The sequence below is a fragment of the Hemiscyllium ocellatum genome, chromosome 1 (assembly GCF_020745735.1).
Source record: "Hemiscyllium ocellatum isolate sHemOce1 chromosome 1, sHemOce1.pat.X.cur, whole genome shotgun sequence".
NCBI classification, from domain to species: domain Eukaryota; kingdom Metazoa; phylum Chordata; class Chondrichthyes; order Orectolobiformes; family Hemiscylliidae; genus Hemiscyllium; species Hemiscyllium ocellatum.
In genome coordinates this window covers 76,090,413-76,152,096 of record NC_083401.1, presented here as the reverse complement: position 1 = coordinate 76,152,096, position 61,684 = coordinate 76,090,413, and the positions used below count along the sequence as shown (strand labels likewise).

The window sequence follows — 61,684 nt, the reverse complement described above, 5'->3', positions numbered from 1 at the left end:
CATCCATCATTGAATAAACTTAAGACTGGGAGAGACAGATTTTTGTTGTCTCAAGTAATCAAGGGATTACCTGCATTGTCTTGGCTCAGCGTGCCATTTGATGCCAGCAAGCTAGGGACAAGCACAATCCAGTCTAAAACACTCCTCCACAGATTTTGCCTTTTTTATCATCATCCTCACCTTTTGTTGGGCCAAGGCTTCGCCTCAAACAAGCTTCCATAAGAATGGCAGTAAAGGCTGTGTCCCAGACTAACTCCTAACCAGCCAACTAACTGTGTTTAAGGCAGCAATTCACTTTTCATATCTGTGGGGATCATAATGCACTGATATGCTAGGCCTCCCCAACAATGAGGATGAGGACATTCATGGAGTCTCCTCCTCCCCTTTGATGTTCAGTTGGCCATGACCATTCACAATTAGGTGTGGCAGGACCACTGAACTTTGATCTGATCTTTTGGCTTTGGGATCTCTTAGTTCTGGTTCTATCATTGTGTTCCATTGTTTAACCTGCATATAGTCCTTTGATTTGCTTTATTATGTTGGCACCTCATTTTCAGATAAACCTCTTGCTGTTCCTTGCATGCTTTCCTACATGCCTCATGATTAGTCCTCTGAATTGATGATAATGGTTATATCAGGCATAGGAATTGCATATTGTGGTGAAATACAATTCCAGCATTTCTACCAATAACCTCCAGCAGCTCACGGATGGCAAATTTGTGCTGCTAGAACTATTCTGCGTCTCTCCCATTGTGGAAAGTGATAGTGTCTCACAATATTATGAAATATTTTCTCATTTTAGAAAAGGGTATTGTCTCTTCAAGAACACTATGCGGTCACTCCTGCCAATATGGTCACTGATTGGTGCATCTACAGCTAATAGTTTGGAACAGCAAGGTCAAGAAGGTGTCTCTCTACTATTGGCCCACTGTCCACTTGTCATACTCCCAATCTGCCAGGTCAAAAATTTAAGACGTGGATAGCTCACTCAGTTATCAGATGCAAAGCCACTGCTTGTGGGAGATATTGAAGGTTACCACTGGGAGTATATTTTATGCTTTTGCTGCCTTTGAAGCTTTTTTCATGTATCTTGCTCAATGTGGAGGAATGCAAGCTTTTCATTTGAGGGTGGGTAGTAGGCAATCATTAATAGGAAATTTCCTTCCCAGGTTTAACCTGATACCATGATAGCTTGTGAGGTCCAAATTCAGAGTTGAGGCTCTGTGGGATAGTATGCAGCAAAAATGGTAATGGAGTCTGAGACATTGGCTGTAAGGTATGGTTTGGTGACTGTAATTATATCAGGTTCCAATTTTGGAGCAAGTTTCCAGGTGTATCCCATTGAAACAAATATCACAGGTCCAACTGGACTGTATGGTCTTTGTCGTGCCTAGTGCCAGTAAACGTTCACCTACTTTGAGCAGTTTTGAACTGAGTGTCCTTATTGCCTAGTTTCTTACCATATGTCTGATTTTCTGTGTGAATGTTTTAGATTCTATGTGAACTTCAATCATAAATTTACAAGGATGTTGCCTGGGTTGGAGGGTTTGAGCTATAGGGAGAGGCTGAATAGGCTGGGGCTGTTTTCCCTGGAGCATTGAAGGCCTCGTAGAGGTTTATAAAATCATGAAGGGCATTGGATAAGATAAATAGACAAAGTATTTTCTCTGGGGTGGGGGGAGTTCAGAACTAGAGGGCACCGTTTTAGGTGAAAGGAGAAAGATATAAAAGGGACCTGAGGGTCCTAAGGGGCAACATTTTCACACAGAGTGATGCGTGTATGCCAGAGGAAGTGGTGGAGGTTGGTACAATTGCAACATTTTAACTGCAGTTATTTAAATAGGAAGGGTTTAGAGGGATATGGGTCAAGTGCTGGCAAATGGGACTAGATTAGGTTGGGATATCTGGTTGGCATGGACGAGTTGGACTGAAGGGTCTGTTTCCGTGCTGTACATCTCTGTGACTCTATGATTCTAATGATAGAAGACCTTTAATGCATAAGAAATAGTCTAAGTTTTATATCTCGAGTTGAGAGTGTGGTGCTGGAAAAGCACAGCAAGTCAGGTAGCATCCGAGGAGCAGGAGAATTGATGTTTCAGGCAAGCCATTCATCAGGAGTGAGGCTGTGAGCCAAGGGAATGGTGAGGTAAATGGGAGGGGGTGAGGCTGGGGGGGAAGGTAGCTGACAGTGTGATAGGTAGATGGAGGTGGGGATAATGGTGATAGGAGAGGAGGGTGAAGCGGATAGGTGGGAAGGAAGATGGACAGGTGGGACAGGTCATGAGGGCAGTGCTGAGTTGGAAGATTGGAACTGGGATAACGTGGGGGGGAGGGGACAAGAGGAAACTGGTGAAAACTCCAGTGTCTGCAATCCTCACTTTCACTTAAGTTTTGCATGTGTTTGATGTAGCATGACATATCCCTCTTGGCTGAAGGACACTGGATTTCATAGTCATCAGCTTATTCAATGCTCATTCTAAATGCTTGTAATGTATAAGCAGAGTGCATCTTAAAATGTGAATTTTGCACAACAAAATGTAGTTTCCTTCTGGATATCATTTCATCTATAAACATAGAGTACCCAGGAAGCACAGTGTGCTTGCTTAAGGAGCCAACTGCATGAAACCTCTGATTAACTAGCAACTGTTATCCTTAATATAGAAAAATACCCCAAAGAGCTTTACAGAAGGGTAATTGAACAAAAACTAATGGTAGCACTTCGTTGGGTAACTAAATATCTGCTTAATCATAGGTTAAAAATATCCCCTAAAGCAACCCAAGTAATGTCTGTGTTTTGGTATGTAAGTAGCAGTTATTTGGTCCTTCCCAAAAGATTTCAGTGCTTTTCGGGACACCACAACTGGCAGAAACTATAAACAGAACCAGAAAAGTACGGGAAATAAGCTTTATGCTTGTTGGCACTGAAGGAGAAAGATGAGTCATTCTTTTTGTCAGAAAACCTCATCAGAGTTGTTTGCGATATTTCTCACCCTGTAAAATATCACTTGGTTAAATTGTCACACAACCTTTGGCAGTATGTGGTTTTCAATGCTTTCTGTAGATTAACATCAGTTAGAAAGAAACCCACTAAGTCAGCCATACAGGCTTCAAGAGTGAGTCTTGTAACAAATGTGATTGAGAGGTAATTCAACAATGCTGTTAACAACTTTAAAGGATGCTTTAAACACTTTGTTGCTTTAAAGATTTTCTAACTACTTGTTCAAGCATGTACAATTTTAGCTAAAATGATGTGAACATCAGAGAATCCTCTCCCATAAAATGTTGATTCTTATTGTTTGGATCCAGAAAAATAGGCTCAGCTGAAAGCAGAAATCCAAATGTTAGGGAAGAAAAAAACTTAATTGAACCACATGACCATAAAATTTAGGAACAGAATACTGAATGGCCTGGACAGAGTACGTGTTAGGAAGATGATTCCATTGGTAGGAGAGACTAGGACCCGAGGGCATAGTCTTAGAGTAAAGGGAAGACCTCTTAGAATGGAGAAAAGGAGAAACTTGGTCAGCCAGAGAGTGGTGAATCTGTGGAATTCATTGCCACAGAAGGCTGTTGAGGCCAGGTCATTAAGTATATTTAAGACTGAGATAGATAGGTTCTTCAATATCAAGGGTTACAGGGAGAAAGCAAACCAATGGGATTGAACATAGAACATGAGCAGTACAGGCCCTTCAGCCCTCAATGTTGCACCAACCCGTGGAACTAATCTGAACTGAAAATGTGTTGCTGGAAAAGTGCAGCAGATCAGGCAGCATCCAAGGAGCGGGAGAATCGATGGTTCGGGTGTGAGCCCTTCTTCAGGTATGAGGAAGGTGTGCCAAGCAGGCTAAGGTAAAAGGTAGGGATGAGGGACTTGGGGGAGGAGCGTTGGAAATGCGATAGGTGGAAGGACCTTAAGGTGAGGCCGGAGTGGGGGTGGGGACGGAGAGGTCAGGAAGAAGATTGCAGGTTAGAAAGGTGGTGCTGAGTTCAAGGGTTGGGACTGAGACAAGGTGGGGGGGAGGGGAAATGAGGAAACTGGAGAAATCTGAGTTCATCCCTTGTGGTTGGAAGGTTCCTAGGCGGAAGATGAGGCGCTCTTCCTCCAGCCGTCGTGTTGCTATGGTCTGGCGATGGAGGAGTCCAAGGACCTGCATGTCCTTGGTGGAGTGGGAGGGGGAATTGAAGTGTTGAGCCACGGGATGGTTGGGTTAGTTGGTCCGGGTGTCCCAGAGGTGTTCTCTGAAACATTCTGCAAGTAGGCGGCCTGTCTCCCCAATATAGAGGAGGCCACATCGGGTGCAGTGGATGCAGTAAATGATGTGTGAGCCCATTTAACCTATATTAATCCATTTTCATCCGTATGTTTATCCAATGACCATTTAAATGCCCGTAAAGTTGGCAAGTGTCTACTACTGTTGCAGGCAGGGCATTCTATACTCTTAGTACTCTCTGAGTAAAGAAACTACCTTTGACATCTGTCCAATATCGATTACCCCTCAATTTAAAGGACGTCCCCTCGTGCTAGCCATCACCATTGAGGAAAAAGGCTCTCACTGACCACCCTATCTAATCCTCTGATCATCTTGTATGTCTCTATTAAGTCATCTCTCAACCTTCTTCTCTCTAACAAAAGCAGCCTCAACTCCCTCAGCCTTTCCTCTCAAGACCTTCCCTCCATACCAGTCAGAAGACAGAAACAGGGGAATATATTATGGGGAACAAAGAAATGGCAGAATAATTGAATTGGTACTTCAGATCTGTGTTCACTGGGGAAGACACAAGCAATCTCCCTGAGGTAACAATGGCTGAAGGACCTGAACTGAAGGGAATTTAAATTTGCCAGGAATTGGTGTTGGAGAGACTGTTAAGTCTGAAGGTTGATAAGTCCCGGGGCCTGATGGTCTACATCCCAGGGTACTGAAGGAGGTGGCTTGAGAAATCGTGGATGCATTGGTGATTATTTTCCAGAGTTCGATAAATTTGGGATCAGTTCCTGCGGATTGGAGGTTGGCTAATGTTATACCACTTTTTAAGAAAGGTGGGAGAGAGAAAGCAGGAAATTATAGACCAGTTAGTCTGACCTCAGTGGTGGGAAAGATGCTGGAGTCTATTATAAAGGATGAAATTACGACACATCTGGATATAGTAACAGGGTAGGTCAGAGTCAGCATGGATTTATGAAGGGGAAATCATGCTTGACTAATCTTCTGGAATTTTTTGAGGATGTAACTCTGAAGATAGACAAGGAAGATCCAGTAGATGTGGGGTACCTGGACTTTCAGAAAGCTTTCGATAAAGTCCCACATAGGAGGTTAGTGAGCAAAATTAGGGCGCATGGTATTGGGGGCAAAGTACTAACTTGGATCAAAAGTTGGTTGGCTGATAGGAAACAAAGAGTAGTGATAAACGGCTCCATTTCGGAATGGCAGGCAGTGACCAATGGGGTACTGCAGGGATCAGTATTAGGACCGCAGCTTTTTACAATATATGTTTAAGATTTAGAAGATGGTATTAGCAATAACATTAGCAAATTTGATGATGATACTAAGCAGGGTGGCAGGGTGAAATGTGATGAGGATGTTAGGAGATTACAGGGTGACCTGGACAAGTTAGGTGAGTGGTCAGATGCATGGCAGATGTAGTTTAATGTGGATAAATGTATGGTTATTCACTTTGGTGGCAAAAACAGGAAGGCAGATTACTACCTAAATGGAATCAATTTAGGTAAAGTGGCAGTACAGAGAGATTTGGGTGTTCTTGTACACCAGTCAATGAAGGTAAGCATGCAGGTACAGCAGGTAGTGAAGAAGGCTAATAGCATGCTGGCCTTCATAACAAGAGGGACTGAGTACAGAAGCAAAGAGGTTCTTCTTCAGCTGTACAGGGCCCTGGTGAGACCATACCTAGAGTACTGTGTGCAGTTCTGGTCTCCAAATTTGAGGAAAGACATTCTGGCTATTGACGGAATGCAGCGTAGGTTCACGAGCTCAATTCCTGGAATGGCGGTATTACTTTACACTGATAGACTGGAGCGACTGGGCTTGTATACCCTTGAGTTTAGAAGACTGAGAGGGGATCTAATTGAGACATATAAGATTATTCAAGGTTTGGACACTCTGGAGGCAGGAAACATGTTTCCGCTGATGGGTCAATGCCGAACCAGAGGACACAGCTTAAAAATATGGGCTAGACTATTTAGGACAGAGATGAGGAGAAACTTCTTCACCCAGAGAGTGGTGATTTTGTGGAATGCTCTTCCCCAGAGGGCAGTGGAGGCCCAGTCTTTGGATTCATTTAAGGAAGAGTTGGATAGAGCTCTCAAGGATAGTGAAATCAAGGGTTATGGAGATAAGGCAGGAACAGGATACTGATTAAGGATGAACAGCCATGATCATATTGAATGGTGGTGCAGGCTCGAAGGGCAAAATGGCCTACTCCTGCACCTATTATCTATTGTCTATTGTCAGTCAACATCCTGCTAAATCTCCTCTGAACCCTTTCCAATGCTTCCACGTACTTCCTATAATGCGGTGACCAGAACTGTATGCAATACTCCAGTCACACCAGAGTTTTGTACAGATGCAACATGACCTCATGGCTCCAAAACTTAATCCCTCTACCAGTAAAAGCTAACACAACATATGCCTTCTTAACCTATCAATCTGGGTGGCAACTTTAAGGGATCTATGTGCATGGACACCGAGGTCTCTCTGCTCATTGACACTTCCAAGAATCTTACCATTAGCCAATTCTTCTGCATTCCTGTTACTCCTTCCAAAGTGAATCACCTGACACGTTTCCGCATTAAACTCCATTTACCACCTCTTAGTCCAGCTCTGCAGTTTATCTATGTCCTTCTGCAACATCCTTCCACACTGTCCACAACTCCATCGATTTTTGTGTCATCTGCAAATTTCCTAACCCATCCTTCTATATCCTCTTCCTCATCCAGGTCATTTATAAAAATGACAAACAGCAGCGGTCCCAAAACAGTTCCTTGCGGTACCCCACTAGTAACTGAACTCCATGATGAACCTTTCCCATCAACCATCACCCTCTGTCTTCTTTCAGCTAGCCAATTTCTGATCCAAACTGCTAAATCACCCTTAATCCCATGCCTCCACATTTTCTGCAATACTCAGCCATGATTGAATGACAGAACACTTGATGGGCTGAATGGCCTAATTTCTGCCCCAAGTCTTCTAGTGTTATGGTCTTAAGTAGATCATTTGGCCCATCATGTCTGCTCTGCCATTCAATTAGGTCATGGCTGATCTGATACTTCTCAACTCCACTTTTCCATCTTTTTCTCATAATCCTTGATTCGATGAAGTTCTTCAGTTGTATTGATGATTCATGGTACAACCAGATTCTGCATAGACTACGGAAAGGTCAATGCAGTAACAAAGATAGATGTCTACTCAATTCCTCAGTTGGAAGCCTATATTGACAGACAAGCAGATTCCTTTAATACCCAGATCTATATCATGGCAGCCTTTATCACACCAAATGCTGTTTTACAATGCTAAGTGATGCTGTTCAAACTAAAAAAAAAATCAGCCACTTAAGGATTTATGATTATTTGGAAAAGCATAGCTTGATTAGAGATTGTCAGCATGGCTTTGTAAGCTATTGAATTCTTTGAGGATGTGACAAAATACATTGAAGGTAGAGCAGTGGATGTGGTGTATATGGATTTTAGCATGGTGGTTGCTAAGGCTCTCCATGGTAGGGTCATTCACAAGGTAAGGAGGCATGGGATACAGAGGAATTTGGCTGTTTGGATACAGAATTGGCTGGCCCAAAGAAGACAAAGGGTGGTGGTAGATGGAAAGTATTCAACCTGGAGCTCGGTGACCAGTGATGTTCCGCAGAGATCTGTTTTGGTGTCTGTGCTCTTTGTGATTTTCATAAATGACTTGGATGAGGAAGTGGAAGGGTGGGTTAGTAGGTATGCCGATGGCACGAAGGTTGCTGGAGTGATAGTATGGAAGGTTGTTGTAGATTGCAATGAGACATTGACAGGATGCAGAACTGGCCTGATAAGTGGCAAATTGAGTTCAATCTAGAAAAGTGTTAAGTAATTCACATTGGAAGGTGGAATTTGAATGAGATTATAGGATTCTTGGCAGTGTGGAGGAACAGATGGATCTTGGGGTCCATGTCCATAGATCCCTCAAAGTTACCTCCTGAGTGGATAGGGTTACATAGAACATAGAACATAGAAAAATACAGCGCAGTACAGGCCCTTTGGCCCTCGATGTTGCGCCGATCCAAGCCCACCTAACCTATACTAGCCCACTATCCTCCATATGCCTATCCAATGCCCGTTTAAATGCCCATAAAGAGGGAGAGTCCACCACTGTTACTGGCAGGGCATTCCATGAACTCACGACTCACTGAGTAAAGAATCTACCCCTAACATCAGTCCTATACCTACCACTCCTTAATTTAAAGCTATGCCCCCTCGTAATATCTGACTCCATATGTGGAAAAAGGTTCTCATGGTCAACCCTATCTAAACCCCTAATCATCTTGTACACCTCTATCAAGTCACCCCTAAACCTTCTTTTCTCCAATGGAAACAGCCCCAAGTGCCTCAGCCTTTCCTCATACGATCTTCCTACCATACCAGGCAACATCCTGGTAAACCTCCTTTGCACCCGTTCCATTGCCTCCACATCCTTCCTATAGTATGGCGACCAAAACTGCACACAGTACTCCAGATGCGGCCGCACCAGAGTCTTTTACAACTGCAACATGACCTCAGGACTCCGGAACTAAATTCCTCTACCAATAAAAGCCAGTATGCCATATGCCTTCCTCACAGCACTATTTACCTGGGTGGCAACTTTCAGAGATCTGTGTACATGGACACCAAGATCCCTCTGCTCATCCACACTACCAAGTATCCAACCATTAGCCCAATACTCCATCTTCTTGTTACTCTTACCAAAGTGAACCACTTCACACTTAGCTACATTGAACTCCATTTGCCACCTTTCTGCCCAGCTCTGCAGCTTATCTATATCCCACTGTAACCTGCTACATCCTTCCTCACTGTCAACAACTCCAATGACTTTCGTATCATCCACAACCTTGCTCACCCAACCTTCTAGCCCCTCCTCCAGGTCATTTATTAAAATGACAAACAGCAATGGTCCCAAAACAGATCCTTGTGGAACACCGCTGGTAACTGCACTCCAAGATGAACCTTTACCATCAACTACTACCCTCTGTCTTCTTCCAGCCAGCCAATTCCTAATCCAAACCTCCAACTCACCCTCAATGCCATACCTCCGTATTTTTTGCAGTCGCCTACCATGGGGAACCTTATCAAACACCTTACTAAAATCCATATACACCACATCTACTGCTTTACCCTCGTCCACCTCCTTAGTCACCTTCTCAAAGAATTCAATAAGGTTTGTGAGGCACGACCTGCCCTTCACAAAACCATGCTGACTATCCTTGATCACATTATTCCTATCCAGATGTTCATAAATCCTATCCCTTCCAATTCTCTCTAAGACTTTGTCCACAGCAGAGGTAAGACTCAGCGGCCTATAGTTACTAGGGTTATCCCTACTCCCCTTCTTGAACAAGGGAACCACATTTGCTATCCTCCAATCTTCTGGCACTATTCCTGTAGACAACGAGGACATAAAAATCAAGGCCAATGGCTCTGCAATCTCCTCCCTTGCTTCCCAGAGAATCCTAGGATAAACGCCATCAGGCTCAGGGGACTTATCTATTTTCACCCTTTCCAGAATTTCCAACACCTCTTCCCTACATACCTCAAAGCCATCTATTCTAATTAATTGTGACTCAATATTCACATCGGCAACAATGTCCTGTTCCTGAGTGAATACTGACGAAAAGTATTCATTCAGTGTCTCCCCAATCTCTTCAGCCTCCACACGCAACTTCCCACAACTATCCTTGACTGGACCTATTCCTACCCTGGTCATTCTTTTATTCCTGACATACCTATAGAAAGCCTTTGGGTTTTCCCTAATCCTACCAACCAAGGACTTTTCATGTCCCCTCCTTGCTGCTCTTAGCTCTCTCTTTAGATCCTTCCTGGCTACCTTATAATTCTCAGTCGCCCCAATTGAACCTTCACGCCTCATCTTTACATAGGCCGCCCTCTTCCCTTTAACAAGGGATTCCATTTCCTTATTGAACCACGGCTCCCTCACACTACCCTTTCCTCCCTGCCTGACTGGTACATACTTATCAAGGACACTCAATAGTTGCTCCTTGAACAAGCTCCACATATCGATTGTACCCTTCCCTTGAAGCCTACTTTTCCAAGCCACGCATCCCACGTCATGCCTCACCGCATCATAATTTCCCTGCCCCCCAGCTATAACTCTTGCCCTGTAGTGCACACTTATCCCTCTCCATCACTGGAGTAAAAGTCACCGAATTGTGATCACTGTCCCCAAAGTGCTCACCTACCTCCAATTCTAACACCTGGCCTGGTTGTTAAGAAGGCATATGGCATGTTGGTTTTCATTAACAGGGGATTGAGTTTAAGAGCTGTGAGGTTATGCTGCAGCTCTATAGTGCCCTGGTTAGACACACCTGGGATATTGTGTTCAGTTCTGGTCACCTCATCATAGGAAGGATGTGGAAGCTTTAGAGAGGGTACAGAGGAGTGTACCCAGCATGCTGCCTGGACTGGAGGACATGTCTTATGAAGAAAGGTTGAGGGAGCTAGGGCTTTCCTCATTGGAACAAAGAAGAATGAGATGTAATTTGAAAGAGGTGTACAAGATGATGAGAGGCATAGATAGAGTGGATAGTCAGAGATTTTTTCCCATAGCAGAAATGGCTATCAAGAGGGGACATAATTTTAAGGTGATTGGAGGAAGGTTTAGGGGAGCTGTCAGAAGTCGGTTCTTTATACAGAGAGTGGTGGGTCTGTGGAATACACTGCCAGCAGTGGTAGTAGAGTCAGATACATGAGGGACATTTAAGTGACTCTTGGATAGGCACATGGATGATAGTAAATTGTAAGACATGCAGGTTAGTCCTAGCGTAGAATAAAAAGTCGGCACAACATCAAGGGCCAAAGGGCCTGACCTGTGCTGTACTGTTCTATGTTCTATTTCCAGAAATTAATGAATCAAGTAACAATCAGTGCTTCTAACTATGTGGTCGACCTTGATGATATGCTGGCTTACAGTATCACAATGAATGATCCCTGGAAATTAGAAACTTTATTTTGAAAATTATAGTCAATGGATTAGTGATAAACCTTGCCAAAAGTGAGTTTATAGAGGGGCAGGAATCTACCTAAGGCATACAGGGAAAACACCAAAAGCGCAAGATTTGGTGGAATTCCCTGCCTAAGAGTAAAGGAGAAATTATGCACTTTTTGGGGATGTATGGTTTCTATTTCCAATGTGGTAATTGTTCATTTCAGCAGAAAGAATAAAAAAAACCTTATTATCTACATAGTGAGAAGTTGCAGAGATCTGAGATGTGCAGAGATCTGGCTGTTGCAGTGCATGAATCACAAAAGGTTACTGTGCAGGTACAGCAAGTAATCAGGAAAGCGAGTAGAATGCTATAGTTTATTGTGAAAGGGATTGAAATCAAGATGAGGGAGATTAAGCTTCAGTTCTATAGGGCATGGGTACAATTGCATCTGGAATACTGTTTACTGTACTGGTCACTTTACTTATGGAAGGATGTTACTGTGTTGGAAGCAGTTCTGGTAATATTTACTACACTAATACCTGGAATGAGTGAATTGCCTTATGAGGAGGTTTTGTTGAGTTGAGGTGACTTAACTGAAATGTGTAGGATTTTCTTGAAAGATGTTTCCGCTTATGGGAGAATCTAGCGTGAGGGGTCATAGTTTAAAAATAAAGGGTCACCCATTTAAATTGGAGTTGAGAAAACACTTTGCTGCTCTGAGGATTGTGAATCTTTGGAATTTGTTTCCTTAAAAAGCAGTGAATGCAGAATATTTAAGTATTTTTAAAGCAGAGATAGACAGATTCGTGATTACAGAGAGAATGAAAGCTTATCAGGGATATGCAGGATTGTAGAGTTGAGGTTAAAGTTAGACTGGTCATGACCTTATTGAATGGTGGAGCAGGCTTGGAGGAATGAGTGACCTACTCTTGTTCCTTATTCATAAGCTTGTATTTTTATTGCAAATTTATATCACACTTCAGTTCTGTAGCTGTTCAACTGATAGATTTACTACAAAAGGGATCCAAGGTAATGTTGCCAAGGGATTCCCCAGCAGACTTAAAGCAGTTTGATCAATGAACCAATTTTGGCTGCCCCTAATTCCATTAAACCAGCAATTGATGTGAGTGAATCTGATTACAGGAAGATGAGTCAGACAGAGAGAAGCCATTGGGATATTTTTCCAAAAGCTAAGTTGATGTCAAAATATACTTTACAGTGGAAAAAGAAGCTTAGGATTCTAATTTAAACTGTTTGAAGTATGTGCCCATCACAGCTACATAAGAAATACTGTTAATGACTGATCATAACCCTTTTATGGAAAAATTCACAAGATAAAATGTTGGACTGTTTCTGTGGAGTTTGCAGTTACAGCCTTAGCACTTAAAGATTATTCACATCATGGGGAAATCCAGTTAATTGCTGATACCTTGTCTTGAATGTAACTTTGTTTGCATTATTTAACTATAGAGAATGTATCAGAACTGACTGTACACATAAAGAGTAAATGAAAATGAGTGAGTTCATGTGTCTTAATTTCTTTAAACACAATTTGCCTGTACTTGGTAACAAATATGTTTCTAAAAGGATTTTAATTTTCTTCAAGGGTGGAATTAGTACAAAGGCTTCATTTTAATGGCTCAGGTATTCTGTTCATGGTTGGAAACCCTATTTCTGACCATGATCAGATTAAGAATTACCCACTTACCTTCGGATGATTTCTGTACTGGAAATTCCTGGTCAAAGACCTCCAGTTGCAAACCTGTCGAGGAATTAACAAATCCAGCAACACCCTCCTTTGAAGCAATTAATGTACCTTGTTTCTGTGATTAAAATGTCTAGCATTACAGCCAGCCATTGTGATAACTCTGGTGACAGGGTAAGTATGTAAGGTGGGTATAAGATAGATTGAAGTGGAAGTTGTGTGAGTAATTAGAATGCCAGGTGGAAGAGTACCAGCATGGTTCGATGTGGGTGAGGTGGGTCAAGGTTGGGTTGGAGGATGTTGGGTCTGAGCCAGATTTGGTTGGGTTTGTCGAATCTGTCAGAGGTAGGATGGTGTTGACCTGGGTTTTGGTTGTGGCTAAGGGGTGTTTACCCAAAAGCTGCGAAGGTAGAGCTGGGTTCGGGGGCACCAGGACAGGGTTGGTGGGTGTCAGGTGAAGAGCACCAGTCCTGTGGGAGTACAGGCTGTGTTGGAGGGATGGGAGGGAGTGCAGCTGTTTTGGATCAAAGGGAAGTGTCGGACTGGGGATCGGTGGAATAAGTTTGCATTCGGTCAGGGTTATGTGCTGGTGGTGGGTCGGGGGGGGGTGGGGTTGGTGGGGGAGCGCAGGTGTAGGATGGAGAGGGATTTCTAGGTCAAGTGGGGTTGGACTGGTTCGGGGATGGGTGTTGTTGGATCCAACAAGTGGAGAGAAGGGGAGGGGAGATTGGGTTTGGAGGTGGGTTAGAGATCAAACCAGTGGCAGGGAATGTTAGGTCCAAAAGAGCCATATTGGATTGGTCAGGACGGGGGTCTGATTGGATCCTGTCAGGACTTGTATTTGATCAAAGCAGGTCTGGAAAGGGGCAGGGGAGTATCTACTCTTATAGATGGGATGGGAGCAGTTGTGAGTCAAAGATTCAGTTTAATAGGAGTTAGAGTGGGTTTTTTAATCCACAAACGTTTCCTGGCTAACTATTGAAACTTAACTGAGTTAGAACGCTCCAAAGTTTCTGACATTAAGGACATTTTTCAGAAGACTCAAGATACAAGGTAATTATCCATCAGAAATTTCAGTTTTCCAAGCTACATGGGGGAATTTTGCCTGATCCCAATGCATGGCTCCAATCTACACTGCTCTAATGACTATTTGGCCATTGGACCAATGTTTTTAAGGAGTTGAGTTTTGAGTTATTGTGGAAAAAATGATTTACTTCAACTTCTATGGTGATACTGGACTTTTTAAAAAAAGATTGATAAGAGCATATTGGGATTTAGAAAGAAACTTCTGGGAAACCACAATTTCTTTGACTGATTGTTTGGAGTCATTATAGAAATTCCCTGCCTGGTTTTATGGGCTGCCTTGTTTGAATAGTGTTACACTTGGTTTGGTTTTCAGGTGGGAGAAAGAGCCTTTGGAGGAAAGGCTGTCCAGCTCATCCCTTTCCTGTTTCTGAAGCAGCATTGCTGTGAATCCAGTGTGAAACCTGAATGACATCTTGAAAAGTGACTGGAAGATTTCTCAATACAGTGCTTTCTGAGTGAGCTGTGCCAACAAAGACCCAAGAGTCAAATGCATGTGTCTGGACACCTCTCTAAACATGTCAGAATGTCAAATTTACAGATATCCAAACATTCCACAACTTATCTACATTTTCCCTTTTGGAAACTAGCCCTTATTGGCAAAATATTATTTTTTCCCTAAGTGAATCTCTGCAAAGGAAAATAATTTTGTTTTCCTTTTACTTATGTTATTTAGAGGGGTAAGCATTTATAATTTGATGACAAATTGGATATGTTAATGAAATTGTCATCTTTGTGGAATAATTTTGCATTATAATAAATCAATAATCTTTTGTAAAGAAATCTGTTTAATGGAAATTTTTATTCAATGTCTGATATGGTGGAAGCATATAATTGGTCATATTGTGAATTGGGCTGAAGATTATAGTTGTGTTGTGACTGGGGGAGCAGAAGGACTAGAGAGAGACAGTGCACTCCTTCCACCGTGGGCTTTGCAACATATTTGTCCAGTCTTTACTCCTAATGTGTGTTCATTGAAGTCCAGACTTTACACTTCTAAAATGCAGTCATCATGTCTAAAAATTGAAATTTTAGTGAACTTTAATGTGGTCAAGTCGTTAAGCGGATACAGATTTATTTTTAGCTGCAGGTTTCATTTTTCAAGTACAAGTTCTACAACAGCAATCTTGGCTGCACAGAAAGCAGTAATATGCATACCGTACTTGTTACATTTGCTCTCTGTTGACTCTACATTTCAACTTCAACTGTACCTGTACATTAACATCATTATGAATACAGAATATAAAATTACACAAACATTTTATACTAACAATGTTCTGTTTAAGCAGATACTTGTAATGATAATTATTGTCTTTGCACAAAAAAATTACACCGTCCTCCAAAGATTCAATGTTAAGGATCAGAAGCACAATCAACATACATTATGTGGAGTATAACATCAGAGACCAGAATAGTTGTAAAGTTGAAATCTTGAGATATTCATACAATGGCATGAGTCAAGGTTGGAGGATTTAAGCTATAGGGAGAGGCTGAACAGGCTGGGGCTGTTTTTCCCTGAAGTGTTGGAGGCTGAGGGATGACCTTATAGAGGTTTACAAAATTTTGAGGAACATGGATAGGGTAAATAGGCAAACTCTTTTCCGTGGGGTCGGGGAGTCCAGAACTAGAGGGCATAGGTTTAGGGTGAGAGGGGAAAGATATAAAAGAGAGTTAAGGGGAAACTTTTTCACACAGGGTGGTACGTGTATGGAATGAGCTGCCAGAGATAGTGGTGGAGGCTGGTACAATTACAACATTCCAAAGGCATTTGGATGGGTATATGAATAGGAAGGGTTGAAAGGAATATGGGCCAAGTGCTGGCAGGTGGGACTAGATTGGGTTGGGATATCTGATCAGCATAGACGGGTTGGACCGAAGGGTCTGTTTCCATGTTGTACATCTCTATGACTCTATGACTCTATTGTATAGCTGCAAATGAGTGATGTGAATTTCTTTCCTCTCACTGCAGTTTAAGGTATCATGCAATTTTCTCATGCTACTGTGACCCTGCTGACTCTGACCCAGTCTCCTCCTTTTAGGTTCCATTACCAATTGAGAGTGGGCCCCACCAAATGAAGGGGACCTGCTGCTGATGAAGAGAAGGAGCATTGTGCTTCACTGCAGTGAGACTCCCACTACAGTATCATGAATACAGAGGGTTGATTTTTGAGGGAACGGAACTATCTCACAGATATGGGAAAATCTTTACTAAAAGCAGTGAACTAAGCCAGACCTTCAGGAGATAGAATTTGCAGCCTTTAAAAAGGCAGGGATAAATATTGTAAGGTTTCCTTGCTTCAATCTAAAAACAATTCAGAGATCTTGACTCTTTCCCAGAGATCTCCAGTAATCCTTTCCTGGTGCTTTTTGGATTCAGCAATAACAGTAAGAAAAAATAGGTTAACTAATTGGTACTGGGGCCTGTCTCTCTGTCATCATTTACATGCAGCAATGAAGGGAAATATGAGCAGCTGAGGAGGAAGAAATAGAACTTATCTTAGAATAATCTTCCCAACTCAATTTTCCATGTTGTTTTCCCACTTTATGGAAGTTTCACATGCAAGATTCCAAAAATGACAATGCCTTTCTAGAGATTTGAAAGCTGACAGATAAAAGACTTGAGGAAGGTGCTTTCTTTTCTTTTGATGAGAGTTTCAGCTAAGTGCTTGATTTTAAAAAAAATATGGGTTTCCGTTTTTTTTATCTTTTGCATTCTTAAGATTAAAATCTGTGAATAAGGAAGGGTAGTTTCTATATAAGATGTTTTTAAGGGCTTCTTTTTAGGCTTAATCTCATTGAGAGCATTCAGGGGATACAGAGTGTGATGATTAGTATATTTAGTGAAGTGATGACACATCAGGATCAGTCAGATAGAAGGGTGTCTGTCAGGAAAAGTAAGAAGGTAGTTTAGAAGTCTCCTGTGGCTATGATGGGAAATTTAAAGCATAAATATCAGCAGTGCTGCTTGTTGCTTTCCAGGAGATTTCCAGACAATTTGAGGTTAGGGTTCTGTAAGATAACCAAACTATCATGAGGTCAAACCTCCAATAATATCTTTGTGAAGCTGGAGATAGCTGCACTAACTCATGGCACAGGCCTTAGATGTTGTCAGAACTTTTGGGTTCATTGGAGAACTGTTCACTCCAGAAAAATGACAATTAAATTGCCTGTGTTACAAATGATAGCTTTAATTCAAAGCTTCAATAGTTTGTATGATGCAGAATCTAATAGCTAGTCTGTAACTATAGGATCTCATTGTCTATACTTTTTACATCTTTTGTACGATTTTTAAAATACTTCTTAGAGTCATAGAGATGTATAGCATTGAAACAGACCCTTAGGTTCAACCCGTCCATGCCGACCAGATATCCCAACCAAATCTCATCCCACCTGCCAGCACCTGGCCCATATCCCTCCAAACCCTTCCTATTCATATACCCGTCCTGTTGCACATTTTGAAAGTTTTGTGCAACAAATTCTTTTAAGGTGTATTTTGGACTTTGTATGATGAAAGGATAATTATGAATTTATGCTCAGGATAAAGAGCTTGTGTGATTTGAGTCATATAAAGTCACACTGCATCAGGAATTGATCCCACTGTAACCTAGCCCAGCTGCCACCTATTCATTTACTCCCAGTTGCTCAACTTACCTACCACCTTGCCAACCTACATAGCTGCCACCCTACTTCCTTACCCTCTCAGTTCACTCACCTGACTATGTTACACTAAACATTCACCCCTTTCATTAATACTTACACCAACTAAAAAGTTCTCTGACATTTAAACTAATAGTGATCAAAATATGATGGCTAATGTTGTAAAAAGAGTACATAGTTTCTGCATAGACTGCTATTCCCTCCAAGGAGTCTTGTACATATTGACTTTAGAAGGATTTCCCCATTTGAAAATCAGCCCAAAAAACAGAAAGAAGCTGAGATTTTGTTTCATCAGCATCAAAAAAGAAAGGGTTTCAATACTAACCAGAAGGTTTTGGCCAGTTTGACTGGAAAAGGGAAGCATGGACAAATGTCTAAATCAGTTATTAAAGGCTTTGCTTGAGATGTGGAGATCAATGAGTTTGGATGCATAACTAAGTAATCTGACAAATGGCTCCATGGTAAAGAGTTAACAATGAGTTGTTCAGGTGTTGAGGATATCTTGTCTATGAATCAATGACTATGACCAACAAGACTATTGTATGATTGCAACATCAGAACACAAGCAAGGACCGGATTGCAGAAGTCAAAACTGGAGAAAAGAGGTTTAGTGCGCAGAATTGATGTCAACTTTGGGAGAGAAAGTCACAAGCTTTCTGCAGCCATGGGAGTCAAGCAAGAATATTGACTGTTTTCTTTTGTCAAGTAAAGCTTCTGTTACTTAATAATTTGTTCCAATTACAATGCAACAAGTGACCAAAATTTATTGCTTGATCTCAAAACCTCTTAAATGTTTACTCACTCGAGTCGTTTAGTCACTTTCACAACTCATAGTCCTATTCAAAGATTCAGTAAATGAAGTGTGACACATTTCATACTGAGAATTTCTCATTTTAGTTTCTGTTGAATTTGAATCCTGTACAATGTACTAAAAACATAGGCAAATGCATGCTAACCCTTCTCTGAGCAAAGCAATTCTACAAGATAAAAGTAAAACCGAGTCACGGTTAAGACTCGTCATTCTCAATACAAGTCTTCAGTTGTCATGTTGTACGTTTTCACACCAATTACTTTCTCAATCCAATCAAGGTATTTCTTTGTTATGAAAGTGTAAATCCCAGGCTTTTTGGCATTTGGATCCTTAGGGCCATAAGACACAATCCCTTTATACTTATTTCGGCAAATTAAAGGACTACCTGAATCACCCTGGAAGAAAAAAAGATGAGAAAGACAATAATTAAGCAGAATTGGATAAATTTAAACCTATTAAAATTGCAATACCTTCCTGCTGTATTGAGCTGTGCTCAGTATTTATCTGCATGTTAAGACTTATATTTAACAATATTCTGAAGAAGAGTTGTATCAAACTTGAAGTGTTAACTTTGCTTCCCTCTTCACAGATGCTGCCGGATTTGCTAAGTTCTCCAGAATTTGTTTCTATATCAGAATGTACATGCTAACCATTGCAGTTAATCTTTTTGATGCAGGAAATATCATACATTGTCATCCTGCAGGAAACAGTGATGTGTGGTCATAGGGCAAAAGGTGATGCTTGAATTCAACTGATATTTGGAATATAACACTGACATCTATCATAGCTGAACAAACAACTTAGTTCGAATGCAATTTGAGATGAGCCACAAATACCCACATCCTCCAGCATTAAAAAAATCCTGCAATCAAATGTATCATTGAGCTGTGAACCAACACCCCTGAATTTGCTGCCACAATAAACCATTAATACTCTATTTCATCCTTATAAGCTTTTGAAAGAATACCAGCTAGCTTTAAACATACTGTAATGTTTAAAGTATGCTCACAGGGTTTGAGTATCATGTGGAAAAGTTACATTTATCCATTTCTTGTTTGCTTGAGAAGGTATGTTGGACCAAATTGCTAGTCTTATTTGGTGGATGAAAATTAACAACCTCCTCTTTGGTGAGTTTGATAGTGAGGGTATTTATTGGGTTGAGAAGGTTGTGGGTGAACACCTCGAATGTTCCCACTCCTGGTTTTGCGAAATCTGTCAACTGAGTCCATCAAGTCAGCAATTAATAAATCCTGCAGCTGGCATTCACCCTGTGGTGAGCAGGAGATTTACCAAGTAGCAAGGGTTCCTTGCAGACACCTAGTGGGATGCTAATGGATGGAGTGGAATAAGGGGTGTCGTGTGAGTCCCTCATTCTAAAGCATTCAGTGTCTTGTGTCTGATCAAGATCCCTAGCATTGGGAAAGGGAATCCACTGAGATTCAGCTAGATTATTGAGGACAATTATGATGTTACTCGTCAGGAAAGATATAAAGACACTAAGGGTGTGATACTGTGGATGCTGGAAATTGTAAATAAGAGCAGAAAATACTAGAGAATTAATTCCCTATCAATCTAGCCATTTTCCATTTAAATCCAGGGATTGTAACTTCTTAACAAGTATGCCAAGTAGCATTTTGTCAATTGCCATCCTTTAAATGCCTTAGTCTTTCTTGCTTATTTGCTTTAATGCTTTTTAGTTGGAAGATAAGATTGAGGGTTGATCTGAGACCATGTGAAGTCATCTAACATCTGGACTCAGCTACAAGATCACAAAAAACTGCTGCGTCAGCAAACCCTTAAGATATATCTTAATGATAGGATGTTTTTGCTGTTGCTCACTTACAGGCTGTAAGCAAATTACTTCGAATGAAGGCACAATCATTCTGGCTCACCAAGCCACCCTGTGGGTGTTTGCAGTGCAATATGTTTACCAGTAGGCAGAATTTATTGAAATTGAAAATCACATTAGCAGGGTGAAAGGAAGTTAATGTGACACTGGGCATGATATGAACTGCTAAAAAATTCCATGAACCATTGGGGAGATTCTTCCTCCATGATGACTGTGTCTACATTTTTAACCCAGTAGCTGATCTATCAGTTTACATTTTTCTTGTTGGGATGTGGCCATTGATTGAAGAGATAGCATTTATTGCTCATATCTATTTGTCTGAGAAGGTGGTGATGGTTGACTGCTTTAGTCAAGTATTTTGTGGATAAAATTGTCTGAATTCAAAAGCAATTTCAAGAGTAGTTCAGAGTCAAAAATAAGAAGAGAAATTATTGGAAAAGGCATAACAAGTTTGGCAGCATCTGAGGAGAGAAAGCAGAGTTAACGTTCTGAAGAAGGGCACTGGACCCAAAACATTAACTCTGATTTCTCTCCACAGATGCTGCCAGACCTGATGAGTTGTTCAGCAATTTCTGTTTTTGTTTCTGCAGTTCCATACCTTCTGCAGTTCTTTGGATTTTTGTTTAGTAGTTCAAAGTCAGCCTTGATAATGTGAACTTGGAATTATATGTAGGCCAGACCTTGTACGGATAGAAAGTTTTTGTCCATTAAATGCATTAATGAACAGATGGGTTTCAAAATTCAAAGACCTTCCGGCTTATTGTAACATCATAGTACACTCACCATGGAAGTATCTTCTCTGCCTTTTCGGTCACTAGCACAGATCATGTCCTTGGTTATTTGAGGTTGATGATTATAATATTGTTTACTGTTGCATGTTTGACGATCGATCACATATAGCATCACTTCTCGAAGAGTGTCAGATGGAGTTTTTGACTTTGTTTGTCCCCATCCTGCCACTGTACATTGAATTCCAGGTTTTATATCCTTATCCTTATCTTTGGGTAGGTTGAGCAGTTTCACATATTTGTTGGTCTTTGCTTCACTGGAGAGCTGGGGTACAATATGAATAAATGAATATTTTTATTCAAGCTATGAACAAAATCTTACTGTATTAAGTTATTCCAAAGAGAACTGCAATTTTCAGCTTCTAATAAAACTGCACCACAAGTGTTTCTACTGTTGGATTAAATATTCTGTCTTGGATCAGACAATGGTTCACAGACACTGACCACCCTTTGGGATGGGTTTCCAGATGTTGTTAATCATCTACAAACTTTGATGGTGATTGTTGTTATCTGGAATTTTACAGCCCACCTCAATCCAGTTCCCATCCAACATCTGTACACCAGGAATCAATGAGGGGCACTCTGGAGCAAGCTTTTTCCACTGGTAGGTCAAGGAGGCTGGAAAGAATTTGTCGAATGCCAAGCATCTCAACTGAAGTAATTAATTTGATCTTGAGGTTTTCCTATGATGCCATAAAACATAGGAGCAGAAGTAGCCCATTCAATGAGATCATGACTGATCTGATAATCCTCAACACCACTTTCCTGCCATTGCCATGGAGCCGTTGATTACCCAACTGATTAAAAATCTGTATATCTGAACTGTCAATGTACTTAATGATCTAATCTCTAAAACCCATTGTGGTAAAGCATTCCACAGACTGGGGAGGAAGAATACTACCTATCTGTTTTAAATGGGTAAATCCTTACTCTGGGATTATTCCTTCTGGACCTAGATTCTGCCATAACAGAAAGCAGTCTCTCTGCATCTACCCTGTAAAGCTCCCAAAATATCTTACATATTTGAATAAGGCCACCTCTCATTCTCTTAAACTCCAATGAGGAGAAACTCAACCTACTCAACCTTACCTCATAAGAAAATCCTTCCATATCTGGGTTGTACCTAATGCATCTGGGCATCTAGATTACTAGTCTAATAACATTACAATTATATTAACATCTTCTTCTAATGCAGAAATGCAGTGCGTTGGTTCATAATAATGGTTGTTAAAATGCTGCTTGGTGTTAGTATTTCACAAGTGCTTTTTTGTTAGAATGACCATGAGACCATAAACGTAGGAGCAAAAGTAGGCCATTCAGCCCATTGAATCTGCATGGCCATTCAATGAGATTCAGGCTGATTTGAGAAACCTCAATTGCACTTTCCTGTCTTTTTCCTCTACCTCTTGATTCCCTTACTGATTAAAAATCCGTCTATCTCAGGCTTGATCTACTTAACAGCCTCGGCAACCTTTTGTGATAAATAACTCCATGGATTCATTACCTTCTGAATGAAGAAAGATTTTAGAGGAGATGATAGAAATGTGAGAACATTAAAGGACAGAAAAGGACAGCGAAAAACAGAAACTGTAGAAACAGAGTCTTTACAATCCTCAAGGGGTATAAGACGAGCAAAGAAGACAAAATAAACTTGCTTGCACAGAGAGTTGCGAGGCTGCAACATTCACTTCCAGGTTTAGTTATTGAAATAGGGATTACTTTCATCTTCAAATGGCTGTAGACCACCATGTTAATTGAGTGTCATACCTTCACATGAGCTGGTAGCATCTGTGGAAAATAACACCGCATGTGCTTCGATGAAATAGCCATATCTCAATAACCTAATGGCAGTAGTCCTCAGTCATGTCAAGGTGCAACTGTTGTCAATTAGGGGTTACTGGTGCAGTTAGTCAAAGGTAGTATTCAATCTCAGTCCAAGGGCATGGACATGGTTAGTCAGCCAGTTTGGATGGTAAGGGTCAGGGTTTTGTATCTGTACAGTCTGGGGAGTGGGCCAACATCAGTACTGCAAGCTCAGTGCAACCAGTCTAGGGATTAGTGACACGTCAGCCAGGAAGTGACACCAATATCAGTCTGGGCTGTCTTTCCAGGCCGATTCAAGAGGTGGACTATGCTCAGTCCAGGGGATCAGTTCACTGAAAGACAATGGGGTTTATCAGGTGCTGTGGTGGGACCATTGGGAAAGTCAATTGAGGGGATTGGACACAGCATGCTGGGATGCAGAGAGGTTATAATTACAAATGTTACAACACAGGAGGAGTAGGCAATAGATCTTGGGAAAGCAAAGGGACATGCGGGATAACGGGCAGGTGAGGTTGGCTTAGATGGGGAGGTAATGCATAAATATGTTTGACATTGCTAAGCTGTATCCCTAGGGCTCAGTGATCTGCGATGTTTCATTGCTGAAAATGTGTTGCTGGAAAAGTGCAGCAGGTCAGGCAGCATCCAAGGAGTAGGAGAATCAATGTTTCGGGCACGAGCCTTCTTCAGGAATCCTGAAGAAGGGCTCATGCCCGAAACGTTGATTCTCCTGCTACTTGGATGCTGCCTGACCTGCTGCACTTTTCCAGCAGCACATTTTCAGCTTTAATCTCCAGCATCTGCAGTCCTGCAGTTTCTCCTGGGACATTTCATTGCCAAATTGTCGTGGAGATCATGTTAATGAAGGATATTTTGCTAAAATGTGATTACAAGCAGGGTTAAGTTGAGTTAAAGATAGTAATTGGTGAATAAAGAAAGTAATAATTCCTAACTGGAAAGAAAATAGGCTTATTTGCCAAATATTTGAAAATATTGATAGCGAGCATGTTGAAATGGACACACTGCATGAGATGAACTTGATTCCTAACGTAAAGGTTATTTCCCTTATTGATACCTCGCTCATTCCTCATTGATTCTGTTGGAATTACTTGCAAACTTTGATAAGTTGAGTGCAGGTTTGACAGTGAAATTCTTAAAAGAAATCAGATCAAATTGGAGTTGAAAGTATAAAAAAGTGACGAGTACAACTGCAAAGTTGTTGAAAACCACAGAAACTGTTTTCAGTTCTTTTTGCTAAAGGTTGCGACATTTCTTCTCTCAACACAATAGTAAATATGAAGAAATGTGATTGGTAAATACATTGCAGTCATGATGTTAAAGAAATTAAGACTTACATGATCATCGTCATATATATTTATTTTAAAGTTTATTTTTAGCCCCTGTATGTTTATGCTTCTCTTTAGTCTGTTTGCTCCTGTACTATATTGCTCAGTATGAAGTAATTGTCTGGGTACTCATATTCTGGATTCATTTTCATCAGCCCTACTGAGTGGGTGAGCTGCCATTTTGATTAGATTACTTACAGTGTGGAAACAGGCCCTTCAGCCCAACAAGTCCACACCGATCCGCCGAAGCGTAACCCACCCAGACCTATTCTCCTACATTTACCCTTTCACCTAACACTACAGGCAATTTAGCATAGCCAATTCACCTAAGCTGCACAGTTTTGGACTGTGGGAGGAAACCAGAGCACCCGGAGGAAATCCATACAGACTTGGGGAAAATGTGCAAACTCCACACAGACAGTCGCTGAGGCGGGAATTGAATCCAGGTCATTGGCGCTGTGAGGCAGCAGTTCTAACCACTGTGCCCACCCTGCAGCTGATTTGATTCCTGATGTAGATTTGCTTGCTGATCTGCATCCAGAACCTCAACCTGAGCTACAAATCTTCTGAAAACTCACTAGCTGATTTGATTCTCCAATAACTTCAGTACTGACTAAAACCAAGCAGCACATGAAACATCTACTGTCCCGATCTCTTCAAAAGTTAAAATGATCTCAATTCTCTGCTAAATGTTGCTGAGGCACAACTGAGAACACAAATGTTGCTGAGGACAATGTAAAGTTTTGGGAATTAAATTGGATATTATAGGGAACGTATCAAAACATGTTTGCTTTGAGAAGTAAATGCTTTTGAATTTCTGAACCTTAATTTGCAAATTTTATGAATGAATAAACAGGCAGCCACCCCAATGTTTTAATACTAAATTTTCTATCTGACAAAAAGTTCAGGAGTGGTTGGCAAATAACTATGATAGTAGGCAGACTTACAAATGGCCAGTGAACTATTGGCTAAAGATCAAGTATGGATTTGTAAACATCAGTTTGTGTTTGATCAATCAAACTGAGTTTTTGATAAAGTAACAGAGAAGGTTGATGTCCTCTATATTAAGAATTTAAGGAAGTATTTGATAAAGTACTACATATATTAAGATAGCGAAGGAGTTGAGGGGGAGTTTGCTGAGCCCTATCAACATTCTTTCTCTTTGCTTTTCGTTTTTATTTTAGCTCTTTTTCTCTCTTTTTTCTTTGGTTTCTTTTATTTTAATCCTGGAGAATGGCGGGAAAGGAGAAGGCCTCAGCAACGACAGCAGCAATGGCAGTAGTGGCAGGACATAGTTCCAGCCCAGTCTGTGGTCTCCTGGTGAGCGAGGAATAGGTCCTGGGCTGACTTATAGAGTCATAGAGATGTACAGCATGGAAACAGACCCTTTGGTCCAACCCGTCCTTGCCGACCAGATATCCCAGCCCAACCTAGTCCCACCTGCCAACACCCGGCCCATATCCCTCCAAACCCTTCCTATTCATATACACATCCAAATGCCTCTTAAATGTTGTCGTTGTATCAGCTTCCACCACATCCTCTGGCAGTTCATTCCATGCACGTACCACCCTCTGCATGAAAAAGTTGCCCCTTAGGTCTCTTTTATATCTTCCCCCTCTCACTCTAAACCTATGCCCTCTAGTTCTGGACTCCCGAACCCAGTGAAGAGACTTTGTCTATTTATCCTATCCATGCCCCTCATAATTTTGTAAACCTCTATAAGGTCACCCCACAGCCTCCGACGCTCCAGGGAAAACAGCCCTAACCTGTTCAGCCTCTCCCTGTAGCTCAAATCCTCCAACCCTGGCAACATCCTTGTAAATCTTTTCTGAACCCTTTCAAGTTTCACAACATCTTTCCGACAGGAAGGAGACCAGAATTGTGCGCGATATTCCAACAGTGGCCTAACCAATGTCCTGTACAGCCGCAACATGACCTCCCAACTCCTGTACTCAATACTCTGACCAATAAAGGAAAGCATACCAAATGCCTTCTTCACTATCCTATCTACCTGCGACTCCACTTTCAAGGAGTTATGAACCTGCACTCCAAGGTCTCTTTGTTCAGTGACACTCCTTAGGACCTTACCATTAAGTGTATAAGTCCTGCTAAGATTTGCTTTCCCAAAATGCAGCACCTCACATTTATCTGAATTAAACTCCATCTGCCACTTCTCAGCCTATTGGTCCATCTGCTCCAGATCCTGTTGTAATCTGAAGTAACCTTCCTCGCTGTCCACTACACCTGCAATTTTGGTGTCATCCGCAAACTTACTAACTGTACGTCTTATGCTTGCATCCAAATCATTTATATAAATGACAAAAAGTAGAGGGCCCAGCACCAATCCTTGTGGCACTCCACTGGTCACAGGCCTCCAGTCTGAAAAACAACCCTCCATCACCACCCTGTGTCTTCTACCTTTGAGCTAGTTCTGTATCCAAATGGCTAGTTCTCCCTGTATTCCATGAGATCTAACCTTGCTAATCAGTCTCCTATGGGGGACCTTGTCAAACACCTTTCTGAAGTCCATATAGATCACATCTACAGCTCTGCCCTCATCAATATTCTTTGTTACTTCTTCAAAAAACTCAATCAAGTTTGTGTGACATGATTTCCCACGCATAAAGCCATGTTGACTATCCCTAATCAGTCCTTGCCTTTCCAAATACATGTACAGCCTGTCCCTCAGGATCCCCTCCAACAACTTGCCCACCACTGAGGTTAGGCTCACAGGTCTATAGTTCCCTGGCTTGGCTTTATCGCCCTTCTTGACTCCTCTGATCCAGACTTGCAGGCTAGGCCAGAGTGCCTGAAGGAGGAGAAAAGCAGTCCTGGCACAGTGTGGTGGTCTCTCTGTATGACAGTCTTCTGGTGTGGTGGTCTTGTCCTAGCATGTAGGTCTTCTTCCCTTGTAGAAGTCTTCTTTATCTTCGGCATCTAGGTATTCCAGTGACCCACCAGGTGATCTCATCCAGGAATGGCAGTCTTGGCCCAGCATGGCAGTAATCTTTGATAAAGGCTTCCAGCCTATTGTTCCAGCAACCCAGAATGGCGGCCTCATCCCAGTTCTGTCTTCAGACTTTTCCAAACTTTCCTAAATCGGCATTCCCCAAGCCCAGGTTTCATTAACTGAACGGTGATGAGTTTTGCCTTAATTTTATTTATTTAATTGTTGTGCATGATTTCTATCTTTGTTGTCAGTGCTCTGGTGGGCGACATATAAAACTTTTTACTGTATCTTTTATGAACAACTAAAGATGATGATAAATTTTTATTGCGTTGCATTGTAGAGTATGGTATTCTACATAAATGCTGGCTAACAAAAATTATTCATAGAATAGGAGGGTCAGTGTTAGTTGGACAAAGATTTGACTTCGGACAGGAAACTTCAAGTTATAGTAAATATCCATTTGTCAAGCTGGAGGTGAAATATATTCTGATGCTTCCAAGGGGTCAATGCTAGGGTCACTTCCTTTCTTGTGTACATAAGTGATTTGGGTAATTAAATTTATTTCAAAATCTGCAGATGGTATCAAGCTTGGAGATATTGCAGCAAATTATGATGATTCCAATACCCATACTTATTGTAAACAGCAGGATGTAGTTAGGTGAACAGAATACACAGACAAGTGCCATACAGAGAAATGTGAGGTGATGCATTTTGGGACAAGGATTAGGAGGTTCCGGTATAGACTTAGAAGCACAATTTTAAAAAGTGTACATGGACAGTGGAACCTGAGGGAACATGCTTTTGATGGCGGCAGATCATATTATAAGAAGATTTGACAAGATTTGGAATCTTGGGTATTAATCAAGTCATTGGGTGCAAATGGAAGGTGTGTTGAACTTTTGTAAGGCCATTCCTATGAGTGTCATGTCCATTCCTATCAACAACATTTTAGTGAGGACATGGTGTCTTTGAATAGAAGCAGAGGAGATTTCCTGGAATGACCTCAGGACAGGGTCAAAATGGATCAACCACTCAATGAAGATGGGTGCAAACCTACATGCTGGAATTTATGATCATTAATGATAGGGATGTTTGGAGAAGTGACATTCTTCTTATTAATTGTTTAATCACATGACAGCATAGATTATTGAATATAATAGGAATACAGAATTTTGAGCTGGTCGGTTGGCTGTTGGATTACATTGTTCTATCCACTGTTTAGAATACATGCACTCCAGTTTTGTAACTTCACTAACTTAGCATTTAATTTCTAGATATACTAGTTGCTGCTCCTGGCATGTTTGTGACATGCCTCATTTAATCAGAGTCAGTTAGTGCAAAAAGAAAACGGATAATAATCAGATACTAATGACCTGTGCTGAACATGAACAGGGATGAAGCCAGGATCAAATCCAACTGTGTCAACTGACAAAACTACGAGCAGGCCTCATTAAATAATTGTGGTAAATTTTAGTCCAAGAGATTGAATGCACAAAGCTACTACTTTTTTGTGGAATCCATCAGGGCTGTCTTTCAAAATTAGTAGTTTTAAACACAACAAACAAACCAGAATTTAAAAAATTAAAATTCATACTTGGAGTAGCATGATGTCATCATCTGGAGTTTTTTTGTTAAACTTTGGATGGGGATACTGCTTCTTGACCCGAATTTTTTGCTGACTTTCCTCATTCTGTGACAGAGAATGGGCTCCAAGAACGACTTGAACAGGCCCTTTACTGCATTTCATCAGAAAGGCAGACAATTATTTTTTGTTTCCATAAGAAAATGCAATTTTCAAACATTCAGGAAGAAAGAACAGTAATGGCTGAAAACAGTATAAGAATAACAACCTGAGCAATACTAAGCAAACCTTATTACTTACTGTTTCTTTCATCCATAGGTGTGTTGCTGAAAACAGAAATTCCTGGAATGAACAGCAGTTCAGTCAGTACGCTGAAAGTTGGACTTTAATTAAAATGCTTGATCAGATATCAACTGACCTGTTGTGCATTTCCAAAATTTTCTGTTTTTACTTCGAATATCTAAATAGTAGTGATTGATTTTCTTTTGATCTCTATAAACATTCTAGTTATTTAAAAAAGGAAATGCAGACAGATTCAAATGTGACTAGAGGTTAGGAATAAAATGCAACTGATGTGTAAAATATTCATTCTAGAAAATTTAAGTGAGATTCAAATTTGTTTGGCGGGCACATCCCAGGCAGTGGCGTTATAACGTTTGTAAGGTCAAGTGGTTTGTTTCTTGGTTTCTGTGCCGCTGGTGCACTACTGCACCATTAGGGGGCAGGAGAGAGTGAGGATCTCCTCCCTTAAAGAGAGCACCAGAATACCAGTCAACTGCTGAGTGTCACTTTGTCAAATGTCTGTTTTTCATGTGTGATCTGGAGCATCAGATGTGATTATTATGAAGATGTATAAGCCAAAATTGCCTTCTTGAACCCCTGCAGTCCACTTGCTAGAGGTTGACAGAGCGAGTTCCAGGATTTTGACCCAGTCACAGTGAAAGAAGGGCGATATGTTTCCAAGTGTGAACTGTGTGCATCTTGGAAGGGGAGTTGCAGCTGAGTGGTGTATCTGCTGCTCTTCCCCTTCTGGGTGGTAGTGGTTATGGATTGAGAGGTGTTGTCTAAGCATCCTTGAAGAAGACACTTTGCATTGACAAATGCTCCGGTAACAACAGCAACAATTTCCATTTGCAAGGAACAAACATGGACACATCCAGTTTACTTGTGGAGAGAGGTTTGTGGATGTAGTAAAGCTACTGAAGTTTGGACAAATTCTGAGATAATCTGTCTGAGGAGCAACAGTGCTATCATCCCTCTCTTTATCTATAAAACTCCTCTCAAACTATGTGTTAAAAACCTACTGGAAAGCTTCAGCATCACTCATTGATGATACTTAAGGATGATTTTGGTATCTATTTCTATCTCCAGAAAAAAAAGAATTCAACAAACCACAATGAAATACACATTTGAGCATAGCTTTAGGTGATCAGACACCATTATAGCTTTTACATATATAGGGATATTGACAGCTTGGCTTTGCCTAGTTATAAGATGACATTCTGAACATGAGAGATATCTGAACATGATAAATAGTGTTAATGATAGGTGTCTTCTCTCTAGGATGGGGAATTTCAAGACTGGGGGAATATTGTTAATGTGAGAGGAAAGAGATTTAAAAAAGACATGAGGGGCAATTTTTTTTACAGACAGTGGTTCGCATGTGAAGTGAACTTCACGAGGAAGTGGTGGATGTGGGCACAGTGTCAAAATTTAAAAGACACTTAGATAAGTTCATGAAAAGGAAAGATTTGGAGGGATATAGCCAGAAGCAGGCAGATAGGACTAGAAACAGGCTAGAAACAGACCCTTCAGTCCAACCCATCCATACCGACCAGATATCCCAACCCAATCTAGTCCCACCTGCCAACACCTGGCCCATATCCCTCCAAAATCCTTCCTATTCATATACTCATCCAAAAGCCTTTTAAATGTTGCAATTGTACCAGCCACCACCACTTCCTCTGGCAGCTCATTCCATACACGTACCACCCTCTGTGTGAAAAGGTTGCCCCTTAGGTCTCTTTTATATCTTTCCCCTCTCATCCTAAACCTATGCCCTCTAATTCTGGACTCCCCGACCCCAGGGAAAAAACTTTGTTATTTATCCTATCCATGCCCCTCAAAATTTTGTAAACCTCTATAAGGTCACCCCTCAACCTCCGATGCTCCAGGGAAAACAGCCCCAGTCTGTTCAACCTCTCCCTGTAGCTCAAATCTTCCAACCCTGGCAACATCCTTGTAAATCTTTTCTGAACCCTTTCAAGTTTCACAACATCTTTCCAACAGGAAGGACACCAGAATTGCATGCAATATTCCAACAGTGGCCTATCCAATGTCCTGTACAGTTGCAACATGATGTCCAAACTCCTGTACTCAATACTCTGACCAATAAAAGAAAGCATACCAAACACCTTCTTCACTATCCTTTCTACCTGCGATTCCAATTTCAAGGAAAAGTTTGGTTTGTGATTATAGTCAGCATGGGTTATTTGGATGGAGGGGTCTGTTTCTGTGCTGTACAACCCTATGACTCTATAACTCTCTACGTTCATAACTAAAAAAATGCATGAGTTTTTGCCATCTAACCACCAAATAAGTCATCTATAAAAAGAAATGAGTAGATAAAATTTATTTAATCATATCAAGGATTTTGCCAATGGAATTATACACCAATAACATGATATACAGCTTAACAATAATGGTTTGGTTTTACTGTTTGAAAGCAAATATTTGATGTAGATTAGATGTGAAGTGTGGGTCAGTCAATTATAAAAATGAGTTAATAATCATAAATATATAATATATAAAAGATATATACACACACAAAACTTACCATTCACAGTGTGCTGCAGTCAGTACCCATCTATTTCTGATCAAAGCCCCTCCACAATAATGTTCATATTTCTTTTTTTTGTTACATTGGATAGATGCCATATAGGGCTTTGAATGAGGTTTAGCTTCATGGCCTCCAATAATTTCCACCCCATGATCTGTATAAAAAGGTGATTTTGAAAGCCTATTTCATCAATTGAAACCAGAATTGATACTTACAGAATGAATACAGGAGTAGTTATGAGTAAGGTGAGATGAAAGTCAGTGCTCTTAACATTAAACATCATTTCACTAATTGAAATCGACTATGTTAAGGGTAAAATACACAACCGGCTGCAGTCATAACAAAGATGATTGTGATCTCAGCTCAAAAACACTACTACAGGAACTTCTCAGGATAGTGTTTCAGGCCTAAACATTAGTAACTACTTTCTTAATGACCTTCTCTCCAAGATCAAATCAGAAATGGGATGTTCACTGATAGAACATGGTTGCAATTTGTTCCCTCATCCAGGTCATTTATATATATTTTGAATAGCTGGGACCCAAGCACTGACCCTTACAGTACCCAACTAATAACATTCAGCTATCAGAAAACGACTCATATATTCCCACTCCCTGTCGGAAGGCAACCAATGGATGTTCACTCAGAGATGATCCAAGGGACAGTCACTAGCAATGAGGAAAATGATGCTGGGGAAGAATGGGGATGGGGGTAGTGACCATAATTTTCAAAGGAATGTACTCAGATCCCCCTAAAAAAACCTAAAAGAAATGCCCTTCCCTGGCCAGAATTTGCTTTCTAGGATTTCTGTTTGGCTATCTATCACTGCTGGAAGAGCACAGCAGTTCAGGCAGCATCCAAGGAGCAGTAAAATCGATGTTTCGGGCAAAAGCCCTTCATTCAAATTATAGCTAAAATTTGCAGTGTGATGCTATAAATTCAGTGTTATGATCGAGCCCTCCACAATCACCTGATGAAGGAGCGTCAGTCTGAAAGCTAGTGTGCTTCCAATTAAACCTGTTGAACTATAACCCGGTGTTGTGTGATTATTAACTTTGTACACCCCAGTCCAACACCGGCATCTCCAAATCATGAAAGGAAGTTTTTTTTGTCCTTCCAATATTTTAAGAAATAAAAGTACATTGAACTAACTCAAAGTAAATCTCTATTGTAATAAGTATAGAAATCGATAAACTTCAATGTATTAGCCAAATAGATTTTGAAAGTTCAGGTTGGTTATTGCAAAATGCTTAAAATATTCATATCGCATAAATAATATTATATTAAATTCTCATATAAATGTAATAGATATAAAATTATCATATTTATTACTCACAAGCTGGAGTTAGAACAATGACAATCAAAGAAATGAACAGAGTACGCTGTAATGATTTCATTGTAACTTCTCTTCTGACTACAAGTTCACATTCAATTTATAATACACCCAAAGGGATGTGGTTTGTTCCCTTTGATGTCATCTCTAAGAAACTGAAGCCTTTTTATGTGTCTATTCCATTTACAGCAAGCCACACATCAACAGCCATAGCACCAGAGTTTTGTAATAAATATTAAGGCATTGGAAAGAGGAAATTGGGGTTTCACTGTGGTTTCTTTAAAGTTTTTGAATCTATCATTTTTACATGCAGTCTGAAATTTTCAATTAAATAATGTACTGTCAAACATGACCTATTTGTCACGTTATTCTGTTTACATGTTCTCAAATAATGAAGCAACTCATGCCAAGACTCACAGAGACCTGGAGAACATTCAGTCTTGGGTTGATAAATGGCAAATAAATTTTCACTACACAACAATACAGAATCAAATAATCTTCCAATTCAACAACATAACCATCACCAAATCCTCCAACATCTACTTCATAGGGGTTACTGTTGAACAAAAGAATTAACTAGAGCAGGCATATCAACATCCATTATCACTGCACTATCTACATTGGATACATCTCTAATTTTATGATTTATATTGTGTTCAACATCACCATTGCAGTCTGGTGGCTTTTAACATCCCACCAATATTTGCTGCGCTGCCTGTTTCTTATCCCCTTCATCTTGTGGTTTGATATCACACTCAAGGTTTGGTTTTTACAGACTGACTGAGAAGACAATGTCAAAGATCGTCTTCAGGCTTAGACTTCAAAGTTGTGCTTACTATTAAGTCTGAATACTGCAATACATGATGATCACAGAGAACCAAGCTCTGACTAATAGTTACAGCATTTAGTGACTAATCTGACTGTAAGTTTGCTTGCTGAGCTGGACTGTTTGTTTTCAGATGTTTGGGCACCATACGAGGTAACATCGTTAGTGAGCCTCTGGTGAAGCGTTGGTGTTATGCCCCCCCCTTCCTATTTATGTATCTTGGTTTCTTGAGGTGGGTGATATCACTTGCAGTTATTTTTCTCAGGGGTGATAAATGGGGTCCAAATCAATGTTTATTGATGGAGTTCTGGTTAGAATGCCAGGCCTCTAGGAATTCCTGTGTGTATCTCTGTTTAGCCTGTCCCAGGATGGATGTGTTATCCCAGTCAAAATGGTGTCCTTCTTTGTCTGTGTGTAAGGATACTAGTGATAGTGGGTCATGTCCTTTGTTGGCTCGTTGGTGTTTGTGTATCCTGGTGGCTAGTTTTCTGCCTGTCTGTCTGATGTCATGTTTAAAACAGTTCTTGCAGGGTATTTTATAGATGCCATTCATTTTGCTGGTTGTTTGTATAGGATCCTTTAGATTCATTAGCCACTGTTTAAGTGTGTTGGCAGGTTTGTGGGCTACCATGATGCCAAGAGGTCTGAGTAGTCTGGAAGTCATTTCAGAGATGTCTTTGGTGTAAGGTAATGTGACTAGAGTTTTTGGGAGCATTGTGTCTTCTTGTTTGGGTTTGTTGTTGAGAAATCAGCGGACTGTGTTTGTTGGGTACCCATTCTTCCTGAATATGCTGTATAGGTAGTTTTCTTCTGCTGTTTTGTAGTTCCTTGGTGCTGCAGTGTGTTGTGACTCATTGAAATAATGTCCTGATGTCATGCCGTTTGTTGGTGTTGGGGTGATTGCTTATGTAATTAAGCATTTGGTCAGTATGTGTTGTTTTCTGTAGATGCTGGTTTGAAGTTCTCCGTTAACTGTTTGCTCCACTGTGACATCTAGAAGTGGGAGTCTGTTGTTGTTCTCCTCTTTTGTGAATCTTATGCCAGTGAGGATATTGTTGATGGTGTTGTAGGTTTCCTCTAATTTGTTCTGTTTTGTAATGACAAAGGTGTCATCCATATAGTGGATCCAAAGTTTGGGTTGAATAGTTGGGAGGGCTGTTTGTTTGAATCTCTGCATTACTGCTTCTGCTGGGAACCCTGATATTGGTGATCCCATGGGTGTTCTGTTGATTTGTTTGTTGGTCTTGGTATTGAATATGAAGTGGGTGGTGAGGCACAGGTCTCCTAGCTTAAGGTTGTTGTCTTTACTGATGAAGCTGGTTCTGTCTGGTGTTTGTATCCTTGGTTCCTTTAGTAGTGTGATCAGTGTTTCTTTGGCCAGGTAGATGTTAATTGATGAAAACAGGGCTGTTACATCAAAAGAGACCATTATTTCTTCCTCTTCTATCTTGACGTCTTTGATGATGTTCAGGAATATTTGGATGGAGTGAATGGAGTGGCATGCGTCTTCTACCATGTATTTCAGTTTTCGGTGGAGTTCTTTGGCTAGTCTGTATGTCAGTGTTCCAGGTAGTGAGACTCTGGATCTGAGGAGAGGCCCCTGGTTTGTGTACTTTAGGTAGTCCATAGAAGTGGGGTGAGTTGGATCCATCTGGTTTCAATTTTTGGAAATCTATCTTGTTTAATTGTCCTGATTTCTGAAGGCTTTTCAATGTGGATGTGATACAGTTTTCTAGTAGTGGGGTCGGGTCTGTCGACACTTACCAACCGTTGACAATATCAAGAGTGCAGCCCTGCCCTTTTTTCTTTTTTAATTGTCTCTCAGATACTCAATTCCCAATCTTGTAGTGACTCTCCATACGGGCAATTCAATCATATTCATTTACCCTGAATATGTTTTTCAAATAATCAACCTTACTGTGACAGCTACATGGATTCAGATAGTATCTTTCATTATGCATTTTTAACATTATTATTTATTCTGAGTCTATTTGATCCTTGCCCATACTTTACCTGTCTTTTATTTTACTTTCTGTTCTTCCACTTCCCTTTATCAGTTTTCCTTATTTCGAATCTAAGTGTGCTCTCAGGTTCCGTCCCTCTTCCATAATAATTTAAATCCTCCTCAACATCACGAGTGAACCTGCCTGTGGAGATAATAATTCCTGTTGTGCTAAGATGAAGCCCGTTCATTTGGTACAGGTCCCATCTGTCCTACAATCAGCCGCACTGCCTCAGAAATCTGTATATTTCCCTCCTGCATCTGTTCTCCTGCCATGTGTTCTCTCCTGAGATGACTGCTTTACAGGACTTGCTTTTCAATCTTTGTCCTCACTCACTGAAACTTGATGTTAGGACTTCAACCCTTTCCTACCTGAGTCATTGGTACCAGCCAGGTTGAAGACCCCTGAATGTTCACTCTCCCCCAGAAGAGTGCTTTGCAGTCCAATACCTCCTTCCAACACCAGCATAGAGTGACTGCAGTGTGTGCCATCCACAGGACAAACAATCAAGGAGGTGATGTTGGAGCTGTGCAGAACTTTGTTTAGGCCACAGCTGAAGTAGATTAGATTAGATTACTTACAGTGTGGAAACAGGCCCTTCGGCCCAACAAGTCCACACCGACCTGCCGAAGCGCAACCCACCCATACCTCTACATTTACCCCTTACCTAACACTACGGGCAATTTAGCATGGCCAATTCACCTGACCCGCACATCTTTGGACTGTGGGAGGAAACCGGAGCACCCGGAGGAAACCCACGCAGACACGGGGAGAACGTGCAAACTCCACACAGTCAGTCGCCTGAGTCGGGAAATGAACCCGGGTCTCAGGCGCTGTGAGGCAGCAGTGCTAACCACTGTGCCACCGCACCGCCCACGAAGTACTGTGTGCAGTTCTGGTCATCACACAATAGGAAGGATGCGTTTGCACTGGAGGGGGCGCGGAAGAGATTCACCAGGATGTTGCTTTGGACGGAGCATTTCAGCTATGAAGAGAGACCAGATAAGCTCAGATTGCTTTCTGTAGAGCAGAGAAGGCTGAGAGGGGACTTGATTGAGGTGCATGAGGTTACAATGGCCATGTACAGGATGGATAGAAAGCAGCTGTTCCCCTTAGTTGAAGGATCAATAAGATGGTTGAATAATTTTAAAGTGAAAGGCAGGAAGTTTAGAGGGGATTTGAGGAAAAATATTTTCAACCAGAGGGTGGTGGGGATCCAGAATGCACTGCCCAGAAGGGTAGTTGAAGCAGGAAACTTACCAACTTTTAAAAAGTTTTGGATGAGCCTATGAAATATCATAACATTCACAGATATGGGCCTAGTGCTGGAAAGTGTAGATTTATTGCAGCTTTGATGGGTTGAAGGGCCTCTTCTGTGATTCGATGGACAGGGCATAGGGTATATGCAGGGGTAAGATGGAATGTGGGGGTTGTGGTGTGTGGAGCGAGGCTGGTGGAAAGCTTTTATATGTTATTATTTTGTTTTAGTTTGAACACAGAAGTTGGGAAATCATGTTACGGCTGTACAGGACATTGCTAAGGCCAGATTTGGAATATTGCGGGTAATTCGGGTCTCCTTCCTATCGGAAGGATGTTGTGAAACTTGAAAGGGCTTAGAAAAGATTTGCAAAGGTGTTGCCAGGGATGGAGGATTTGAGCTATAGGGAGCAATTGAATAGGCTGGGATTGTTTTCCCTGGAGCGTCGAAGGCTGAGGAGTGACCTCATAGAGATTTATAAAATCATGAGGGGCATGGATAGGATAAATAGGCAAAGCCTCTTCACTGGGGTGGGGAGTCCAGAACTAGAGGGCATAGGTTTAGGGTGAGAGGGGAAAAATATAAAAGAGACCTACGGGGCAACTTTTTCACGGAGAGGGTGGTATGTGTATGGAATGAGCTGCCAGAAAAAATGGTGGAGGTTACTACAATTGCAACATTTAAGAGGCATTTGGATGGGTATATGAATAGGAAGGGTTTGGAGGGATATGGGCCAAGTGCTGGCAGGTGGAACGAGATTGGGTTGGGATATCTGTTTGGCAAGGATGAGTTGGACTGAAGGGTCTGTTTCCATGCTGGATATCTCTATGACTCTATGACAGCCCTGGAGCCCCAATGCAGGCTTTCTGCCCTCCCAGCCTCAGCAACTGGAAGGCTCTGCAGCTGCTCCTGTGCCACCCAGCCTGAGCTGTCTACCCACCTTTTGACCAACAATGGGGAGCACAGGTGGCCGTTTTTAAAGGTCTGGTTGACACAGCCAGGCATTTTCCTACATGATCCAGGAATGAACATTAGGGACTCTAAATCATTCGCGATGTTTGTAAATTCATGCAACACCAATATTTATCCCAATGGCATTCAACTAGGTAGAGATTAGCAATCTCAAAGTCGGTAAAAACAATGACTGCAGATGCTGGAAACCAGATCTTAAAATCACCCAGTGGTACCAATTCTCTTTCATTATATCCACTCCTCAACCCATTCGAATATATTATCCCTGCCTCGTGTTCTTACGCTGGATGGCAATCTTCCTCGTGGCACCTCTTTGGCTTTTTGAAAATACAAATACACTACATCTACTGTTTTATTTTGAACCATACCACTTGTTACATTCTTAAAGAACACTACTAAATACATCAAACATGATTATCCATTCATATAACAATCTTAATACTGATTGATTTTACTGTGATTTTTAAAAAAATTTTCTGCTATCATTTCATTAGTAATAGATTCCAGACATCTCCCAATGACAAATACTGGGCTAACTGGCCTAACTTCCTACTTTGTCCCTTGTCATCCTTGGATACAGACAATACATTTGTAACCTTCTAATCCACTAGGACCTTTCCAAAATATAGCGAATTTTGGAAGATTACACCCTATGCATTCAATAATTCTGCACCACACCTCTTAATACCTTACAAAATCAGCCAGTCAGTCTTTAGTCTCACTGGATATCCTAGTACTTTTTCTGTTGGGATAGTGATTGTTTTAGATTTCTCCTTTCAGTTTGCTTCTTAATTTTCACAGGGGTTGAGCCCTGTGAAACCCTACAGAAAACAGCCTTCCAATCACAAAAACTATCAGAACAAAATTCTTATCCAAAATTTTGCATTTTATATTTCCCAGTCTTATTTTTTATTTGTCGAACACTTTCACTGGCTATTCTTTCTCATAAATTCTAATTTCCTTTTCGTTTTTAGCTATAATTTGCTAGTTTCTAAAACTTATGCAATTGCCTCGTCTATCACTAATTTTCACTGCATTTCTTCCTTTCCTTTCAATTTGGCACCATTCTTAATTTCTTTAGTTAGCCTCTGCCTCTCTTTAGACAGTGAATTCAATTTTTCTTCAAATCCCTTTCCATTCTTCTACCATTTACTTTAAATCCATGGCACCACTCTGCTATCCACTTTGCAGAGGCACCTCATCTTACCTCGACTTCCTCTTTTCCAAAGATAATTGTGCCCATCTATTCTTTCCACCTGGGTAAACTCTCTGGTTCCATCAAAGTAAATCTGCGCTTGTAAATCAATTTTTTGTCCTCTGTGATTTCTCTGTAATGACGCGATTAGAGTTGTACATTATGCTCTCACAGAGACTTAACCAGTGGGGTACATCTCTTTATTCATCTGCTGAATGTTTTGACTAGTGAAGGAGTGCATCCATTATGCCTTCTTATGCAATCTAAATTCCTCGTCTATAAACTTTAGAGATCTTTGGACAAGGATTCCAAGTTTCATTTATTAATCTAAACTTGGGGCAGCATGGTGGCTCAGTGGTTGGCACTGCTGCCTCACAGCACCAGGGTCCCAGGTTCGATTCTAGCCTCGGGCAACTGTCTGTGTGGGGTTTGCACATTCTTCCTGTATCTGTATGGGTTTCCTCCCACAGGTCAGGTGAATTGGCCATGCTAAATTGCATTAGTCAGAGAGAAATGGGACTAGGTGGGTTACTCTCTGGAGGTTTGGTGTACACGCGTTGGGCCAAAGGACCTGTTTCCACACTGTAGGGAATCTAATCTTTTCAGTATCCCAAAAGCATTACCTTCCAATAGATTGAATTCCAATAATCATTTGGCTGCTCACCTGATCAGTCCATTAACATCTTTTCGCAATTGGGTTGTCTTCTGCTTTACCAAGATTTTTGATTTGATTTGATCTGATTTATTGTAGTCACATGTATCTAAGTACATTTGCGAGCAATACAGGCAGATCATAGTAAACAAGGACACAGAGATCATAGGGTACCTGGACAGAGTGAAGTATCCAGGAGAGGTTGCACTGCACAGGAGGTGTGCAAAGCAGGATTAACATTAATAACATCAACATTCTTTGCAATTCGAGAGTCTCTTCATCAGTCTCATAACAGCAGGAAAGAAGATGTTCTTGAACCTGTTGGTGCATGTGTTCAAGTTTCTGTATCTTTTGGTGTCATTTGATGACTTCTTAAACATGTGGTGGGCATTTAAGTCCAAAGTATTGATAGGTACATCACAAACTACAAGAGACCTGGGCCTGAGCCCTGTGAAACCCCACAGAAAACAGCCTTCTAGTCACAAAAACTATCCACCTTTGCTTTCACTGAATCAATTTTGAATTAAACACACGTTCTACCTTTCAATCCGATTAGATTTTAATTTTCGGGCCAGTTGTCAATGTTGGACCTTGTCAAAAGCCTTGCTGAACTCTATATCGATGACAAAAGAACTACCTTAATTACTGTCCTTGTTACTTTCTAAGAAAAAGATTAAGTTAAAAGAAAGTGAGGACTGCAGATGCTGGAGACCAGAGTTGAAAAATGTGTTACTGGAAAAGCACAGCAGGACAGGCAGCATCCGAGGAACAGGAGAATCGACATTTCGGGTATAAGCCCTTCTTCAGAAAAATTAAGTTAGTCAAACATGACGTTCCCTTAACAAATCCATAATGATTATTCCTGATTCATCTATGTCTATCTCAATGGCTGTTTACACTGTTCTTCAGACACCTTATCCATAACATGCCTATCATCGAAATAAAGGGACTCCGGCTGTCTGCTCTTATTTTTCGAACAACAACAACACAACATTAGCAATTCTCCACGTCTGGAGCACTACACCGTCAGAGCGGAATGGAAAATGGTTGTCAGAATTTCCATTATTTCTTCCCTGGTTTCTCCTGGCAACCTGGGAAATATTTATACTGAACAAAAAAAATCAAAGAACTGCAGATGCTGGAAATCAGAAACAAAATCATAAATTGCTGGAGCATATCTGCAGGTCTGGCAGCTTCTGTGGGGAGAAAGGATAGTCAATGTTTCAGGTCCTGTTCTCCTTCTTCAGAATCTCTAATTCTGAAGAAATGTCACTGGACCCAAAACATTAACTATGAACAAAGAACAAAGAATAATACAGCACAGGCCCTTTGGCCCTCCAAACCTGCCCTTCCATGTTAAAACTGTCTTCACTTACAGGATCTCTTCATTCCCTTCCTATTCATGTATTTGTCCATGACTGCTGCTTGAGTGCTGCTGTTGTGTTTGCTTCCACCACCTCCTCCGGTAGCATGTCTCAGGCACTCACCACCCTTTGTGTAAAAAGCATACCTCACACATCTCTTTCAAACTTCCCTCCTCGCATCTTGACCTTGTGTCCCCTAGTAATCAATCCCTCCATCCTGGGAAAAAGCCTCATACTTTCTGCTCTATCCATTCCATTCGCAACCTTATAAACTTCTATCAGGTTGCCCCTCAACCTCCTGCATTCCAGTGAAAACAAACCCAGTCTACCCAACCTTTCTTCATAGCTAAAATCCTCCATACCAGGCAACATCCAAGTAAACCTTTTTTGTATCCTCTCCAAAGCATCCAAATCTTTCTGGTAGTGTGGTGACCAGAAGTTTACAGAAGGCTCCAAGTGTGGCCTAACTAAATTTCTCGAAATCTACAGCGTAACTTGTCTATCCTCATACTCAGTGCCTATTCTAATGAACTCAAGCATGCCATAGGCTTTTTTTTAACTACCTTATGATTAGATTAGATTAGATAAGATATTGATAGATTAGATTAGATTACTTACAGTGTGGAAACAGGCCCTTTGGCCCAACAAGTAAATCTACCTGCATTGCCACTTTCAGTGATCTGTGGACGTGCACACCCAGATCCCTCTACATATCAATACTCCTAAGAGTTATGCCATTCACTTTAAAATTTCCACTTATTCTTGATCTTCCAAAATGCATCATCTCACATTTGTCCAGATTAAACTCTGTCTGCCATTTTTCTGCCCATGCCTCCAACTGATCTATATCCTGCTGTATCCTTTGGCAATCCTCCAGACTATCTGCAACTCCACCAATCTTTGTATCAAGAGCAAACTTACTAATTAGACCAACTACATTTTCCTCCAAATCATTTATGTAGATCACGAACAGCAGAGGTCCCAGCATTGATCCCTGTGGAAAACCACTAGTCATGGTCACTAGTCACTGTGACAGCTGAAAAAGTCTCAAACAAGGTACAAATAACTTCTCAGAAATATTAGGGAACCAAAGGTTCCAAAATAAGAGGGTGGATTTGAAGGAAATCATAATTAGTGAGGTTAAAGCCTGATAAATCATCAGGGCCTAATAATTTACATCCCAGAGCCCTAAAGGAATTGCCCTGGAAATATTGAATTAATCTGTGGTCACCTTTCAAAATTCTATAAACTCTAGAGCTGTTCCTACAGATTGGAAGGTAGCAAATGTAAGCCAATTACTTTAAAAGGAAGGTGAGAAAAATCAGAGAATTATCGACCAGTTAGCTTAACATCAGTAATGGAAAAAAGCTAGATTCTATGACAAAAGGTGTGAAAAGAGCACACTTGGAAAGCATTAACAGGATTGAACAAATCCAGCACAGATTTATGAAAAACAAATCATGCCAACCAAACCTACTGAAGTTTTCTGAGGGTAAAACTAATAGAATAGAAAATGGAGAAACAGTGGCTGTGGTGAATTTGAAGTGTCAGATGACTTTTGGTAAGATTCCTCAAAAGCACTTAATGGACAAAGTTACAGCACATTTGATAGGGGAGAATATATTGGCATGGATTGAGAGTTTAATAACAGATGGGAAACTGAGAGTGGGAATAAATGGGTCTTTTTCTGAGTGGCAGGCAGTGAGTGGTGGGGTACAATGCTATTCAATATATATAAATGACCTGGATGAGGGAACCAAATGCAATATTTCCAAGTTTGCTAATGACACCAAGTTGACTGGATTGTAAGTTGTGAGAAGAAGGCAATGAAACTTCATGTAAAAAGGAACCTGGTTGACTTTGCTGCAGGAGAAAGTGAGGACTGCAGATGCTGGAGATCAGAGCTGAAAAGTGTGTTGCTGGAAAAGTGCAGCAGGTCAGGCAGCATCCAAAGAGCAGGAGAATCGATGTTTTGGGCATGAGCCCTTCTTCAGGACCCTGCAGCAGTCAATGAAAATAGACAGGCAGGTGCAGCAAATAATTGGCAAGGCAAATGGTACATTACAAAAGATTTTAAGTGCAGAAGTAGGAATGTTTTACAGCAATTACAGGGCCTTGGTAAGACTACACCTAGAATATCATGTGAAGCTTTGATCACCCTACCTAAGGTATTTGTCATAGAGGGAATGCAGCAGAGGTACACTAGGCTGGTCCTGGGGTTGGCAGCAATGTCTTCAGAGGCAATATTGATTTGAGTGTGCTTGCATTCACTAGACTTTAAGAGGGATGAGAGAGGACCTGATTGAAAATGTATAACATTTTTAACAGGGTTGGACAGACTAGGTGCAGGCAGGATGCTTTCCCTGCATGTGGAGTAACAAGGAACACGGTATCAGGATACAAGGTAGACCATTTAGAACAGAGATGAGGAGAGAGTTCTTCACTCAAAGGGTTGTGAATCTTTAGCCAAGTCTTAAAATACATTCAAGGAAGAAGTAAATCCGTTTTTAGATTTTAACAGTATCAAGGAGTATGGGCTTGAAACAGGAACATTGCATTGAGATACAGGAGTAGCCATGATTGTATTGAAAGGTGAAACAGGCTCGAAGAGCCAAATAGTACACTGCTGCTTCTGGTTTCTGTTTCCACATTTTCATTTATCATTTATTGTGAAGGGAATTGAAAATAAAAGTATTAGGGTTAAGATTTGGAGATCTTACAATATAAACATTGTTCAGATCAGCTTTGGAGTACTGTCAACAACATTGGTCCCCTAAGGAAGTAGGTAAAAGTGCTGAAAGCAATTTAGGGAAAGTTTATGAGACCAATATCTGGAATGGAAAGCTGGATTTATGAAGAAAGGTTGGACAGGCTAGGGTTGTATCTGCTGGAATTTAAAAGACAAGGAGAAAATTTGATTTAAATATATTAAATCCTGAGGGGTCTTGAAAGAGTGAATGTAGAAAGGATGCTTCCAACTGTGGAAGAACTTGAGTCACTATTTAAAAATAAGCTGCTGTGCACACTTCAGACAGAGATGAAGACAATCTTTTTCTGACAAAGGATCAGTAGTGTTTAGAACTCCTTGAAGGTGGTGGAGGCAATGACTTTGAATACTTCTATTGCAGACAGTGATTGATTGTTGATAAACAAGAGGCTGAAAGTTTATTGAGGGTAAACAAGAATATGGAGTAACTAAATTAAGTTTGATTATATTAAATGGATTAACATTTTTGAGAGACCAAGTGAGTAATTCCTAATGTTTATCATTCCTGTGTTTGTCTCCTGTTATGAACTACTATCTAAACTTATAACTTCCTTAGACTTAATACTGTGCAAACCTTAAACAACTACAAACTAAAATTTTAAGTTCCCTTAATAAACATAAAAAAATGTTCAAATGGTTTACGCACCAACTGATCTTCCTTGTTCTTTTAAGCTACTACCTGACAACTGATCCTTTTATCATATTGTGCTATTGGAATACGAGCATTCTCTTTGCCCTCTGTCCTCATTGTGCTCTCTCTTCCCCCACTGTCCTCATGACATTGTCTCTTCCCCACACACCCCACCGTCTTTTCCTGCACTGTTTCTGCCTCTACTGTCTTTGCTGCGCTGTCTCTTCCCCTCCAATATCCTCACCGTGCTTTCAGCCACCAATATCCCTTTTGTCTGGGCTCTGTTTCCACCTCATGAGCTTACACTAAATAGTTTCATGTGTTTGAAGTATACCAGATAATTGCTATCCCAATTAAGTATTTGTGAACTTTCCAAGATCAGGAAGTAAAGCTTTCGGTTGGTTCAGAATTTTTCATCTGTGAAGATTCCTGGCCAGAACTTGCTGTGTGTTAGTGTTAGATGAGCAGAAGGACAGACTGAGGTAATGCCATTTCAGTTGACCAGCTGATGAAGCAGAACTTGCCCTGATACACTTTGCAGTGATCAGTGGTGGGAAATGATCTAGGTTTGCCTTGCAATTGTGAACCAGAACAGGCAGGCTGTCAGTTGGTGGTGGATGTCCCTCAATCTGCACAAGACCGGACCTAAGGCAGTGGATAGCCATTTCAAGCCACGACTGTACCCTTAGCTTCTGCCTGACCTCGGACTTAGTCTAAAACCAAGAAAATCTCTTGGTTTAAATCTCTTGAATTTAATTTTTGTCAAGTCTACACCATTCAGCTACACTATCTCATCTTTTATACTTAGGAGGTCTATTTATATGTCCTTATTTGCTCCAAAGACCAAACTGCATTTTTACAAGTATTCCTTTATATATTTTTTGTGCATAAAAGACAAGAATCTAGAATTTACCTATTGGAATGTTTATTTTGAACTTTTATGTTGGAAAATGTGTTTGGCGTTTTCAGCTATTTAACCAAAGCAGTTACAAGTTTTTGTCCAATTTAGCAATAGAGTTGTGACAATGCATAATGCTTCTATATTTGCATATGCACATTTAAATCCTACTGTATGAGAGAGTATGATGAAATATCTTGGAACTGAAAGGTGATAAGTAATATTCCAGGTATCGCTCTTTGGAATTGGATTGATCTGGAGAAGGTGAGGACTGTAGATGCTGGAGATCAGAGCTGAAAAATGTGTTGCTGGAAAAGCACAGCAGGTCAGGCAGCATCCAAGGAGCAGGAGAATCAACGTTTCGGGCATAAGCCCTTCCTGAAGAAGGGCTTATGCCCAAAATGTTGATTTTCCTGCTCCTTGGATGCTGCCTGACCTGCTGCACTTTTTCAGCAACACATTTTTCAGAATTGGATTGATTTCCCAATATAGAAATATGGAATTTGGCTCAAGTAATCTTTGTTTTTCTTGATTTGTATACTTTGGGAATATAGACATCACTGATATTTCTGCCCAAATCTAATTGCCCTTTACGAGGTGCTGATGAACCAGCTTCTTGAAATGCTATAGTCCAGCAGGTATAAGAGCAAATTCCAGGGTTTTGCCCAAGTGATGATGAAGGAAATGTGGATGCCTCTCCAGTTTGGTATTTGACCCAGAGGGGATCTTGTTGGTGATGATATTCACATGCAAATAACATTTAATGGAGCCAATGGTTTTAACTTTTTATTTGAAGTCTGTGATTTGAAGAATCTTAACTATAACTTCTTAATTTTGCTCCATTCGAACAAAATACTGAGAACACAAGATTTGATTTAATCTCTGGGCAAACAGAATTATTTACCTACCTTATGTATTGAACTGTGTGCTTCATATTCTGAATCAGAAAGATTTCGATATTGACTGATCTTAGTTTTTCAAGATTACTCACTAATTCCCATGCACTCAAACAGCTTATAACTGTTTTATGCAGAAGTTATGACAATCACTACTTCAATGAGTTGACATGTGAAACATTGGTTAAGTAGGCCTCCTGATCAATGGTGGACACAATTATTTTCCACTGCCTTAATAATAGCTGTCTTCCATTTCCCCTTTGTTTCTAGAGGTCAACAATCTGTATGAACATCGGCTCGTGAGTCATGAGTTTTCAGTGTAGATGTTGGTCAGTTTTAGTAGAGTTTAAGGCTTACACTTATGTGACTATTACAACTTTTGTGACATTTACTGGTTGACCACGTGTATGAGAAAGATCTTTGAAAATTGTTCAACTTCCAATCAGCATCTATCTCGTGTATATATAAATGAACTGTTGAACTGCCACATTACCACATAAAAGGCTGAATAGTAGCATTCATTTAGAAACTCTTGGCTCAACCTCTTTTATTGGTCATATTTCAAGTGAACCACAAACTTCAAAAAAGCAAAGCTACAATCATTTAATGCAATGATTCTGACACTTTTGGAGTGATGTTTTTAGCAGCAATTCATAACCTGCAGAGCTCCCCATTCCAAAGGAATGAACATCTGATGTACGGTAAGTGGTGTGTTCAATCTCTTCCCAGCTGATTTACAATGCAGTCCTGAACTTTCTGAATGAAACTATGAAGAATATTGATAAAATACAAAAAAAACTGCTAATACTGGAAATCTGAAATACGGCTGCAAATACTCAGTTTGTCAAAGGACAGAGTTTGCAAATATTGTTCAGAATATGAGCAACATTGGCGAAGCCACAGTTAATTGCCATCCCCAATTGTTCTGAGGTTATATTGGGTTTTCCCCTGTGCAGCTAAGTCATTGTGGTAATGAAAGCTCACCATCTGATATTAATAGGCGTTACATTTGCGAGATGTACATTTTGAAGTTTCTGACAAAAACCTAAGCTTTTCTTCTAAAAATATACTTAGAAATTATAAACAGTACAGTTCGTTATAATTCAAAGTTAACTTCACATAAAGTGCACACATCATCAGTGTCTTTTGACATACTAGGGGCACTGAGTTGCCTCATTAATTTAGAATTATTGCTTAATTTTGTAGCATTCATCTGTGTCAAACATACAGCTTAAAGGTTTTTAATTAGTTTCCACACCTTGGTGTAATACCATGGCAGAGCCTCAGACAATGGCCTATTCCCCATTGCTCCTTTACAGCACTTGTCCAAAGATTTAAAGCACCCGTCAGCATGTGGCCCTGGAGCCAATGTGCACTGGAACTATTGCATACTACTTTTGCTAGTTGCTATCAGTTTCTTTTAGTTCAGCAATCGTTTGGTACAGATCTCCGATAGCAGCAGTCCTGTTGTCATCAGTTGTCATCTGTAATCAATGCTAATTGTCGGCATTTTATGGTCTGTCAACAGCTGCATTGGATTTGGATTTTGAAGAGGAATTCCTTCATCTTTAGAAGCAGCAGGTACCTAGAATCTCACTGTCAATATCATATGATTGCATCATGTGACAAAGGCAGAATAACTTGGATGAGACCTGACTTCACTTTATGATTCAGCATGGTGGCAGTTTACCAAGTTGAGACATTTATGGCAACTTGACATTAAGTAACATCCAGTTACAGGGTTGGCCTGACTTGTTGTGGTTGCAGTAATCAGTTACTCTTTTATTTAATTTATGCTGAAGGTTCATTTCTTCTACCGTACGTCAGATGTGTTTGTTGCTGTGGCCTTTTGTCAATTTTCAATAAAAAGGAAGGAAAAGCAGATGAAAGCTTTTAGGAGTACACCATTAGAAACACAAGTTCAGGAGTGATGCAAAATATTTCTCATGCAGATCCTGTGTGAGAATTGGATGAACGTGATGTAGATTGCTTTGAAAACATTTCACACACAAAGTGCAGAGTCCAGTAAAGTGCTAACTACATTCTACTTCCATATCAGACAGACTGTCCTAAAGAAATGACCTGCAATTTTCAATGACCTTTGGTTTGAAAATTAGCCTTGTTCAGGGATATAACTGTGTTGGCTGTATGTTCTCTGATGAGAGAAAGGTGAAATGTCTAGGCTGTTGTATAAAATAGGAAGTTTTCAACACAAGTGAGAGCAGTTGGGTGATTAGAGAACTGAGGGTTGGTGTTTTGTGCTTTTGTGAGTTTCCCAGGCTTAGGCAAGGGTCCCATTCCCAGAGTTGTGAGCCATAGTCAAATGTGGAACTATCAAATTCATGGCAGTTATGGCAAAAAGCTACAAAGCCTGTTCAAAGATGAAAAGGATCCTTCAGGAAGTGAACTTGTACCTCCCCTAAAAGCAAATGTTGAAGGCAAAGGGAAATCATGTCCTTTATTCTCTTCCTTTGTCAAGTTTCTCATTAAAATTGTAAATTGAAGGCTCTTGTAAACAACTGAAGAGGGAAGTAGAAGACTGTAAGGTATAAGAAAATAAGCAGAAGATCTGCTTTTTTCCAGATCACTCGCAGACTCAACAGTGATTTAAATTACTTTAGCTTTTTTGTCAGGTTTGTCCATTGCTGTAGTTATCACAATCCAGATTGTTGTTTTCACAAACACCAGGAAGTGTCTCTTCCATTTGGGACTAGGGTGTCAGTGTCAGGCCAAACATGGATCCTGAACCCACAAAGTGTTAAAAATTATTTTTGATCAAGCATGATTTCAGACACGACTCTGCAAGATTGACCAGTTAATGGCAGAGGACGCATTCACTACCCAATGAATGTACAGTGAGTGAGCCTCCAAGGCTGGAAGGTTAACGAAGTCACTGAGCCATGGCATACGGGGTTGCCTTTCTGCTGAGCAGACTGTACAAAGAGGAAGCATCCTCCAATGGAGGTACCCTCTAAAGACCAAGTTAAATAATATTCATTTAAAAACAGCCAGATTTACCAGATTGTGATCATAAAGAGACGTAACTCCCGCCGGATCACCAGCTGCATGGCTATGATGGAATGGCCATACTGGGGTGGGGGAGGGTCCATTTTTTGACGAAAATACTGACCATGTTTTAGCTGCAAGGCCGAGCCCACCTGCTGAATAGAAACTTTCAACTTACAAGAGACATGGACTTAATATGTTGCCTTAAAAACCTTAATTGCCTACTTGTCAACTTAAGTGGCTGGACAGACTGTCCCCAGTTCAATCTTCTCGAAAATGGTTTGGGGCAGCTATTGCTGATAAATTTGTATAGTGTGCAATGGCTTCTCCACCTTAATGCCAGTTCCACTGACCTCCAGAAATCCTGTCTCATGTCTCGCACTGCATTTACCCTAAATCAGCTGATCTCAAAAGTATGACAAGAACATCTTTTGAAATTGCATGAAAATATAAATTAATCAAGAGCCACAGTGACAGGTGTTTTTGGCTCTTCAGATAGGGTGAATGATTTTGATAGCTTGCATTTATTCCACAGTATCATGCCACCAAAAGAACATATCTGGGAAAATTAGAAACAATAGTTTATCCATTGAAATTAATGGAGGGAAAATGGTCAAACTTTTCTGATAGACTGGTGATGGATGTGGACCCACTAATATTCCCCTTCTTTTTCAATTGAAAAGTCTATCACACATAAATATTTCAACATTAACAACTAAAAATATTTAGAATTGAAATGGGATGGACTTCCTGCAGTTGCCCTTCAGTAACTCAGTCATAACTTCAATGGCAGTAGAGCCAGCGGACCACGAAATGGGGCTGGACCCAATTGTTTCCGAAGGAAGATGTCTGGGATGAAACCTTTACTTAATCTCTATCCCTCTTATCATACTGTAATTCAGAATACTTACCACAGTACTGACAATATTTGTTCAGACAGCAGTCACTCTGGACATTAATAGCCAGAGCCTTTTACACAGAATGGAAAGGAGCTTATCACCTGTAACTTGTATGTTTACATTAATGCTTCTATTAAACCTGTTTATAGGCCTTGAACATTACTTTGAAAGAGACTTCGAATCTTATTAAAATTCTGATGGCTTACCCAATGTTCTGCCTTGCAAAATAAAGTGACTCAATCCAAAGGCCACCTAGTGGTTGGAGCCCATAATTACCTTGTGATTATTGATGGATAATTAGAGTCATAGAGTCATAGAGATGTACAGCATGGAAACAGACCCTTCGGTCCAACCCATCCATGCTGACCAGATATCCCAACCCAATCTAGTCCCACCTGCTAGCACCCGGCCCTTATTCCTCCAAACTCTTCCTATTCATAGACCCATCCAAATGCCTCTTACATGTCACAATTGTACCAATCTCCACCACTTCCTCTGGCAGCTCATTCTATACACGTACTACCCTCTGCATGAAAAGGTTCCCCTTAGGTCTCTTTTATATCTTTCCTCTCTCACCCTAAACCTATGCTGTCTAGTTATGGACTCCCCGACCCCAGGGAAAAGACTTTGTCTATCTATCTATCCATGCCCCTCATAATTTTGTAAACCTCTACAAGGTCACCCCTCAGCCTCCGACGCTCCAAGAAAAGCAGCCCCAGCCTATTCAGCCTCTCCCTGTAACTCAGATCCTCCAATCCTAGCAACATCCTTGTAAATCTTTTCTGAACCCTTTCAAGTTTCACAACATCTTTCCAATAGGAAGGAGACCAGAATTGTGTGCAATATTCCAACAGTGGCCTAACTAATGCCCTGAACAGCCACAACATGACCTCCCAACTCCTGTAGTCAATACTCTGACCAATAAAGGAAAGCATACCAAATGCCTTCTTCACTATCCTATCTACCTGCGACTTCACTTTCAAGGAGCTATGAACCTGCACTCCAAGGTCTCTTTGATCAGCAACACTCCCTAGGACCTTACCATTAAGTGTATAAGTCCTGCTAAGATTTGCTTTCCCAAAATGCAGCACCTTGCATTTATCTGAATTAAACTCCATCTGCCACTTCTCAGGTCATTGACCCATCTGATCAAGATCATGTTGTAATCTGAGGTAACCCTCTTCGCTGTCCACTACACCTCCAATTTTGGTGTCATCCACAAACTTACTAACTGTACCTCTTATGCTGGCATCCAAATCATTTATGTAAATGACAAAAAGTAGAGGGCCCAGCACCGATCCCTGTGGCACTTCACACTGCCCTAAAGCAGGGGGAATTTGAACTGACATATCCTGGTCTAAAGGGAGGGATACTATCACTGCGCATGTGATCATTCACAGAATAAGATTGAACGTGGAAAGTTAGTCATTCTGAGGCCATTCGGTCACTTGAGTCCACGTTTTTATCTGTGGAGCATCCAATCTGTTCCAATCCTTCATCTGTATCTACAAGTTTATTTCCCTCAGGGGGACATCCAATTTATTTTTGAAATGATTGTGTTCATTTCCACTTTCTCATAAGCAATGACGTTTTGTAAGAATTTCATTCATGAGGCCGAGGGAGATTTCTTACCATATCTTTCCAAGTTTACTTCATTGACAATCCCAACCCCATGGTATCCGTCACTTCTGAGTCTGGCTCCCTATTATCACATGCAAATCGCAACTTAGCAGATATCTGAGTTAGGCCTTAATCAGCTATGATCTCGTTGAATGGTGGAAAAGGCTAGAGGGGTTGAATCTCTTACTCCTATTTCTACGTTTCCCTCAAGAAGATAAAGTCCACAGCTCTCCACAACTCTGTCTCTCACGGTCCCACATCAGATGGTCAACTGTTTACTGATTCAGTACAGGACTTCTTTGGAACATAGAACGTAGAATATAGAACATAGAACATTACAGCGCAGTACAAGCCCTTCGGCCCTCGATGTTGAGCCGACTGAATCTGAAGCCTACTCTATTCCATTTTCATACATATGATTATCCAACAACCATTTAAATGCCCTTAAATTTGGCAATTCTGCTACTGTTGCAGGATGTGTATTACATGATCCTACTACTCTCTGAGTAAAGAAACTACCTCTGACATCTGTCCTATTTCTATTACCGCTCAATTTAAAGCTTTGCCCCCTCATGCTAGCCATCATCATCTGAGGAAAAAGGCTCTCCCTGTCCACCCTATCTAACCCTCTGATTATCTTACACGTCTCAATTAAGTCACCTCTCAGTGTTCTTCTCTCTAACAAAACAGCCTCAAGTCCCTCAGCCTTTCCTCATAAGTCGTTCCCTCCAAACCAGGCAATATCCTAGTAAATCTCCTTTGAACTCTTTCTAAAGCTTCCACAACTTTCTCATAATGCGGTGACCAGACCTGTACACAGTACCCCAAGTGCAGCTGCACCAGAATGTTGTACAGCTGCTGCATGTCGTCATGGCTCCGTAACTCAATCTCTCTATCAAATTACAGGGGAACCTCGATTATCCAAACGTGATGGGCGGGCACTATTTTGTTTGGATAATTGATTATTCGGTTAATTGGTCAAATGCCTTTCCTCTGGGGCTCGGAGTTTTTAAAGTCTGCTCCCCGTTCAGGAGACTGCAGTAGCATACAAAGCATAAGGCCCTACCCCCCCACCCCCTGCCCCCAACACTGCCCCCACCCAACCATGTCCAACACCACCCCTCCGCCCTGTCCCAAGCACTGCACCCCCCGCCCCCAACAACGACTCTGGCCCCCACTTCCATGCAACACCGCCCCCGCCCCCAACCCTGTCCAACACACCCCACACCCCACTCCTGACCGACATTGTCCTCCCGCCCCCAACACATCCCCCACCCCCAACTCTGTCCCACACCGGCCCCACACCCAACCCTGTCCAACACCGCCACCCCACCCACAGCACACACCCCCAACCCCACTCACATCTGCGCGCGCACACACACACACACACACACACACGCACACACACACGTTCCACCTTTGCCCTGTACAGGATAATGTTGGAGAGATTATCTGGGGAAGGGGAGTGGGGTTAGGGATTACCTCTTTGTGAAACTCCAAGGAAAGTGTGGGAAGAGAGAGAGGGTGGGCAGACAGTCATTTGGAGACAGTGCCTGTTTAATCACTGTGAACAAAAGACACGATCACTGTTGGAAATACGTCTCTGATGTACTGTTTCCATTGGGACCTCGAGATCTCCTTCGGATAATCCGATTTTCAGATAATTGGTAATCGGATAATAGAGTTTCCTCTAAGCTAACACACCATATGCCTTCTTAACAACCTTATCAACCTGGGTGGCAACTTTCAGGAATCTTTGTACATAGACACCGAGATCTCTCTGCTCTTCTGCACTACCAAGAATCTTACCATTAGCCCAGTACTCTGTATTCCTATTACTCCTTCCAAAGTAAATCACCTCACATTTTTTTGCATTAAGCTCCATTTGCCACCCTTTAGCCCACGTCTGCAGCTTATCTATGTCTCTCTATAACCTGCAACATCCTTCTGCACTAACCACTCTATCAACCTTAGTGTCATCTGTAAATTTACTAACCCATCCTTCTACACCTCATCTAGGTCATTTATAAAAATAACAAACAGCAGTGGGCTCAAAACAGATCCTTGCAGCACACTACTCGTAACTGAATCCCAGGATGAACATTTCCCATCAACCACCACCCTCTGTCTTCTTTCAGCTAGCCAATTTCCGATCGAAACTACTGAATCAGCCTCGGTCCCATACCACCATACTTTGTGCAATAGCCTACCATGGGGAACCTTATCAAATGCCTGACTGAAATCCATATACACCACATCAACTGCTTTACACTCATCCACCTGTTTGGTCACCATCTCAAAGAACTCAATAAAGTTTGCGAGGCATGCCCTATCCTTCACAAAACTGTGTTGACTATCCCTAATCAACTTATTCATCTTTAGATGATTATAAATCCTAACTCTTATAAGCTTACCTGCAACCGAAGTAAGTCTCACTGCTCTATAATTTCCAGGGTTGTCACTACTCTCCTTCTTGAACAAGGGGACAACATTTGCTATCCTCCAGTCTTCTGCCTCTATTCCTGTAGAAAATGACGACATAAAGGTCAAAGTCAAAAGCTCTGCAATTTCCTCCCTTGTTTCCCAGAGAATCCTAGGATAAATCTCATCTGGGCCAGGGGACCGATCTATTTTCACACTGTTCAGAATTGCTAACACTTCTTCCTTGTGAACCTCAATCCTGTCCAGTGTAGGAGCCTGTATCTCAGTATTCTCCTTGACAACATTGTCTTTTTCCAGTGTGAATACTGATGAAAAATATTCATTTAGCGTGTCCCCACCTCCTCGGATTCCACACACAGCTTTCCACTACTCTCCTTGATTGGCCCTAACCTTTCTTTAGTCATTCCTGATGTATCTATAGAAAACTTCAGAGTTTTCTTTGATCCTATCTGCCAACGACGCTTCCTGGCTCTTCTTAGCTCTATCTTTAAGTCTTCTCTGACTAACTTTTAACTCTCAAGCCTTCACATTTCAACCTCTTCCTCTTGACAAGAGATTCAACTTCTTTGATATGCGAGTGTAAACCATGGCTCCCTCACTCGACCACTTCCTCCCTGTCTGACAGGTATGTACTTACACTAATTTTGCAATTGATGAATTAATATTATGTGTCGCACACAGAATCCCAGGAAGTTGTGATATTGATGGCTCCCCTTGAGCTATTATTGGAATTTTGTAACAATAATTGCTGCTAACTCCATCATGATTGAATTGCCAATGTTCAATTTGCAAGAACCACATTGCAAATCTACTTTGACCACTATCTGACTTCTAAATGCCCCTGTTTTGCAAACAGGCAATGAAATTTTGTAAATTAAATGCAGCTTTAAAAATCATTGCTTCATTATTTTTTTCCATTAATATCCTAGTGTCCAGCAAACATGCATCCTGCATTTTTGCCCATCATTGAATCTGCTCATCTTGGTCAATGGTTTTGGTGTTTAGGACTAGCAGAGGGAATCTCTGACAAAACAGGCAGAACTCCCATCAAAAAACAGCACAGCTTAGATTTAGCCAAAATAAAACACATGAAAATCATCCCAATACCTCTTATCTACATGTTTATATCTCTGTTTATTTATTATTTGCATTGTGTATCTGTGACCCTCAGTGTGATACAACTCAGATGGCCCCATATTCACTAAACCCTGCAAAGTTTTGTTGAATGTTCCCTGCCATTAGTAAATCCCAACTGGTGACAGTGGCTGTTTCTGCTCATTACTTTGGAACTGTAGTTACCTCTGCTGCGAATAACCTGTTTCTCTGGTAGCTGTAGGTATAGGATTGATAAAGACAGGGAGACACAATAATTGGTGTCAACTTATCTTCCCATCTGGAATCTCACATCACTTGTGGTCTCGAGGCATTCAGTGTCTTGTAGGCTTTTGGAGGATTTTTGGTCCCCACAAGGTGAATCAAGTTGCAGATATTGTAAGAGATGGTTCAAAAGCTCAGAGATTTACAGAACCTACTAGATTCTATATTTGATGACATAGTATCTAATAAAAACCAGGTCTACCCTGTTACTTAAACTCCATTTGAAAATGTCAGTTCCTTATCTCTCTTTGACCCATTTTCACAACTCACAACTCTGTCTGAGGATTCAGCTAATGAAACAGGATGCATTTTATACTGAGAATTTCACATTTGAGTTTTTTTATTATGCCTGAATGTGGTACAGTGCAGCAAAGGCATGAATAAAGAGTATGCAGGTCCTTCCTGAAGCAAAGCAATTTAATGACAAGGTAATAAAAGCAAAACCAAGTAGCAGTGAGACTCAATACTTAGTAGAAACCTTCAGCTGTCATATTGGAAGTATAAACACCAATTATTTTTGCAATCCAGTCAAGATATTTCTTTGATATGCGAGTGTAAATCCCAGGTTCTTTGGTGCTTGGATCACGAGGACCGAAAGACACAATGCCTTTGTATTTCTTGTTGCAAATTAAAGGACCACCTGAATCACCCTAGAAAAAAAGAAATGAAAAATACAATAATTAAGTTGAAATGGCTGAATTGAATTGTTTTGATTGCAATGTATTCCTGTCATATTGAAGGTAGCCATGATTTGGAGGTGCAGTGTTGGACTGGGGTGTACAAAGTTAAGTCACACAACACCAGGTTATAGTCCAACAGGTTTATTTGGAAGCTCTAGATTTCGGAGTGCTGTTCCTTCAGCAGGTGGTTGTCACTTGATGAAGGAGGAGCGCTGCAAAAGCTGGTGGTTCCAAATAAACCTGTTGGACTATAAGTGAGTGTTGTGTGATTTTTAACTTTGTCACATTGAGGTGTGTTTAATATGTACACATGTTTGAACCTTTATAAGAATGTTAAAACGCACACAACTAAGTAAATAATTGTAATTATTCACAGATACTCATCATTTCAAACAATCACAGAAACTTACAATACAGCGGAGGCCATTTGATTCATCATGCCTTTAACAGGCCTGAGGGTGGCACAGTGGCTTAGTGGTTAGCACTGCTGCCTTACAGCACCAGGGATCCAGGGTTTAATTCCTGTCGCAGATGGCTGATGGAATAGAGTTTGCATGTTCTCTATGTGTCTGTGTGACCCTTCCTCAGAACTCAGCCCAAGACATTAATCTGATTTCTTTCTACAGATCTTGCTGAGCTTTTCTAGCAATCCTGATTTCTCTCTCTGATTTAGAGCATCCACAGTTCTTTTTATCAATTTTCCAATGTTCCACATACTGACAACTCATTAAATGAAAGCTATTTTTCTCCTCTCTTGATTAATTGATAATACTTTTGAATTCATGACTTCTTAATATTGCGGAAGAGCTTTCCATTGGCAACAGCTTTAATTTGTCTTCTCCATCACAACCCTAAGTGTCTTGAAAACCTCTATGAGTTCTCACCTTCTACTATTATGTTCCCTGGAGACCATCCTAACTTCAATCTTTCCTCATAACTGAAATGTCTAATCCCTGATGACACCCTGGTTAACCTTTATTAAATGTTCTCAGTGATTTATAATATTGCACTATTGTCTCTTCCCTTTCACATTCTATGGCACTATTTATAAAACAAAGTGACCCATAAGATTTTTTCAAAACATTATCAACACATAGGTCCCTCTGCTTATCAACAATATTCAAAGTTATGCTATTTATAGAAAATATTTCTTTCCTATGAGTCTTCTCAAAGTGTGCAACTTTCTATAGTCTCTATTGAAATTGTTAGCACAGATGAAATGATCTTCAGTCCGAGCCCAGAGTGCAGTTCGACAATCAGTAACTTTATTAAAGTATGTAACGCCGGCGGAGACCAATCGCGGTTTGAATCTCGATTGCTCTAACGTTTCCCGTGCGATGTTACAAGTTATATACTTCATGAGTCAGGATGTAGGAGATTGGGTATGAATGAGTGTGAATGGTGGTACTCATGGCTGGAGTATGTGTGAATGTCAAGCTTCCTGCTGTCCTCGGAGAGTCGGCAGCATACACAAAAGGTGTGTTGTTCATTTTTATGTGAATGGGTCCGGGTGCTATCTGCTTGTCTCGCCGTGAGGGCTGAAGGGTAGCACCCCCCTTTGTTACTTCCAAAGTGTTAGGTTCATCCTTTTGTGTATGACTGTTTTACATGATCAGGTTATGCGTGTGTGTCAGTTGGAATCTTGACGAGATTATAAGGTGGGTTTCGATCTGTGAGTCATGACCATTGTCTGGAGTCCTGACTAGTGTCTGGTCTGGTGTGTATTTGGATCTGTCTTTGGGTCCCTTCTCCCAATACTGTTTGCTTTAAAATGGATACTGCTGGCTTAAAATGGATACTGCTGGTTTAAAATGGATACTGCTGGTTTTCCCGATGTGCTCCACGGTAAACACGGGGCGGTTTATGCCTGCCTTCAAAATCCATTTGCCATTCCTGTGTCCATTTCACTTTCTTGCCTGTTGCCTCCTGAATTCTTGGACCACCCTTATCATTATTGGTTAGATGGCCAAGTTTTGTATCTCTTAAAACTTCACAATTCTACTCACTACATCTGAGTTGAAGTCATGTGAAATGTAACAACAGTAAAAGGATCCAAAGGTAATCTTGGGGGATCATCACTGCACCCCATGACTTTTCTGAAAAGCATCAAAATTACATCACCATTCCATATTCAATTCCTTAGTTTCCTCTTAATTCCATGGCCTTTTCTCTTCTTAACAAGCTTTAAGTTGAATGTCTTTTAGAATGTTAAAAAAATCACACAACACCAGGTTATAGTCCAACAGGTTTATTTGGAATCACTAGCTTTCGGAATGCAACTAACCAACCACCTGTTGAAGGAGCAGTACTCTGAAAGCTAGTACTTCCAAATAAACCTGTTGGACTATAACCTGGTGTTGTGTAATTTTTAACTTTGTCCACCCCAGTCATAGCCTTTTAGAAAGGCTTTCTGATTTAATCTTTCTTCTTTGCTCAGCTTACTATGTGGCAGGTGTCATTTAATACCAGCTTCTTACACAAATTCCAAAAGCTCCATGATTCTTTAACCAGGAAACACAGCTTTAAAGTAAAGAGCAGCAGGTTTAGAGTGAATCGAAGGAAAAGGTTTTTCACCCAGAGGGTACTAGGTATCAGTAATTCACCATCTAAAAGGCTGGTAGAGGTGGCAACATTCGAGGCATTGAAGAAAAATTTAGTTGAACACTGAATTGGCATAGCATACAAAGTTACCGGTCAAGTGCTGGAGATTGGGATTAGAATAGATGAATGTTTGATGACTGCCATATACATGATGGGCTGAAGAACCATTTTCCATTCTGTAAAATTTCAATGAATTGACTCATATGACTCTATGTTATCAGCTACTGTAGTATACACACCTTGTTCGCGTCTTTTTTGCCTTTGCTGTCACCAGCACAGATCATATCCTCGGTTATTACAATAACACGTTCGGAATCATTCTTAACTTTGCATTTTTTCCGATCTATTGCACGTATCTTCACTTCTTGAAGTTTGTCGGATGAACATGCTGAATATGGAATCGTCGCTCCCCATCCTGCCACTGTACATGGAGTTCCAGGTTTCACATCTTTGTCATCTTTTGGTAGGTCGAGCAGTTTCACATATTTGTTAAGCTTTGCTTCACTGGAAATCTAATGCATAATGTTAATAAACTATTGATTTATTTCAAAAGAGGACTGAAATTTTCAAGTTGTAAGAAATGTGCCACAGAATTGTTTTCCCTCATGGATTAAACATTCTCATAGATTGGAGTAGATAGATTATATTATAATTATTTTTTAGAAAACTAAACTTGCTATGCAGAATTGAGGGAAATGATCAATAGAAATCAATGTCAGTTTAGTGTTAAAAATTATACATTTTGGTTTCAAAAAATTGTAAGAATTATGAATTAAGTGGATATGTGCACAACATTGTGAAATGAATTAGTTCACAGAACATGAAAGGCCCCAGTTGGGCCCCAGTTTGATCAAAAAAATTACAAGAAACTAATAGAATTCTAGATTTTATCTCACAATGTATAAAATTAAAAACAGAAAGGTAATAATCAGTCAATATGAAACAAATTAGAGTACAAATAGTAAACTGTGTGCAGAATTGAGCTGCAGGCTATAGGGTGGATATTGAGGATTTGGGAAGGGTACAATGTGGAAGCATTTGTTACAAAACCATCTAGTTCAAGGATCACGGCAAAAACTAAACTGTTTTTTTTGAAGTGAGGAAGGATGAAAGAATTAACAAATGAAGACACTTCAATGAGATGGATCATGGAGTGAGTTATAATAAATGTTCTGAAGCGAGTTGTGAGTTGTGAAGAAATAAAACAAAATAGAAGGCAGCAGAAGCTTTCCAAATAATTGAAAGAATAAAAATTAAAGATAAAAAAATTAGTAAATTAAAGATAAAAAAGATAAGGCTGGTGGAACCTGTTTATACAGAATGTGGGGCTGGAATTCACAATTCCAGGTTTGGTTACAGATGCAGAAAATATCCTGCCCTTCAATATTAAGTTGGATAGGCGGATGAAGAAAAATATGCTGAGGAGACTTGGTCAGCATATGTAAATATGGCTAGGATTGTTTCCTTACACTGAGAAGGAATCTCCTGAAACTGCATAGCTGCTGGGGAGCACATTTATATTGCTTTTCTGCCTATTATGCTGACTAAATTTCTTAGTTTTTTATGCCAATTTGTAAAAACCACCATAAACAAATAGAAATAAATATAAAATATCAGGCACAAAAATAGTATGTAACTTAAATCATATCTCTTCTCCAATTCCCTGAAACATTCCACCTTCATTTATGCACATTAGACAAAGAACAATTCAGAAAATTCAAATAATGCAATGTTTGAACATTTTAATACAGCATTTAGACAATATAAAACTATACGGGAAATTGTGGAGAAATGTAAAAAAAAAAATGCTTAAACACTGCATAAGACACCAGGGAGATCTTGGACATTGTTGCATAAGCCAAAGGTCCTGAAAGGGTTAGCTTTGGAGACTGCATTAAACTTCATGCAATCTGATGATATCATTCCATCTTGTTTGGGAATTTCAGGGAGAGTAACTCTAGATCTCAAAGGGGACAGATGTGTTAACTAAATTCTATGACAGTCTTAACAATGTCTAAGTTGTTCATTTATGTCTTTCAGGGAAGGAGATCTGAGCTGAAAATGTGTTGCTGGTTAAAGCACAGCAGGTTAGGCAGCATCCAAGGAACAGGAAATTCGACGTTTCGGGCCAGAGCCCTTCATCAGGAATCTGGCCCGAAACGTCGAATTTCCTGTTCCTTGGATGCTGCCTAACCTGCTGTGCTTTAACCAGCAACACATTTTCAGCTCTGATCTCCAGCATCTGCAGACCTCACTTTTTACACTAAGGGAAGGAGATCTGCCATCTTCACCTGGTCTGGCCTACATGTGACTTCAGAAACACAGCAATACCCTCTGAAATGGCCCAGCAAACCGCTGTGTTGTGTTAATTGCTGCAAAGTCTCAAAGAAGAGATGAAACCGGACAGACCACCTGACATCGGCTGGGCACCTGAAAAGTGAATATTGAAGGTAGTGGCGTGGTGATGGGTTGAATGGCCTCTTCCATTCTGTAAAGGTTCTGTGATTCTGTGACATCATCAACTTCAAATTTGATGCCCCTTCCAAGCCAGGCAGTCTGTCAATGCTCATTATCAGTTCTTACACATGAGGAAATGCAGCATAAAAACTGTATTCTTCCATG

The 61,684-nt window shown here is 40.7% G+C and overlaps 2 protein-coding genes across 2 annotated transcripts in view; both read right to left on the bottom strand.

Annotated features, from left to right (window-relative positions):
- Positions 1-15,057: 15,057 nt before the first annotated feature.
- On the bottom strand, positions 15,058-33,039 carry LOC132818949 (granzyme K-like). Its single transcript, XM_060830104.1, has 5 exons — positions 32,979-33,039; positions 31,640-31,796; positions 28,816-28,957; positions 21,100-21,369; positions 15,058-18,862 (listed from the first exon to the last, which is right to left on the bottom strand). The coding sequence occupies exons 1-5, from the start codon at positions 33,037-33,039 to the stop codon at positions 18,680-18,682; spliced, it is 813 nt and encodes a 270-aa protein (XP_060686087.1). The 3' UTR covers positions 15,058-18,679.
- A 23,082-nt stretch (positions 33,040-56,121) lies between these two features.
- Positions 56,122-61,684, bottom strand: part of LOC132818943 (granzyme K-like) — a 14,759-nt gene continuing 9,196 nt past the window's right edge. Inside the window, exons 4-5 of the mRNA XM_060830092.1 lie at positions 59,302-59,574; positions 56,122-56,431 (exon numbers count right to left, since the gene is read on the bottom strand). Of these exons, the coding sequence (XP_060686075.1) occupies positions 56,249-56,431; positions 59,302-59,574 (456 nt within the window). The 3' untranslated portion in view covers positions 56,122-56,248. The remainder of the gene's footprint in view (positions 56,432-59,301; positions 59,575-61,684) is intronic.

Excerpts from the sequence above, each read along its gene's own strand:
- LOC132818949 (XM_060830104.1), bottom strand. The coding sequence starts at position 33,039 with ATGAAATCATTACAGCGTACTCTGTTCATTTCTTTGATTGTCATTGTT. Across the intron at positions 31,797-32,978 it reads CATTGTTCTAACTCCAGCTT|ATCATGGGGTGGAAATTATT; the intron begins GTGAGTAATAAA and ends CTTTTTATACAG. Across the intron at positions 18,863-21,099 it reads GCAGAGAAGATACTTCCATG|GGTGATTCAGGTAGTCCTTT; the intron begins GTGAGTGTACTA and ends TTTTTCTTCCAG.